This window comes from Vigna umbellata, chromosome 3 (assembly GCF_029865625.1).
Source record: "Vigna umbellata cultivar VRB3 chromosome 3, Vumbellata_1.0, whole genome shotgun sequence".
NCBI lineage: Eukaryota > Viridiplantae > Streptophyta > Magnoliopsida > Fabales > Fabaceae > Vigna > Vigna umbellata.
In genome coordinates, this window is record NC_142167.1 from 44,059,543 (window position 1) to 44,131,631 (window position 72,089).

At 32.5% G+C, this 72,089-nt stretch overlaps 1 protein-coding gene, 1 long non-coding RNA gene and 7 pseudogenes across 2 annotated transcripts; 1 reads left to right on the forward strand and 8 right to left on the reverse strand.

Moving 5' to 3' along the window:
- Positions 1-5,867: 5,867 nt before the first annotated feature.
- On the reverse strand, positions 5,868-7,274 carry LOC148202608 (aspartic proteinase CDR1 pseudogene; annotated as a pseudogene).
- Positions 7,275-16,013: 8,739 nt separating this feature from the next.
- LOC148202609 (uncharacterized) lies at positions 16,014-16,694 on the reverse strand. The gene is made up of 2 exons (XM_088109660.1): positions 16,459-16,694; positions 16,014-16,278 (listed from the first exon to the last, which is right to left on the reverse strand). Exons 1-2 carry the CDS (start codon positions 16,692-16,694, stop codon positions 16,014-16,016), a joined length of 501 nt encoding a protein of 166 aa, XP_087965786.1.
- A 5,297-nt stretch (positions 16,695-21,991) lies between these two features.
- LOC124841962 (aspartic proteinase CDR1 pseudogene) lies at positions 21,992-23,290 on the reverse strand (annotated as a pseudogene).
- A 6,515-nt stretch (positions 23,291-29,805) lies between these two features.
- Positions 29,806-31,113, reverse strand: LOC148202610 (aspartic proteinase CDR1 pseudogene; annotated as a pseudogene).
- Positions 31,114-34,608: 3,495 nt separating this feature from the next.
- LOC148202611 (aspartic proteinase CDR1 pseudogene) lies at positions 34,609-35,922 on the reverse strand (annotated as a pseudogene).
- Positions 35,923-48,051: 12,129 nt separating this feature from the next.
- LOC148202612 (aspartic proteinase CDR1 pseudogene) lies at positions 48,052-49,353 on the reverse strand (annotated as a pseudogene).
- A 6,871-nt stretch (positions 49,354-56,224) lies between these two features.
- LOC148202613 (uncharacterized) lies at positions 56,225-58,538 on the forward strand. Its single transcript, XR_015784793.1, has 3 exons — positions 56,225-56,301; positions 56,408-56,497; positions 58,264-58,538. It is a non-coding gene; the product is annotated as an uncharacterized LOC148202613 (long non-coding RNA).
- Positions 58,539-58,739: 201 nt separating this feature from the next.
- LOC148202614 (aspartic proteinase CDR1 pseudogene) lies at positions 58,740-60,038 on the reverse strand (annotated as a pseudogene).
- A 6,105-nt stretch (positions 60,039-66,143) lies between these two features.
- Positions 66,144-67,457, reverse strand: LOC124848090 (aspartic proteinase CDR1 pseudogene; annotated as a pseudogene).
- Between the last annotated feature and the right edge of the window lie 4,632 nt (positions 67,458-72,089).

Genomic DNA, 72,089 nt, shown 5'->3' on the forward strand with positions numbered 1-72,089 from the left:
ACCATTAGAGTGTCAGAATAACTCCCAAGATTGAATTACCTGCATTCATACTAATAACCCTTTGATGAAACCCTTAAGAATCCTCCTTAGGACTCTTATACATCTCATTTCATTCAAAAATAAGTTATAAACATTTGTACAAATCATACAACAAACCAATATGATGATATGCTCCAGATAAGCTTTCGGATCAGATACAACGGAAGAGGTTGCTTGGGGTTTGGTAGCAAAGGTGCAGGGATAAAATCAGTGGTGTAGGTGATGGTTGAAGAGCTGTTTGGTGTGGGTGAAAGCTAGCTCAGCCAGCCTTCCTCTGAAAGGAAGCTAGACGGAGAAGGGAAGCTTATTGGATTGACTTTTGGACAGAGTTTAGGGTGCTGGAAATGCATCAGTAGAGTAAAATTCAATATTATTCAAAAGTGCTTACAAAGGAGAGTTAGGAGTGCATTTATAGAAGGAATTCAGCTCCTACTCTTGGTATCTACGGGGCTAAATGATTCCTAAGAGTGTGGATCTAATGCCACATGGACAAGCATGAGGTGTGTGCTGAAGCTCTAAAAGAGTGCACAAGATACACGTGGAAAATGTGACTCTGCATTGTTGGCGCTTGGGCGGTGAAGTGGGTGCTCAACGCCACTCGGATGCTGGATCTGCTGCATCTAGCTCATGTGCGTTCAAGCGGCAAGTGATGGGTGCCCAACGTCAGCGAGTGGAAACTTCAAGTTTGCTACCCCTCTCCATGGGGCGATATATCTCTTATTGATCCTTTTGGCTAGACTCCTGGCTTCCATTCAAAACGTGTAAATAAGGCTTGTCCTTCTTGGTTGAGCCCTTCCAAGTCGTGTTGAGCTTCCTAGCCATGCCTCGAGTGATGGGTCCATGACTGGTCTTGGGACCTAAGTCATCACAATATGTTTTTTAAAACCATACACATAGGTAAAAGGATTAAAAAACAATTAAGAAAATAGACCCACTTGCCCAACTAACATACTCTACTCGCCCAACCACTGCCACTTTCTGCCAAAAATCCCAAAAGCTCGTCCAGCTAGCCAATTCTGCTGACCCAGCTAGCCTGCATAATTCTGTAGCACTAAAAACTGTAAAATTAACACTTCTAGACCACCCTTTACCTCTATTAACCCCTTTTACCAATTTCTAACACTCCTAGATTGGACTATAATTTATTTTAGACTTAAACAAAAATGTATAACATATCTTAAACTAATAGTCAATAGTTTATAACAAGACATAAACTCAAAAACCTCTAAATTCTCAACTTAGAGACCAATTTGATCTAAGTGGTTTAAGGGCTCTAACAAGTCAGAAATGACTTACCAATGACCTCTAAACTGACCAATTTGATCTAGAACCTATAACTCAAAATCTCACGACTCAAAACCTCAAATTTTCACTTAGAGGGAAGCTTTTACATTAAGAGGTAACAAAACCAAGCTTGCATCAATATTGTCAAGTTTTTGGAAAACTTGTTCCAAAGTTTCCTATAGTTAAGCCTTTCCCAAAACCCATTATCCATATTCCCCCAAAACCAATTCCAATTGGGTGTTCTTAGTTTATCTCTATTTGAGAACTATGCTGGAATGCATGCAGATAATGTGTTATCTTCAATAAAAGTCTAAATATTCACTATGTAAATCAAATTTATATTAATATAAGTTTACACGTGTAACATACCAAAATTATAGCATTTAACTATAAGAAAGTATCACATATTCAATATAAAGACCCGTTAATAAGCTGAAAACATAAAGTTAAATTTACAGTCATCTCAAGACAATCATAAAGCAAACTTTATGTGCAAGATAGTTAGATCAAAACTATATACAAGAAACTAGTCTAAAACGATAACTACGCATCTGCAGTCCCTCATCTAGAGTTTGCTCCACACTGATTTCATCACCCTCTGCTAACACCCACCAAATGATCATAGTCAAGAAAAGAAGCAAAAGAACATACAAACAAAAGGGTAAGCTAGATATTAAAACAATTCATACAATACATTAATATATCAAACATCATAATTAAATCACATAGAACAATTAAATCAAATATCCTAACATGTCAAGATTTAGACTAGACTATTCATACTTGGAATGAATGTTAAGCTATGACGGGTTGTACACTTGTGGTGGCCTTTATTGCTTCATTGCCAACGAGTTCCACCCTACCACACTCACATATGTTAGTATGTTCCACACCTTGGATCATACTGGAAGCACCCAAGACTAAGACGTCCTGTTACTCTCACTACATGTGTCAAACTTCTCTACTTGAGAATGAATGACCATTAGAGTGTCAGGATTGTTGGGTACAAACAAAGTCGCACATCGCATAAAATATGAAATACCCATAGATTTATATACACATAAGATACATCCCTTAGTAAGAGGCCTTTTGGAGTGATACCTAAAGCAAATCCGTGAGGGCTTAGCCCAAAGCAGACAATATCTTACTATTGGGGAGATATATGGATATGTGTGTATATTAAACCCACACAACATCTGGTATCAGAGCCCATGGTTCAGGTCTGGTGACCGGAAAAAAAAAAACAAAAAACTTCCCCTATTGGGGAGGTAGACGAACCATAACCCTTTGTTTGAGGGGAGGATGTTGGGTACAAACAAAGTCCCACATCGCATAAAATATGAAATACACATGGGTTTATATACACATAAGATACATCCCTTAATAAGAGGCCTTTTGGAGTGATACCAAAAGAAAATCTGTGAGAGCTTAGCCCAAAGCGGACAATATCTTACTAATGGGGAGATATATGGATATGCGTGTAACCCTTTGATATAACCCTTAAGAATCCTCCTTAGGACTCTTATACATCTCATTTTATTCAAAAATAAGTTATAAACATTTCTACAAATCATACAATAAACCAATATGTTTTTTTAAAACCATACACATAGATAAAAGGATTCAAAAACACTTAAGAAAATAGACCCACTCGCCCAACTAACATACTCTACTCTCCCAACCACTACCACTTACTGCGAAAACCCCCAAAAACTCACCCAACTAGCCTGCATAATTCTGCAGTACTAAAAACTGCAAAATTAACACTTCTAGACCACCTTTTACCTCTTCTAACCTCTTTTACCAATTTCTAACACTCATAGATTAGATTATCATCTATTTTAGACTTAAACAAAAGTGTATAACATATCTTAAACTAATAATCAATAGTTTATAATAAGACACTAAGTCAAAAACCACTAAATTCTCAACTTAGAGACCAAAATCTCAATTTATCTCTATTCTAGTTTATTTTTGAGTGGTTTAAGGGCTGTAACAAGTCAGAAATGATTTATCAATAACCTCTAAACTGACCAATTTGATCCAGAACCTATAAGTCAAAATCTCACTACTTAAAACCTCAAATTTTCACTAAAAGCACTCCAAAACTTCAACAATGAACTACCTCTAAGTTCCATATCAGATTTCATTCAAAGAAAACTTCTAAAAAGTCTCAAATGACCACACATGACAATACTGAACTAGTTGTTTTCTCACTCTAACATCTATCTCTCAATTTCACCCATAAAAACCTTTCCTTTTTACCTTAAAACAATGGATTGGTTACTCTTTACTCTAACCACTTAGAATTCAATTTCTAACATCCTTATAACTCCATTACACACTAACATAACAATATCAACATAGAATTCACACTGCACCAAGCATTCAAGCATCAAACAATAATTGATCATCATCTAACACAAACATTACTAAAACAATCATTAGAATTAAATTCAATTTAGCTTATCATACATAGAGATACTAAATTCAGTTCACAAACTTAGTCTAAAACAAGATCTAACTTTCTTTACGTCACGAGGAACTATCAAACTCTATAAACGTCTCCCCGATTGCTTGAAATGCAAGAAAATTCTACAAACACCTACAAAACACCGAATTGAAAACGGAAAGATTCCTTAGGATCTTAGATTGACCAAGAATTATGAAAAAAGATCATGAATCACATGTGACAAAGGATTACAATGCATGATCTTAAACTAAGAATGAGAGAGAAAAATGAGTCAAAACTTACTTGCTATAAACTAGAAATTGATCGGATGGATAAGTAGACCTTGTTGCAATGATCATCTAGACACCTCCTGATTGTCAAACAAAATGATTGAGGAGTTAGAACTCTTAAATAAGAGAGTTCAAGAAAATAATGTTTTAGAGAGAAGGTGAGTCTTTAAGATATATAATGAGACGAATTTAAGAAATTCTATTTATTTAATCAACTTATTTTTAATTTTATAATATTTGGTCTCATTATTTTAATACACCTACCAACTCTAATATTTTATTTTCTGAATTCTTACAACAAGAGTGTGTTATATTAATTAATTTTCCCTTATTTTTTAAATTTTATACAAATAAAATGAAAATGTTATAGATACAAAGACAAACATTTTTGAAAAACAAAATTGGTGATAAATTATATTACCTATATACATTAAATTAATTTTATTACGTATATACATTAAATTATATTTTGAAACTGTTTATATTAATAATAAGTCTTGCATACACAATTACACAAACATATGTAATATATTATTGTATAAGGAAATACTTTCGGTTTTTTATTAAGTGTAATTTTTTAATTGAATAATTCTATTTTGTATAAATAAAAAAATATTTTATTTATTTATTAGAATATATAATAGAACAAATTCTATTTATTTCAAAATAATCGAATAATTTCTTTTTTCAAATAATCATCAATTCTTTTAACGATATTGTAACATAAGTATATATATATATATATATATATATATATATATATATATATATATATATATATATATATATATATATATATATAAAGTTATATTATTTGAATATAAAGATAAGGATGTCATGCTTATTGAAATGTTTGATGAGTTAATTTTTTATTAAAAACTTATTAAATATATTAATTAACGTTAACCGATTAATACATTAATTAGAAGGTAAGTAATTAATAACTTATTGGAATGTTTCATATGTTATTTTGTTTTTCATGAAGTTGTTTACCCAAAGGTTAATTTTTTATATGATTTAGTGCATTTCAAGAATAGTTATTAGTTTTAACCGAGAATACTCGTTTAAGAAATTTAAGGTTTCACAAAAAGTTATTCTTCAATGATTTTAATAAGGAACCGGTCCAACGATTAAAGGTTTCGTGTCGAATGTTGTAATAAATAATACAATAATATATAAATATTATTAAATCAAAATAGTATCATAACTATGTAATACTAAAATGTAAAACGAAAACGTAATTTTTGATTATTAATATTCAAAATGAATATATCGTTATATCTAAAACGGAAACTTAACTGTATTTGATTACTAATATTAAAAAAAAATCGTAATAATAATGATATTAAATTAATAGATATAACATTTTTGCCAAATATAATAAGTTTACAAAGAAAATAAAAGCTAAAATAGAAGAAATGATAGTATAATTATCCTCTCCATTATATGTTACTTCTGTATTTTGGAGCACAAGTGTAGGGCCTTTTATAATGTCCATTTTATACGAGAGTGCTAACAAGGAAACAATTTTATTTGTATATATTTCTTTTTGTATAGATTGGGATATCCATTTATCTTTATTTATATATTTGTCTTTAATGATAAAAAACTATCACTTATTATATTTATGAGGTTCTAATATATAACAAAAATATAACAGTTCATTAAAACCAGGCCAAAAACTTCATAGGAAATGCATATATATATATATATATATATATATATATATATATATATATATATATATATATATATATATATTATGAACAAATAGCGTGTATATCCTGGAATTGATAGAATGTTAATACATAATGAAGAATGACAAGACAGTCTGTTCTGTATTATTCAAGCAAAGTGAAAAACAGAAGAAAAAAATCACTCCTTATTACAATCTGTAGGCTTAAAAGAAACAGTTTTGTTTTCAAGATCGTATCCAACCAAGAAGTTCTGCTGTGCGACGTTTCCAAAGATGGAGAGATCATCAGTTGCACGAAAAGCTAAACATGAGATCCCATCAGCAACCTGAAGAAAGGTGTTGACTGGTTTCAAAACAACATCTGCACCTGTGAAATGTGCTGTGATTACTGGTATTTCTTGTTGAGATTTTGAACCAGTTTGATAGCATAGCCTCAAAAAGCCATTCGGGTCGCTGACACGTTCCAGTTTCACTGCATCTGCTACTGCAGATTCAAATTCTGTGTAAGCCTGACTCGGCAAAAAAGTGAGTGTTGTCCCTGAGTCAATTATGATGTTTCCCTCTTCACCAGACTCGGAAGAAGTGCTTCCGACAGCTACTGTTTTTCCTCCAACACTCAATGATTTCAAGGTAAGGAAGTAGAATATTTGATTCTCTTTTTTGATTATAGGAGTTGAGACAACCCCTTTCCCAGAAACCACAGCAGCATCTCCGAAACTGAGTTTGCTGGATGATTTAGACCCTGCAAAAAATGGTGGCAAACAGTAGGAAAACTTTCCCTCAATTGTAGAACCCAACTGAGATATAAGAGAAGTGGCTCCACCAGAAAGACCAACTATGCCAGAACCACTGGCTTCAAAGGTCCCAGTATTGTCATGTCCACACCCTATAGCAATGTTAGGAAATTTGACAGGTGAACCTTCGGTGGAACTTAGGGTTATGGTGTCCACACTGAGATCTCCTACTGAATGTGATCCATCACCATAGTTAATGCTATATTCACATTTCTCTGAGCAAGAGGAAGCTCCCACAGCTTGACATGCCCTAGAAGTACAAGGTAGATTTTTGTATGTTGTGGATTTTCTAGGATCAAATATAGGACTGTTTTGTTCGTAGCAGTCTATGCAAGGTTTACACTGCAACCAGACAATGTTGCTACCAGTATCAACTATACTTAGAACTTTGAATGGTGGAGTTCCTACTGAATAGGTCATGAGATATTCACCTGAATTCGGTATCACGGTGGATTCAACCGTGTCTATGGAAGCAGAAGGTTTTTTGAGATGATTGGAACGAGCTATGGAACGCTGAATGGCTTTGGAAACTCTTTGAGAATGAGTTTCTGAGGGAAGATAGAATGGTGATTTTTCAGAATCACGGTGCATCATTTCCACACTGAAGCCCTTCAGAGCGTTTGAGAGACTGGTGTTGCAGAGAAACAACAGAACAAGAACAAGAGATGAATAACTTTGCATATTTGCTGCCATTGTTAACATGCGCAGAAGAGAATGAGAATTTCTATATGAACTGAAGAGTATAAGTATTACACTGTTAGTGGCCTTTTATAAGATCTAGCTACTGACTGTGAAATTATAATTAATTTTGCTTGATGGAGTGATTTTTTCCATTATTTCTTCACTTAATTATGATAATTCTCAATAAAAACTTTATTTTTGGTTATCTTATCTGATTCTGTACTAAAGGACTTATTTATTTAAAATCTTTTTAATACATGCGTTCTAAGAGTTTCTATTTCTGTATAATTATTTCCTCAACATTCACCTTTAATTAAAAAAAAAAAAAACATGAATAGAATACATTAATTTTCATCTACTTTTCTGTTGGCTGTGTACACATAAATATTTCTTTATATAATTAATTAAATATATACATTAATATTAATAAAAAATATATTAATTAATTAGTAAATAATTAATAATTAACTAGGTTCAATATGATTTTGGTTTATTACTATTATGGATGGTTGTATTATGGAATAGATTTGTCAAGAACAAATCCAAGAATCAGTTCAGGTTCTGTTGATTGTTTTAATAGTTTTTAATTTGGTTTCCTAATACGATTCTGTATTTACTTTTTTTATTCATTTTATATGCCGGCAATGATTGTTTTTTAAATTTCATAATTGATAGTAATATTTAGCGTGTTAATTTTTAATAAAAAATAATCACCATATTCATAACAAATTACATAATTAATATATTAGTATAATCATTTAAAATCAAATCTTAAGTATATTAATTAAAATATATGTTAATGTTTAAATTAATTATAGTTTATAATAAATCTGATTTCGCATTTTTGTTTAGGTAAACACTTATATTAATTTAATGCGTTTAAAGATTTAGTTCTCAGTTTCTAACCAAGAATATTTAGTTTAGGAAATTTAAGACATTTCTTGATATTAAATTCTTTTAAAAAAGTTATTTTTTTCAATATTTTAAAAATGATAATAATAATAAAAAAATTATAAAACGTTATTTAAATACAAATAATACCACAGTTTTGTAATACTAAAATTTAAAATGAAAACATGATTATATTTAATTAGTAATATTCAGATGAAATATAAAAATACAAAAGAAATATATTGTTATAATGACGTTAAATTAATAAATATTTGTTCATTTATAATAACAAGTTTACCCACAAAACAAGAAATAAAATGGAAAATTAAAGTAGCATAATTTTATGCTAAACTAAGATATATTCATTAATATGTGTTAATCATACTTAATAAACCGTTTATCATATAATAAGTGGTAGTAAACCCAAAGTTAAAAAAGAAATAAAAGTTATGATTAAAACTAAGTTATTGATAGAACAGATTTAGAAATCTTTGAAGATCATACAAAATTTTAGTCCTTTCAATAATAAAACGAGTTTCTTAATTCTCCAAAGTTAAAAATAATTTATTTTAATATTATAGCGCAAAAGCAATTTATTTTGAATGACATTGTTAAAAAATAATTGTATGACTAATATTGTGTTTAATTTTAGGAATACAATTTTGCTTTAATTTTTCTTTCTCATATTCCTTTCTCCTTGTAAGTTATCACAAAGGAAGCTTTTTCTTTTTTAAGATTTATCAACATGGACACATGATCTACAAACATAAACATTTGATTGATCACCAATAAACAAACACTTTGAGAAAGGAAAGAAGGTAGTGTATAATTCTTTATATATATATATATATATATATATATATATATATATATATATATATATATATATATATATATATATGTTACTTTAATATTTTAGGGACAAAAGAAAAATGGGTTACTGATGATATATGTTTGAGTTGGATTTACTGGATTTCAACTTCACCAATTCTACGTCACGTGTAATAAAAATTCATATCAAAAATAATTTACGATGATATTTTGTAAATATTTTATTTAAATCGATATAAGAAATGTTTCTAACAATTTCAATATGGGATTATATGATAAAAAAGAGAGACGCACAAGCTTATTATAATTTTTTAGGTCAAGTGCGAGGCTTCCATTGCATCAAGGTTTTCGCTCCATTACACTCTATTTTACTTCCATTGATACTTATGGAACTCTTTTTCTTTTTCAAGTATTCATCCTAATCGATTGATTTTCGTATTAAAGTTAGTTTTCTTCAACTTTATATTGTCTTTTCTCTCAACTTTATATTGCCTTTTCACGTATCACCACAAAAGCTATTTTAGTACTGACTAATCAATCAAAACATTCCATACACAACATAGATCAAGCATCGTGAACAGATTTTAAGAAAACAAAACATACATATTATCAACCCATTGTATTAGCTCTATTCAGCCCATGTTAAAACTGCATCCAACACATACAAGCACACCATTTTACAAATAACATTGAAAACAGAGTCAAAACGGACACTAAGTATATATTTACGTGAGTTCAGATTCCCCAGATAACAATCAACAATGATAAAAGTATCATATATAGTATAATTAATGTAATATCATATACTAGTATTGTTTCGGGGTGAGGTCAGTAATCTGAGATGTATTCCACTGAAAACCAACCTTAAACACTTTTCTGCTTCTTACTTTCTTGCAAAACATTTAAACGGTTTTGTTGTAGCACTACAAAAAAGAAGGGCATTACCGAAGGCCAGAAGCCCTCGGAAACAGCCCAAAACCGTCGGTAAAAGGTAATTACCGAAGGCTTATCGACGGCCAAAGAGCCCTCGGTAAATCCCTTGTCGCTAACATTTACCGAGGGCTTTCGCCCTTCGGTAATTACCGAGGGCCAAAAGCCTTCGGTAATTACCGAGGGTCAAAAGCCTTCGGTAATTACCGAGGGCCAAAAGCCTTCGGTAATTTCCGAAGGGCGAAAAAAAAAACAGGGCGCTGGGCTGCTGCAGAATGTGATGCTAGAGTGTTAAACATATGATTGTAAATTAAGAGATATTATACAATAAAATTAAGAGATATAAACTTCAATCTGGATTATGTATTTTACTACTGCAACTTGAAGAGAACTAAAACCAACATCAACATAGGTATATTACCTTCTTACATCATGAATTGGTGTAATGAAATTGGCTGTACTTAAATGTTAAAAGGTTGGGTTGTTGTTATACCTTGTTTACATTCACGTGTTGCCCTCACTATGTCTACAGGAATGTTTGAACCAGAAGCAAAAACACCAATCATAACAAATAATTAAAATTCAACCTCAATAGTCAAGAATGATCAAGTTCAATAATGCAGAGCTAGAATGGTAGGAAATTCATTATGGATGACATGAATAAAAAAAACTCACAGATTGTATATTTTTGAACTAAAGTTAGCACTTACAGCTGCCATAGTTTTCAATAGTCTTGTACCATTTAAAACATGTTTAGATAGTTACATTACAACTTCATCTGTTAGTTTAGAGAATTTTTCATGATTTGAGATTTCTAGCATAGTTTTAGGTTCTCAATAGTCAATTTTTGAGTTTTTGTAGAGAGGTAGGTTTTAGGTTGTTTCTTAACTTGCTTTTAACATTTAAAACTTGTTTACAAAGCTGTAGTGCATTTTACTGCACTGCAATTAGTGTAGTCCTCATTTCTATACTAGTTTGAGTGTACTTTTAGGCTTTCTTTAGTGAGTTTTAGAATCTCTTAGAATTAGTGACTTTTGAAGTGCTCTTAGTTTTCTTTAGACATTTAAGACTTTATTAGGAAGTTTCTTTACAAGTTTGTTTCTGTTTTAGTTTAGTTCTTACTTTTACCTTGTTTAGCCTAGTTTTAGAGTGCTTTGGTAGGTTTTGAGTATTGAATTCTTGAAGATTTTAATTTTTAAGTTGATTTATAGCTTTCTTTAGTCATTCAAAATTTGTTTAAATGGATTTTACCTCTGTTTTTGAATGATTTTTATAGATTTATTTTTGAATTGATCTTAATAGCAGTTAAGTATCTCAAAATAAACTTTCATTCTCTTATTAAATAGTCCAAACAAATTAACAAATAGCTTTAACCCCATTACCCAAATATGATACATTCATGCATCAGTATTTAACATTCCTACATATTAACTTAGTCCTCAAAATCACATGCTCATGACCATATTACAAAAACTTCTCTGCATCTTTATTTCCTAAATATCCCTTGCAACTACAACATTTGCACTACTTGGTTACATTTAATCTTATCAGCACAATAACTAAGAGTATAACTAAATTCAATAATCACCAGCCATCATACAATATTCTAAACTCAAAAGATACAAATTTGATTTTTAGTTTCGTCCAACTCAAACCAGATTTCATCCATTACGTTTAATCCAAACAAGAAATTAAGAGCTCTCCATACCTAGAAAATGTGTTTGCCCTCTCTGCAAAATGTTTCCTCCAAACTCTGTAACCTCACCCGTCTCGCACTCAACCCGAAATGCTTCCTAGCTTGCACTCGCACCTTTCTTTACTCTTTAGTTTCTACAATCACTTGCATTAGTCTATTTCTAACCCTCTCTTCATGATTGAACTCCAATAGAGCCTCCCAACCCACCACGTTGCGATATACAACCCAAAACCACACTGGCAGCTGGGACAGGGATGACTGCAAATCACTCCTCCAAGGTTTCGTGCTTAGGATTGATGCAAAGGACAAGGGTTTTGTGGGCGAAGGGTTTCGAGCAAAGGGGGAAGGGGGTTTTCGTGGCCAGCTTTGAGAGGAGACGAAGATTATTACTTTGGTGCGAAATGAATTTGAGAATGGGAATATCTTATTTTTGGCCCTAATTAATCGAACACATTACCGGCGGCTCACAAGCCTTCGGAAAACGTTATTTACCGACGGTCTAAAGACCTTCGGTAATAAGCCTTCGGTAATTAACGCATTTCTTGTAGTGTAGGTACCCAAATAAACTTAGGGTCTTTCTTGTTAGTTTCAAGAGGTTGTTCTTTGGGAATCCATTTGTACTTCTTCTTAAAACACCAACCTTTTTATAATAACAATTTCTTACATTATGTCCAATAGTATTACAATAAAAACATGTATTTGTAATATTGTGCTTTAGTAATATTGTATTTTAGTTGTTTTGGGTTAAAATGTTATTACCTTATCTAAAACACAACTTAAATTTATTTTTGGGAATTATTAGAAAATCTTTCTTGAAGAAATGGGTTACAGAGAAATCAAGTTCAACTAGTGTCCTAAGATGTAAAAAGGGAAAATTTTGGTTGAGTCCATGGGATTAGGATATTAGTGTTGAATTATTGGTTAAGATAATCAATTGTAACAACAAGTGATATAATAAGGAAAGAAACCAAAAAACAAAAAAAAACCAGAGAATGTATGAATCCTTAAACAGTTTGAGAGTTCCCACGGTTTGTTGTCAAGTTGATATTGCTTGAGTTTTCATTTGGATAACATCACACTTAAAGTATGGCAATGATCAAGGCAATTTTGTTGAGAATAATCATCCAACCTGATAATAATCATCCCCTTTGTGATAACCCATTTGAGCCTAATTGATTTGAATTATGCACCTTAACCTTAACTTTAATTAATATCCTTTCCCTTTGCACACTTTAGGGATAGGGAGCATAAGTGCATTTTATTCACTTTTAAAATGGAAATTGGTTGGTGGAATTGTTCTTAGAAAAGAAAAGGCATGAGTAGTATGTACTATAATTCACTCCTTAGTATTGTATAGAAATGTATTCAAAAAAAAAAGAAAAAAGAAAAAAAAGGAAGGAGTGAATGATGAATGAAAAAGAAGCATTTGGTTTTGAGTAGAGCTGTCAAAATGAGTCACAACCCGCAGGTCAACCCGGTTCACCAAGGGTTCAAGCCGGGTTGGGTTTGAAAAAAATGTATTTTTTTTTTATGCGGGTCAGATTTAAACCCGGCTCATTTAAACCCGGTTGATGCGGGTTGAACCCGTGGTGGGCCGGGTTGGCCCACTAACCCACCTACCTCATTTTATTTTAATTTTATAAAAAAATATTTATTATTTTTTTTTGCTTGAAAAAATTATTTAAGTTCTTTATTTTCAAAATTAATTAAACACCCATGTTGGGAGTGAAATTTGGGAGTGAAAATTGTTTAGATTTGAATTATAGAAAGTTTGTAATTTTTTTATTTAAAAAAAATTATAATTAAGTGAGCTAGTGAGCCAAACCGTTTACCCACCAACCCATGGTGGGTCGGGCTGAGTTCAAATTTTTCTAGCTCGCTAATAAATGAGTTGGGTTGTGTTGGCTCACTAAGTGACCAACCCGTGGTGGGTCGGGCCGGGTCGCACTGGGTGATCCGTTTTGACAGCTGTATTTTTGAGGTATGAGACGTGATGAATTGAGAGTAGAAAGGGAAGTGGGTTTAAAGTGTACTTATGCTCTCTTTTCTAAAGTTGTGCTTTTGTTATCCTGAAAAGCCATAATTCCTTGAAGTCCAACCTTATTTACAACCCTTAGAAGACCTTGAGATCCATGTTGATTGTGTGTGTGGTTTGATTGAAAAGGACTAGCAATTTTAATTTGTTCAATTTCAGGGGAAAATGAGAGAAACACATCCTTATAAGATTCAAGAGAGAATTTCCTTGGTTAGAATCAATGGTTCTTACAATTGCATTTGCTGCACTTTTATCCTGCTTTTATTTGATAATTTGGATTCACCATTTGTTTCAGATTATGAATCAGTAGTTTGGAATGCAAAAGTTGTCTTGTAATGACTATGAAATTGATTCCTCAAATAACCAATTTCAATGTTTGAGTTGTGAAAAGCTGTCGGGATCTTATTACCTTGCTTGAGGACAACCAAGATGCTAGGTTAGGGGGAGTTGTTAAGTGCTAAAAAGCAGTGAATTTTCATATGGAATTTTGGCACTTCTATTTTAAATTGTGAATATTTGTATCAATTTTCCCTAATCTAAGAAAGATGAAACATAATCATATGCTTCCGAGTTTTTTATTAAAAGAAAATAATTTGATCCCTATTTTGTATATGTTTCAGGTAAATTAAGAGAGAATAGCATATCCTGCAACAATTCGCCCAAGGTAGAATGATCTCTCCTAAGCGAGAGCTATTAGAGAAATACCTTTTACAAGCCACTCTAGCCTAAGCAAAAATGATCTCGCTTGAGTGAGATTCGTCTAGGAAGACATTAATTTAAAAATCATTCTCGCTTAAGCTAGAATAAGTTAGCACAAGCGAGAATGACCTTTCTTCACCATGAAGTACTTTCTAGCTTAAGCGAGAATAATTTAGCTTAAGCTAGAATTCATGTAGTATATATACTTAAATAAGGAAGAAAGAAAGGGGGGCGTGGAATCAAATCACAGAGTTATAAAAAGAGTCGTTCTTCAACTTTAGCTTGAGGATCTTCTTCTTCATCTCTTAGAATGTCAATGGCTACCATGAGTGGCTAATCCTTTCTCTTGGGATTGAATGTAATCGATTCGAACTCGAATGTAACATAGTGGTATTTATATATAGCGTTTCTGTTTTATTCAATATTGGTAATTTGTTCTACTCTTAGTGCTTGATTCTATCTGATCAATAGTTTCATGAATGTGAATTTTAGTCGTGACTGGAAAGTACTTCTAAAAATCTGATCTGAACAAGAATACTTGATATCCTGTGATGCTAGGAATAAATTTCAGTATATCAATTGCTTATAACACCTGAATATAATGCTGGACAGTTTGTTGGATATGTGAGGAATCAATATTCAAGGAACTCATCTTATGAATTTTATACGCAAGGAATTGGTATAAATGACTTTTGTGTTTTGCATCAATATTGGTAATTTCAGATGCTATATGTTTATATTCATCCAGAGTGCAGACGAGTGAGATAGATGAATTCAATCCCAAATTCTCATATTAAATTTTTTCTAACTTATTTGCTGCTATTATTTTATTTTCACGCAAGGTAGTATAAATTATCAAAATCCATTATGAATCAGATTGAATATCCTTGTATATATGTTGTTTGAGATAAAATTATCTATTTCATTGAAACTGTTCCTCGTGAGATCGACACTTTTACTTAAAAATCATTATAGAACAGTTCACTATTGGTACACTTGCCAAAAGAATCAACACTCCACAATCTGAATTTCAGTTTTAACAGTATTGTTAACAGATTGCAAAGCAAGTTCTAATTCATTCTTAAGCTTCTCATTTTCATCGACAAGGTTGTTAATTCGATTATCATAATCTTTCTGTTGAGAATGTAATCGATTTACCTTGTATTGCAATTTCATAACTTCTGCATGTAATTCTTGAAAAGCATCCAGCAACAAGTCGTACTTTACTTTGATAGGCTTACTTTCGAAGTCGCTCTCACTATCTGCTAAATGTGTTGAACCAGCCATCAAACACAAATTTGACACCTCCTCTGCACTTTGATCATGATCACTTGATCTGTCATCATCGTTATTATCGCAAGCAATGTAAGCCTTCCTTTGCTTACTTCTTCTCTTATCTTGTGGATACTTGGAGTCAACCTTTTGTCTATTTTTCAACTCTGGACACTTCGGCTTGATATGACCATCTTTGTCGCATTCATAGCATGTAACAGTGCTGATCTTAGAGTTCTTTCTTCCTTCTTTAGAGTTACCTGCATAGTCAGTTGTAGTGGTTCTATTTTTCGTAAACTTCGTAAACTTTTTTACCATCATGTTCATGACTTCTTTTTCAGATATTTCTATATTAGACTCTGCCTCAGATTTAGGCTTTCTTGAGGTTATTTTATTTTTAGCTTTGAGTGCAATCAATTTCTTCTATTCAATCTCCTCTTCTTCCCTCAATCTACCAAGCTCCAACTCGTGTTCCCTGAGCTTGCCAAACAAAGTAGCCATATTCATGTTAGTTAAATCTTTTGACTCGGATATGGCAGTTAGCTTTGGTTGCCAACTTCTGTTTAGGCTTTTCAGAATTTTGAGGTTGATTTCTTCCATTTCAAAAGTCTTGCCGAGAGCCATCAGGTGGTTAACTATATGAGTGAACCTTTTATGCACGTCATATATGGTCTCTCCAGCTTTCATCCTAAACAATTCGTACTCCTACACCAGGGAATTCTTTCTGGCCCTTTTGACGTCATCTGTTCTCTCATGCGTAACTTCAAGAACTTCACACATTTCTTTAGCTGTCTTGCATTGGGAAACCTTGAAAAATTCATCCATTATAAGAGCAGAGGCAATAATATTTCATGCTTTTACATCATACTGTGCTCTCTTGTTTTCCTCTTGAGTCCACTCAGTAAAAATTTTCAAAATAGTTTTTCCATTAATCACATGAGCGGGTTCAAATGGACCATTGAGAGTAGCATCCCACACACCCTTGTCTACTGACTCAAGAAAGATTTGACTTCTAATTTTCCAAAAAGCATAGTTTTCGTCAACAAATAGAGGTGGTCTATTTGTGGATGCACCTTCACCAAAAGCCTGAGAATTAAAAGCCATTTCAGGATCGAATAATCGATTATACAAAAAGGTTAATTGATTTGTTTTTCAAATAATTTTTGAAAACCAACTTTGGAGTCAATTGTTAGAATTGATGAGCTTTAATCCTCAACACCAAGAGGGGGGTGAATTGGTCTTTTATAAAAGTAAACGCTTTTCAAATCTTTTTCACAAATGATATGATTCTTTAAATCTTTCTTGGACTGTAAGCAACGTGTGTGCAATGTAACAATATGCTTAATCAACTAATGACAACATCAATTAATGCAGAGAGATAGGGAGAAGAAAATCAAACACTGATTTTTATATTGGTTCAGCCACAGCCTACATCCAGTGCCCTTTCAATCAACCTAAGATTGAAAGCCAATTGCACTATAAAGATCTGAGTTTTTACACCAAGGCTTTTACAGCGACCACTTCTGTCAAAATGTAAACAACCTCTCCAACCCACTAATCTAATATAGTACAAAAACACTTGCAGCAAGAACAATCCTCTCTTGCAGACACCCCTGTGAGAACCCTCTTAAAGTACAAAGAACTCCTTGTTCATCTTCCTGGCAACACGCACAGGGAACCACAAATCAAAGATTGTGAATCATCTTCTCCTGATCAAATATAAGCACCTCAGTTGTGCAGAACGATCTGCCTCTCTAATCCAGTCAAGTTTGCCTCTGAAGAAATCTTCAAGAATAGTAAACCACTTTAAGTTCTTGTTTCTTGGAGCTTTTGATCAGCTCTGTAAAACTTCTCAAACGAATATGAGTCAGATATGAAAATGTGAATCTCAATTGTCTTATAGAAATTCAATCAATGCGTCAATATATAGTTTAAGTCAATCCTGACACACTTTAATCGATTAGCCAACTTATGTAATCGGTTACATTTCACAGGTGTAATAGAATTACAACTAACTTGGCTCCTTAATTGAATACGCAATTAATATAATAGATTTTCATTAAATGTTTAGTCAAACATATTAAAAGTATGACTGTTGTAATAGTTAGATAAGCATAAGTTAGTTTTCAAATCTTAACAGACTTAATTGAATACACAATCTATGTAATCGATTAGTCTTTGACACTTAGAAGGTTTTTTGAAAAAAATTATTTCCTAAAACTCATCACAACACATTTGAAAATGATATGAGCAAACACATGAGTTTTAATCGATTTACCAACTAATGTGATCGGTTCAAAACTTGTTGTTTTACCACAGTTCAAAACTCAAGCTGTCTGATGACCCTAATTGATTATCTCAACACTGTAATCGATTAGGTCATGCAAATATGCTTTTTGTGCATGTGATTTTTCTATTTCAAAACATATATTGTGCATACACATATATGATCACTTTACAAACACAGTAGTATGTATCAGTAAATTACAATATGTCAAATGTATGTTAAATATGACAATCATAATATGTATAAGCATTTCATAATAAGCATAAGCAATGTTGTCATCATCATACACATGTGTTTTTATTAATGATGTGTTGTCATCATCTAAAACCAATATCAGGGATTGGGTTTGGCTATCACCGTGCTCCCCCTATCAACATAGCTAAACCCAGATGTCTTCAGATCATACCTTGGAGTACTGGCGCGTGATATAATTTTTATTCTTACTCCATCTTTCGATCATGTGTCCGAGGTTGATTGAAACATTATATGGAGTGATCTATTGGTAAGTTAATTAATATCATTTAATTTACACTTTCTATATATTGATACAACTTTATTCTCTTTATTAAAGATGACATTTGACATTCCAAGTGTCGCAACACTTAGAAATAAGTGTTTATCATCTATTGCTGAAAAATTTCAGGGTTATAAGACTAATTTGACCTCAAGATATATATTTGGAGCAAAAAAAATGAGTCTCGAAGAGAAAAATATAAGACCATTGATGAAGAGACTGGATGTCTCTTTGTACAAAGTCGGACATCAGAGACATAGCAGGTTAATATAGTTGATATTATTCAATTCCTCATTAACAAATTTATGTCTTATGAACTAATTCATTATGGGAAAGGAAACAAGAACAAAAGCATAAGGAATTAGTGCTAAAAATAAAAAACTCCACTTATTATCTCGTGGTGGGTATACGAAGCTTGAAGAGAAACTCCTCAAGCAAAAGACAGAAGGTAGAGCCCCACTTCCTGAGGGTGGTAGTCCACAACCTGCTTCATCACCTTCTCGGCATGAGAAGTGGAAGTTAGCTCGCCTAAGATCATCGGGCTCCAACACTTCTGATATTGCGTGACAAATAACAGAAAAAATTGTAAGATATCACTACTCCTAGAATATTAATATTTTCACTATAGATATTACATTGCCTTTTTAAAGAATAATGGTATTTTATTATGTTACAGGACTCCTTGGTTGAGTAGAGCTTCCAAGGTCAATTCACTCCAAATGGTCGCTAGGATATTCTTACCACTATAATTGGACGACCTGAGCACCTTGGACGAGTGCGTGTTGTTGGTACTATAGTAGGCACTAGATATTATTGTGGGAGTTCCTCACGTCAGACTTCATATGCACACAGCCAAGAGTATGAACAATGGCTGACACATGAGATCTCAAAAAAGCTTAGGGCACAATTGTGTGATGAAGTCACTACAAAAGTGACTGAAATAGTTATGCGTCAGTTTCAGTAATAGTTCGAGACTTGTGGGATGCGTCCACAACCATCTCTTATACATGAACATGTTGTGCCTCCAACAAGTAAAATTAATAAACAGTTTTGTTGAATAATTTATTATTTGTATAATCTAACATTTACTCTAAAAGGGAGAAGCGAGATAGGAAGTTGTTCAGCACCAGTCGTCCTAGGGGACGAAATGGACCACACTAGTCCATGTTTGTTATATGTTTTAGATGGTACCGGGACGATGCTGATGGCTCATGGAAAAGTGTTTGTGGTAGTTGTTCATGGTATGGAGTTATCAAAAGATGAGGTCAAGGTCTCGGTAGACGACATTATCATACCAGATGCCTTAGTTCCTCTGCCCACATATGAGATTTTCACTATGGCACAAACATTCCAATCTTTTATCGCTTAGCCTAAACACTTGGTTGATTCTATTTTTGATCCCCCGGTATGGACTCCTACTTTACATTTCTAAATTTTAAAGTTTACATGTTATTGATGTCGAAACTTATCCTATTTTTCGATGTAACAACAGGCAAATAGAGAGGAGAAGATTCATTTATCGGAGGATGATCCTCTTGGTGCATTACACAAACTTTGTTACATCACTGCAGATAAGCTGATGATGGTTCAATATAATTCTAATGTATTTTGGAGAGGCTTTGAGATCTCAATATACCTGCATAGGCAAGATGTCACGGAGCTTGCGTCGGGAAGAGAAGAGTTGAATATTACAATAATTCAACTATGGATGATGTAAGTCTATGAGAATTGATTTATATGAAATTAATTTTTAAGTTACTTATATCAAATGTAATTTTTGATGTCAAGTATATGTTTGGTGTAAGTAACAATTTCGGGTACAATGATGTCTATGGATTCATTGATCCTCAAGTCACTCACGAAGCAAATAAATTTGATGAGATCCAAACATACCTCACCAACAGGTTTCAAAGGGGGAAGAACATATATTTTTTCCCTTATATATTTGGATATGTGAAATTTGCTAAATTCAAAGTTCTATTTATGATTTCGTATGCATGTTTGTTTTTGTGATAGTGGATATCACAAAAATAGACCTGTTATTAAAAAAAGTCGCATAGTATAAGTCTTGATTGTGACAAAAACCGAGGTAGAAAGCCACTCTATGGTCTCGGTTCAACTACAACCAGTGCCATAAGTTAGACGAGATTTAAAAAAAATTAAAGGGCTTTGGCATTGGTTCTAGCTTGAACCGCTGCCATATATCCATGTTATTACCTCGGTTGAACCGAGGTAATAAGCCCTCTACCCCTTTCTTTTTTTTTCTTCGTTACTACTTCGGGCGATGAGGAACCAAAGTAGAAGTTCCCATTTTTTACCTCGGTTGCAACCGAGGCCAAAAGTAATCATCTTTTTATCTCGTCAGTATATGTCTCGATTTGAAAACTGAAGCGTGTTATAAAAAAAAATCGTTGTCGTTTCCCTTTGCTGCACTAGTGATACGTAGTTAAAAATAAATTAAATGACCTAATTATAAACAAATAAATAATAGTAATGTGTAATTAGAGTTAATTAAATTATATAATTATAAATAAATAATATTAGTGGGTAAATAGAGATAAATTAAATTATATAATTATAAATAAGTATATTAGTGTTTAAGTAGAGATAAATTAAATGATACAAATAGAAATGAAGTATTTAATATATATTTTTATCTTCAAACTATTTTTAAAAACTGATTTGTCCATAAACTAAATATATACTTATTTCATCCTTGCCTTTTTTAAAATAATGTAAAACATTTTTTCAACCACCAAATTTCATCTTGCCTTTTTTTGAGAATAGTATAAAACATTTTTTTTCCGCGAAGTCATATTCTAGTTTACATGTCACATGGTAAACACTGTGATCACTATGCCATAATATTAAGAACGAAACATGTCTACAAGGGAATCACTGTATTAGTGAAAACGAAATGGAGTAGCTTACAACAAATGGCAATGGCACGGTAGCTTTGGAAGAAAAGATAGAAAAAAAAGAGACTAGAATTGAATATACAGATTTGGGTCAATGATGAATTCAGACATATCAATAGACTTAAGTAAGGAATTATAATGAAAGGTAAGGAGATGTATATCATAGATCATAAAAGGGATATAGATTGTGAAAGGAAATTGGAGAGAATGAAATTCTTCAGTGGGCTTAGGAAGGTGAATTTCAAGGAAAAATCAGTGATGAGACAAAAATCTAAGATCAAATTGCTAGAAAAGGAGAATTAAAATGGGGGAGAATTAAAAATCTAAGTAAAGGTGTGAAAGTGCTGGGAATTTTTCTATTCTATCTTTTGTTGGACCATTATCGAACGAACCATTGGAGAAGGTGCAAGCGTATCCTATATATCAACTCAACTCAACTCAACTCAATTCCTAGACATGTGGAGTTATTGAGTATTGAATATGGTAGGAACAATTGGTATTACATGAAATATCCATATTAGATTATGGGTAGAGAGTACGGAAAGGATTGACATGCATATATAGTTTATCTGGAAATAATGAATTATGCATGTTTAATAAAGTTTGAGAGGAAAAGTTTATTTTTGATTGATAGAAGACGATGAAGAATGAGAAAACATGTTATTGTATTTCATTGAATTTTCTATAACTCGGAGGTACAATCTGTGTTGAGAAAGGTGATTGTGTCGTGGTCTGTGTCATAGCTAACCAAGATGTCCTGCTGTGCCAAATTCCCCAAAATGGCTTCAGAATCTGAATGGAAAGCCAAACATATGACAGATTCACTGGCCTGGAAAAAGGTGTTGATAGAATGCAATTTCACAGTTCCACCACCTTTAAAATGTGCATAAACTGTTGGTATTTGATATTGTTGACCAGGTGTAATTTCGAAGCACAAATCCACACCTTCTTGTGGCCTATTAATACGAGGTAAATTAACTGCATTTACCATTTCTTCTTCCAAACTTGAGTAAACCTCATCTGGCAAAAAAGTCAGCGTTGTCCCTGAGTCAATTATCATGTTTCCATTATCACCATTTCTGGGAAACTCTATTCTCTTGCTTCCCACACTGATTGCTTCCATCACCACGTAGTACAAGAATGGGTCTTTCGAGTTTCTGATTAAAGGGGTCGAAACGGCCTCTTCAACAACCTCACCACCATCTCCAAAATGGAGATAGCTAGGTTTTCGTTCTCCTTCATACATTGGCGTCAAACAATAGTAAAACGTTCCACCTGTTTTAGGTTTTAACTGACCTGCAAGTGAGAAAGGTCCGTTGCCAAGGCCAACTATGCCAGAGGTTTGCTCACCAAGCAGTCCAACGTTGTTGTGTCCACATCCAATCACAGTTTCGGGAAATGCTACAGGAACATTTTTGGTACTGGAAGTTAGAGTAATGGTCTCCCAACTGAAATCTCCTTCTGAAGTTGTATTATCATCATAGGTCACTTTATATGCACAGTGATTTCCATGGTTAAAATTGCAAAAACTATGTGGCGCACTCAGACAATAAGCAGAAACACAAGCCATACTACGGTATGTCCTTGAAGTTGAAGGATCAAATATGGGTCTGTTTTCTTTGTAACAGTTTTCACAAGGCTGACATTGAATCCAAACCATGTCTGAACCAGTATCAACTATACCAAGCATTTGGACTGGTGGAGTTCCAACTGAATAGTTCACCAAGAATTCTCCTGAAACTGGTGTTACAGTGCCGTCAACATCGTTTGAGTTTAGTTTGAAGTATTTAGCACGATGGATGGAACGAAGAATGGCATTTTCAACTCGTTGGAAATGAGTTTCCGTGGGACGATAAAATGGTGATTTTGGTGAATCACGGTGGATCATCTCCACACTGAAACTGCTTTTAAGGGCTTTTGAGAAGGAAATGTGTTGAAGAAATACAAAGGCTATGAGAAAAGATGAATAACGTACAACCATTGTCATCATGTACATGCATAAGATTAGTTCATAAACAAACAATCGCTTCAAATGGATTTGTAATTCTTGCTGCCTTCTTATAAGGACTGTGAAATTATCTGCAATAATTGTTACAATATTTAATACCTTATATATGATATATTCTTGATTAGCATCAACACCCTTTTTTTTACTGTACATTTAGTTTTGATTTCAGTAATTAATGCAAAATTTAATTTCTTGCAAAATTCTTCCATGCTCTAGTATGTTTCCCAAGCTAAGTGCAGATGAATGAAAAAGAATTATATAAAATTTTTAGTAAATCTTAAATTTGGATTACACACAGAATTAGCATTATAATTAACATGTATTGCTTTTTCCCCAATTTGTAGTAATTGAAAAACTGTATGTAGAATGTTTTGCTGAAAAATATTAATATTTTTTAGAAATATTTCTTTCTATGATATATATATGGCCAAGAGTGTTTCTTAATAAGATTGAGTTTGCAAATATATAAGAAAATTTCCTAGTAGAGTATTTTGATGGATTTTAATATATGAGAGGGTATGCAATTGTTGGTGTTAGATAGGAATATCAATAATAATTAATAAAATATGAGTCAAATTCATAATATATATATATATATATATATATATATATATATATATATATATATATATTACTTTTGATAAAAAAAATTAAAATAATTTATTTATGTTTTTTTTTAATTTTCTAATTTTTAATCAATCTATATGTTAGACTTATGGAAGAGTTTTGATGCATCAAATAATTTTGATTCATGAAAAGATACAACTACATTATTAAAAACGTTGCAATAATTTTGTCATATATTTCTAAACAATTACAGCTTATGTGTGAGCATGTCACGGATTGTGTGTGAGCATGCTCAACCAATGAGTAAGGAGTTTTAAATGTTTCTTACAATTAAAATTAGTTTTATCAATAAAATTTAAATGAACTAATTAATTTGTTAACATAAAAATAAAAAAGAGTACAAAAGTTACCATAATTAATGGTGAAAAAATATTATACTATAAAAATTTTTTGGAATAAAATGTTTTCCTATATTTAAAATTAACATTTATCGAAAAATTTAAATGAATTAATTAATTAATTAACCCAAAACTTAAAAGTGTAAAAACATATCCATAAATAATTGTGAAAAATATCTTATACTATAAATGTTGGATAAATGTTTCCTTATAGTTAAAATTATTTTTAACTATAAAATTTAAATGAATTCATTTATTAATTGGCTCAAAAATTCAAAGAGTAATAAAATATTAATGATTAATGATGGAAAAAAATGTTATACTATAAAAGGAAAAAAATGGGATGAATATTTCCATTCAAATAAAATTCATTTTATCAATAAAATTTAAATTAATTAATTAATTAATTAACCCAAAAATTAAAAGAGTAAAAAACATCAATAATTAATTTTGAAAAAAAAAATCTTATACTATAAAAGAAAAAAAACTGGGATAAATGTTTCCTTACAATTAAAATTAGTTGTATCAATAAAATTTAAATTAATTAATTAATTAATTAACATAAAAATTTAAAAAGTAATAAAATTTCAATAGTTAATGGTGAAGTATAAAACAAAAAAATTATGTAAATTATTTTCCTATAATTAAAATTACTTTTACAAATAAAATTTAAATGAATTAATTAATTAATTAACACAAAATATAAAAAAAATAATAAAATAAAAATAATTAATGATTAAAAATTTATAATTGAAAATACAAACATCATTTTTAGTAATAAATATTTTAAATTATTAATAAATTATTAATAAATTTTATGGATGATTTGAAAATCTTAATTATCGATGCAAAATTAATAAATAAAATATGTATATTGTTGAATTAATATTTAAATTTTATTTTTAATAAATTTGTGAGTAATTAAGATTAATTTTACAAATAAAATTTAAATGAATTAATTAGCACAAAATATGAAAAAAATAATGAAATAAAAATAATTAATAATTCAAAATGAATAATTCAAAATTCCAACATCACTTTTGATAATAAATATTTAAAATTATGATGAATTTATTGATGAATTTGAAATTTTAATTATGGACAAATTTTACTATAAATAAATCTATAAACAAAATATATATTATTGATGAATTTATTTTTGTATTTTTTATGAATAATTAAAATTTCAAATTTATTAACGAATTTTTTTTCAATTATAAAATTTCGTTAATAATTCCAAAAAAAATTATAATGAATGTTATTCAACATTGATGTCTGATTTTATTGATCATCATCAATTTGAACAAAAATATTTATAAAATTGTAATCACGTATTTTTAATGTCAAAATTTTCTAAATGTGATGTACAACTGTTCACGTCACAGACTTTTTTTATACTAGTAAATTTGAATAAACCATCCATCACATATGGTTTGAGTTTTCAGAAGTTCTAGATGTATCATTATATTATTATATAAATAATTATTATTTAATTAGAAAATTTGAGTCATCATGGTGAAATAAAATTTTCTTATAGAGAACATTATAGAGAACACTAGTACGTTAATAGTTTACATCTTCGTAATTATTCATAATTTAGTATAAAGATAAAAGTATATAAATTTTGTATAATGTTAAAAGTTTTATACATTAGAATAAAGAACACATGAAAGAAAGGCATGAAAATGAATGAGATTTTTTTTTTAAGCTTTAAATATGAATCTTAATAAATTTAAAGATTAAATATGTTATTAGTCTCTTAACTATTAAGTGTTTTTGGATTTAATTTCTCTTCTAAATTTTGTTTCATTTTCATCTTTTTCCTTAATGAAACTGAGATTTAGTCCTTTATGACCAACGACGTTAATTATTTTCTTAGGTGGCTAACGGTGTGTCATGTTTGATGTCATCTGTTCACTTACCTTCGTTGCATAAACTTACCTTTGTCCCTCTCATCCTGGTAACGGTATGCCACGGTCAATGTCCCTCAAGTCAACAACCACCAAGAGCTCCACCACGCTGTCAATACCACCTCACGATGGCCACCATCAACGCCGCTAAGGCTACTACAAAACCTCCATCTCACACCCACAATTCCTCCATTCTTCATTGTAATAAACTCGAAACCTCCACGACTCCGTTCAACCTTCATTAACTCAAAGCCATCATGGGTAAAACGCACCTTCAAAACACAGAACCCAAGATTGCCACCTCGCACAACCTTCAACTATGATGAGTCCAAAATCGCGAAACGCAAACGCCGTCGCGCCTTCATCATGGACCAAAACCTCAAGGAAAGCTAGTCACATAACCAGCCAAAACCCCTTCGAACAACATCGCCGCGATTAGCGTCTCACTCATCATCTTCGTCCACCCCAAATCAGTCACCAACCAGAAAACAAAATCAACCCTTCGCACATCTCTTTCCTTGCGATTCAACCATAGTGAAACCCATAAACACCACTACAAAATCTAGGAAAAGCCTCAAATTAAAACCCTAATCGTGAATCCCTTTCATCCTTGTGCATCTCCTTCTTCGCACAAGTATCACGAAGCTTCTTCACACCCAAATTGAACCACCAAGATGACTACGAATCAACACTCTCCATCACAAAGGCCATCGACTTGCAAAGCAAACCCAATTTCGATCACTGCGTAAGCAACATGAGAGAGTAGGGGTACGGGAAAGGGTGGGGGAGGAAGGTGATCGTGGTGTTGGTGGTGGCGTTGTTGACGACATTGATGAAGACATTGAAGAGTTTGATAGAGATGAGTAAGGGAGGGAGAGAAGCCTCACGGCGTGAAGATGCAAGAATGAAGGATTGACATGTTTCAGAAAAAGAAAAAGAAAAAGTGATGTGACATATTGTTAGTCACCTAAGAAAAAATTAACGTTGTTGGTCATGGAGGACTAAATCTGACGGTTTCATCAAAGAGAGAGATAAAAATGAAACAAAATTTAGAAGAGAGATTAAACCCAAAAACGCTTGATAGTTGAGGGACTAACAATATATTTTATCCTAAATTTAATTTGCAATAGAGGTCTAGGATTTGATTTATAACTATGATCTCACTTTATCATATGGATTCATATTCCACTTCTTATTATTTACTATAAATATTAAAAGTTAAGTGAGAAGTGATTACCAGCGTTTCATATTATCATACTTATTTTTACAGATAATAGTGGTTATTTAGTGATCTTCAAATAAGATTTATATTCACGGTTGAGTAGGTATCAAATAGTCTCAAATTTTAGTTCAAAGAATTATTTTGAACTATCCAAATATTTACTTAATTAATAATTACTTCTTTAAATCCACCATGGTTCTTACATTTGATCTCAATGTATCAAATTGTAACTTTCCAAACAGAAAAACTCGTACATTGGCCTCATTTAGCTCATTGCAAGGAAACTTATAACTCTTTTTGAACTAACATATTTTTTAATATTTTGAAAGATCACGTAACATAATGATCGTTAAAATATGTCATTTTTGTCTTAATGAATAATCTATACACATTATCCAAACAGATACAAGTAATAATAAAGCACATAAATTACTTTCATTTATCCAATTTCTTTGAGTAAAAAATTATTTACTTTCATTTATCCAAAATCTTGTTAAAAATAATATAAAATAAAACAAAATAAGAATTAAAGAAAGAACTTTAAATAAATAATTCGATATAGATCAACATATCACAGAAAAATAAAATAACAAAAAATATAAATTAATATAAAGGATGAAATAAATTAAATAACACAAATATAAATATTATAAATATACTAGGATTCTTTGTATACTAAAGATAAATCAAATGACAATTATAAATTAATATAGAAGACTAATGTAAATAAAGATGGATTACATGATATAATAATAAATTAATAAATATGTTTTAAAAATAAATTAAATGTCATAATTATAAACAAAATAAATAAAATAAATGTGTAATTAGAGATAAATTAAATTATATAATTAATAATAAATAAATAATATTAGTGTTTAAGTAGAGATAAACTAAATTATATAATTAGAAATAAAGTGTTTAATATATTTTTTATCTTCAAACTATTTTTAAAAACTGATTTGTCCATAAACTAAATATATACTTATTTCATCCCAGCCTTTTTTTCGAAAATAATGTAAAACATGTTTTCAATCACCAAATTTCATGCTTGCCCTTTTTTGGAAATAATATAAAACATTTTTTCAACCACCAAATAACATGTGGAAGTCATATTCTAGTTTACTTGTCACACTGTCAATATTGTGGTGATGAAATTGGAGAGAATGAAATTTTCCAGTGGGCTTAGGATGGTAAATTTCAAGGAAAAATCGGTTATGAGACAAAAATCTAAGATAAAATAGCTAGAAAAGGGAATGAGTATTTGAAAAATATAAAATATAAAATATAAAAATTGGTTATGTGACGATTTTCTAGTTAAAAAATGTTGGACAGGAGAATGAGTATTTGGGCTTTTGCACTAAGGTAGGCAAATATGCCTCTAATATTACTAAAATGGGCAAATTCAAATCATATTACGAAAATGGGGAAGTCGTGGGGGGCCCAAACGACTTCAATTGAAGAAGTCGTGCCCCTGCATGACTTCACACTATTGATATAAACAGTGTTGAAGTCGTGCACCCCAAAAACGACTTCTCACGATGGTAATCGATTACGACGTAACGGTAATCGATTACAGAGTGTTGAAATCGTGACCACCCTACACGACGCCCGGGCGCGAGCTTCTCGCAAAAACTGGCGCCCGGCGCCCCTCTTTTAGCTGGACGAGCGTCCTCTCTTGTGTCCACAAGGCGAGCGTTCTCTTCTCGTTGGACGAGCGTCCTCTCGTGCGTCTTCGCTGGACGAGCGTCCACTTCTGCTTGCAAGACGAGCGTCCACTGCGCGTCTTTGCTGGACGAGCGTCCTCTTCTGCTCGCTTGACGAGCGTCCACTGCTCGCACAGAGCGCAGAGTGCTTCTTGCTACACAATCAAGATGGTAATCGATTACCGAAATGCCGTAATCGATTACCAGTACGTTTTCTGCCTGGTCACCATTTCAACACTCTGTAATCGATTACCAAATCAATGTAATCGATTACAGGACCCAGAAGTCGTTTTTGGGGTGCACGACTTCAACACTGTACCTATGAACAGTGTGAAGTCGTGCAGGGGAGCACGACTTCTTCTTTTGAAGTCGTTTTGGCCCCACGACTTCACTTTCGGTCAAATTTTGCCTATTTTGGTAATAAAGAAGGCATATTTGTCTACTTTGGTGCAAAAGCTGAGTATTTGAAATATAGAGTTGTATTACGGTTTCGTTAATGAAGAAGAAATGTTTCAAATGTTTTAGTTTTCAAATCCTATGCTATGTAAAGCTATTGAATGTAGTAGTAACAATTGGTATACCGAAAGGATTCACTGTTCTGCATATATAGTTTATCCTGGAAATAATGAAACTTGCATGTTTAATAAAGAGTGAGAAAACAAGTTATACTATTTCCTTGAAATTTCTATAACTCGGAGGAACAGTCTGTGTTGAGAAAGGTGACTGTGTTATGTTGTGTGTCATAGCCAACCAAGATGTCCTGCTGTGCCAAATTCCCCAACACGGGTTGTGAACCTGGACCGAAAGCCAAACATATGACATTGTTCTTGACCTTGAGAAAGGTGTTGAGAAAATTCAATTCCACAACTCCACCACCTTTAAAATGTGCAAACACTGTCGGTGTATGATATTCTTCACCAGGTGTAATTAGGAAGCACAACTTCAAACTTTTTATTGGGCTAATAGTACGAGGTAAATCAACTGCACGTAGCATTTCTCTTTCCAAACTTGAGTAAACCTCAGCTGGCAAATAAGTGATCGTTGTCCCTGAGTCAATAAAGATGTTTCCATCTTCACCATTTCTGGGAAACTCTATTCTCTTGCTTCTCACACTGATTGCTTCCATCACCACGTAGTACATGGATGGCCGTGCTTTGTTTATGATTAAAGGAGTTGAAACGGCACCTTCAACAGTAACCTCACCACGATTTCCAAAATGGAGATAGCTAGGTTTTGGATCGCTTTGATACATTGGCGTCATACAATAGGAAAACGTTCCACCTGTTTGAGATTTCAACCGACCTGCAAGTGAGAAAGGTCCGATTCCAAGGCCAACTATGCCACAGCTTTCCTTATCAAAGAGTCCATAGTTGTTGTGTCCACATCCAATCACAGTGTGGGGAAATGCTACAGGAACATCTTCCGTACTGGAAGTTAGAGTAATGGTGTCCCAACTGAAATCTCCTTCTGAAGTTGATTTATCACCATAGATTGCTTTATAGGCACAGTGTTTTCCAATGTTAAAATTGCAAAAAGTATGTTTCCAACTCAGACATTCAGCAGCAACACAAGGCATAGTGCTGTATGTCCTTGAAGTTGAAGGATTAAATATGGGTTTGTCTTGTTTGTAACAGTTTTCACAAGGTTGACATTGCATCCAAATAAAGTCTGAACCAGTATCAACTAGACCAATGGTTTGGACTGGTGGAGTTCCAACTGAATAGTTCATCAGGAATTCTCCATTAGCTGGTGTTACTGTGCTCTCAACATCGTTTGAGTCTAGGTTGAAGTAATTAGCACGATGGATGGAACGAAGAATGGCATTTTCAACTCGTTGGAAATGGGTTTCCGTGGGACGATAAAATGGTGATTTTGGTGAATCACGGTGGATCATCTCCACACTGAAACTGCTTTTAAGGGCTTTTGAGAAGGAAATGTGTTGAAGAAATACAAAGACTATGAGAAAAGAGAAATAACGTAGAAGCATTGCCATCATGTACATGCAAACAAACGCTTCAAATGGATTTGTAATGGTTGCTGCCTTCTTATATAGTGAATGAAATTATCTGTGTTATCAGTATTTAATACATTGTATCTGATATATTCTTGATTAGCATCGACACCCATTTTTTACTGTACATATAATCCTGATTTCAATAATTAATGTAAAAATTGATTTCTTGCAACATTCTTCCATGTTCTGATATGTTTCCAAGCTAAGTGAGATGAATGATAAACCTAACAATTAATTATATATATCTTTATTGAAGATCTTGTGAACCAAAAGTAAATATTCAAAGAATATGATGTTTATATTAGTAAGTGAAATTCAATTTGACAACCTAACAATTTATTATATATATATATATATATAACCTGGCTTTGTTTAGTAATATCTTGAAAGCATGTTTAGGACAGTGTTAGTAATTAACACATGTTTTTGGAGTGTTATTTATAGTTTTACCGTGTTTACCAAAAATGTCATTTTGTATATTATTTTGTAAGATATAACGAGAGCTCGTTTAGCAATATATGTAAGAGTGTATGTAAGAGTGTGTTTTGCAAGACTCACATTTTAGCAAGACTCACATATAATATATTGATGTTTTTACTGAAATATTATTTGATAATTTGTTTATTAAGATATTAATGTGTTTACTTAAAGCTTTGTTTTTAAATATTTCAGAGTTCACAATGTTTTTGCACGTGACGTTTCTCGTTCAACAATATTAAAAACTTTACAATGGTTAAACTTCAAAATATCAAGACGATAGTCTAATCTTATAAATGATCTTGTGTTAACAACAGATTCACGAATTAAATGAGTTACTTCCCTAACTTACTTAATTATAATTTTTTTTAATTCTAAAAAAATAAAAAATGAAAATGAAATTTAATTCAAATTTTAAATACTTTTTAATCTAAAGTGATGTTAAAATCTAGAGACAATTTAAAATAAATAAAAAAATAAAATAAATAAGTCATTTAGACAGCTCTATTTTTGATGAACTTTTCTATTGAGCCAACATATAAGGCTCATTCTCTTATCAATTAAAATTTATTATTCTTAAATAATTCAATAATAAATAATTTATTAATAATAAAATCTTATATTATTAAAAAGAAAGAAAATTTGGGTTAAATTTTTTCTTATAATTAAAATTATTTTTTTATCAATAAAAGGTAAATGAATTAATTAATTAACACAAAATTTAAAAGCGTAATAAAATATCAATAACTAATTCTGAAAAAATCTTATACTATAATAGAAACAAAATTTGAGATAATTTTTTTCTTATAATTAAAATTACTTTTAGAAATAAAATTTGAATGAATGAATTAATTAAATTAACAAAAAATTAAAAAGAAAAAAATTATTAATAATTAATTGCGAAAATAATCTTATACTATAAAAGAAAAGAAATTTGAGATAAATGTTTCTTTACAATTAAATTAGTTTTATCAATACAATTTAAATTAATTAATTCATTAATGAAAATAAATATTATAATATAAAAATTTGGAATAAAATGTTTTCCTATATTTAAAACTAACTTTTATCAATAAAATTGAAATGAATTAGTTAGTTAATTCAACTAAAAATTAAAAGAGTAATAAAATATCAATAAATAATTGGGAAAAAAACTCTTATACTATAAAAGAAAGAAATTTTAGATAAATGTTTCCTTATAGTTAAAATTATTTTTAACAATAAAATTTAAATTAATTCATTAATTATTTAACTCAAAAATTAAAAGAGTAATAAAATATATGATGAAAAAAATTGGGATAAATGTTTTCTTTCAAATAAAATTAATTTTATCAATAAAATTTAAATAAATTAATTAATCAATTAACCCAAAAAAAAGAGTAAAAATTATCGATAATTAATTTTGAAAAAGAGTTATACTATAAAAGAAAAAGAAATTGGGATAAATGTTTCCTTACAATTAAAATTAGTTTTATCAATAAAATTGAATTAAATTAATGAACTAATTAACATAAAAATTAAAAAAACAATAAAATATCAATAATTAATGATGAAAACATTAACATAGTATAAAAGAAAAAAATTTATTGTAAATACTTTTCTATAATTTAAATTATATTTACAAATAAAATATAAATGAATTAATTAATTATTTAACACAAAATATAAAAGAATAATAAAAGAAAAATAATTAATAATTACAATGCATAATTCAAAATACGAACATCACTTTTTATAATAAGCATTTATATTATCAATAAATTTATTGATGGATTTTAAAATTTTAGTTACGGACAAATTTTACTAAAAAAATCATAAAATAAAATATATATTAGTGATGGATTTATTTCTGAATTTTTTATAGTTTTAAATCTCGGTAACTAAAATTTCAAAATATAACAGTAAAATATGTTGATAATTTAAATTTATCAAAGAAAACATATTGCTCTTAGAGTCGACACTAAATTAAAAAATTGATATTTGTTATCAAGAGATTCATAGTCAATTTAAAGGAAATATTTACAAAAATATAAGCATCCATTTATAATGTTAAATTTTTCTACATGCTATATATATAACTGGTTAAATCATAAGTCCTTAAATCAGAATAAACCTTTGCAATATCCATCACATATAATTTGTAATATTACATTATTATATAAATAATTATTATTTAATTACAAATTAGGGGTAATTATTTTATTACGAAATAATTTTTTTTATAGAGACCATTAATCATAACCTATGTAGGTTTATAGTTTACCTCGTAATGATTCATAATTTAGTATAAAGATAAAAGCATATAAATACAATGTTAAGAGTTTTATGTATAAGAATAAAGGATACGTGAAAGAAAGGCATGAAAATGAATGAGATTTTTGTAAGCTTTAAATGTGAATTTTAATAAATTTAAATTACAATACACGTCTAGGATTTGATTTATAACTATAATCTCACTGCATTCCACTTCTTATTATCTACCTTATTTCATGTTAAGAGGATTCTTTGTAATTAAATATAAATTAAATGAAATTCTAAATGAATATAGAAGACTAATGTGGATTAAATGACATAATTATGAATTAGTAAACATGACTAATACGTAGTTAAAAATAAATTAAATGACATAATTATAAACAAATAAAAACATTAATATGCAATTAAAGATAAATTAAATTATATAATTATAAATAAAGAAACAAATAATATTAGTCTTTAAGTAGAGATAAATTAATAGATACAATTAGAAATAAAGTATTTAATATATTTTTTATCTTCAAACTATTTCAAAAACGTGATTTGTCCATAAACTAAAAATATATTTATTTCATCCTTGCCTTTTTTGAAAATAATGTAAAACATGTTTTCAATCACCAAATTTCATCCTTGCGATTTTTGGAAATAATATAAAAAGTTTTTTCAACTACCTAATAGCATGTGGAAGTAATATTCTAGTTTACTTGTCACATGGTAAATACTGTGCTTTCATTGAATTTTCTATGACTCGGAGGTACAATCTGTGTTGAGAAATGTCATTGTGTTGTGTAGTGTGTCATAGCCAACCAAGATGTCCTGCTGTGCCACATTCCCAAAAATGGCTTTAGAACCTGAACGGAAAGCCAAACATATGGTAGTTTCCCTGACCTTCATAAAGGTGTTTACAGAATACAATTTCACAGTTCCACCACCTTTAAAATGTGCAAACACTGTGGGTATATGATAATCTTCATCAGGTGTAATATCGAAGCACAACTTCAATTGTTTTACCGGACTATCAGTACGAGGTAATTTAACTAAATTTACCATTTCTCCTTCCAAACCTGAGTAAACCTCATCTGGCAAATAAGTGAGTGTCGTCCCTGAGTCAATAAAGATGTTTCCATCTTCACCATTTCTGGGAAACTCTATTCTCTTGCTTCCCACACTGATTGCTTCCATCACCACGTAGTACTTGGTTGGCCGTCCTAGGTTTGTGACTAAAGGAGTTGAAACGGTACCTTCAATAACCTCGTTACGATCTCCAAAATGGAGATAGCTAGGTTTTGCATTTCCTTCATACATTGGCGTCAAACAATAGGAAAACGTTCCACCTGTTCTAGGTTTTAACTGACCTGCAAGTGAGAAAGGTGCGTTTCCAAGGCCAACTACGCCAGAGCCTTGCTCACCAAAGGTTCCAACGTTGTTGTGTCCACATCCAATCACAGTTTGGGGCAATGCTACAGGAACATTTTTAGTACTGGAAGTTAGAGTAATGGTGTCCCAACTGACATCTCCTTCTGAGGTTGATCCATCACCATAGGACACTTTATATGCACAGTGCTTTCCATTGTTAAAATTGCAAAACGTATTTGTCCCGCTTACACATGCAGCAGCAACACAAGGGATACTACTGTATGTCTTTGAAGTTGAAGGATCAAATATGGGTCTGTCTTGTTTGTAACAGTTTTTACAAGGTTGACATTGCATCCAAATAGACCTGGAACCAGTATCAACTATACCAAGGATTTGGACTGGTGGAGTTCCAACTGAATAGTTCAGCAGGTATTCTCCTGAAACTGGTGTTACAGTGCCCTCAACATCGTTTGAGTCTAGGTTGAAGTAATTAGCACGATCGATGGAACGAAGAATGGCATTTTCAACTCGTTGGAAATGAGTTTCCGTGGGACGATAAAATGGTGATTTTGGTGAATCACGGTGGATCATCTCCACACTGAAACTGCTTTTAAGGGCTTTTGAAAAGGAAATATTTTGAAGAAATACCAAGACAATGAGAAAAGATGAATAACGTAGAAGCGTTGTCATCATGTACATGTATAAGATTAGTGGATAATCAAACAACCGCTTCGAATGGATATGTAATTCTTGCTGCCTTCTTATATAGTGACTGTGAAATTATCTACAATAATTGTTATCGGTATTTAATACCTGATATCTGATTTATTCTTGATTAGCATCAATACCCATTTTTTACTATACATTTAGTCTTGATTTCAATAATTAATGCAAAATTTAATTTCTTGCAAAAATTTTCCTTAAATTTATTATATATATATATATATATATATATATATATATATATATATATATATATATATATATATACATGGAGTTTGCTAATGTCGCCTGTTTTTCAGTTTTTCAGTTGGTAGATTTTAGTAATGTGTATCGGCTTTTAGTAGACAAAAATACCCTTATGGATTCTAAGTTTTAAGGTTAAGGATATTTTAATAATTTTCATTCTCAAAATTAAAAAAAAAAGAAGAAACCCCCAAACCCTTACTTACCTCTCTCATTCCTCTCAACCCTTTCTCTTTCATCTCTCTCACTCTAACATTTTCTCTGTCATCCCTATAGCCCCATTTGAAAAAATCAGAAACACTTGTGTTAAACAATTTGCCTTTGTAAAGAGTGGAGTCATTGACATATTCACCTTTAGGCAAAGGTTCATTCAAGATCTCTTCAATTTCACCATCTTTCCTAACCTCTCTAATTTCATCATCTGCATATGTTGAATCATCATCTCTAAGAAAAACCCTCCAGACCAATTACCAATTCTTTCGGATGTCATTATGCTTGTGAAAATTAGATAAAATTATATACGACAAAATTATAAAATGAAAACTCATTATAAAATTATTTTTTGTAAGAAATTGTTTAACAACGAGTGTTTCTGATTTTTTTTCCAGGCCAATTACCAATTCCTTTGATGTCATTGTCCTTATGAAAATTTGATGTCATTATGCTTATGAAAATTAGATAAAATTAGATAAGACAAAAATTATAAAATGAAAACTCATTATAAAATCATTTTTTTTGTAAAAAATTGTTTAACAGAGAGTATTTCTGATTTTTCCCAAGTCAATTACCAATTCCTTTATGCTTGTAAAAATTGGATAAAATTAGATAAGACAAAAATTATAAAATGAAAACTCATTATAAAATCATTTGTTGTAAGATTGTTTAACGGTAAGTGTTTTTGATTTTTTCAATTGGGACTGGTGTTGGGTTAAGTCCCGCAACGAGCGCAACCCTTGTGTTTAGTTGCCAAGATTGAGTTTGGAACCCTCAGCAGACTATCGGTGATAAGCTGGAGGAAGGTGAGGATGACGTCAAGTCATCATGCCCCTTATGCCCTGGGCGACACACGTGCTACAATGGACGGGACAAAGGATTGCGATCCCGCGAGGGTGAGCTAACTCCAAAACCCCATCCTTAGATCGAATTGTAGGCTGCAACTCGCCTGCATGAAGCCGGAATCGCTAATAATCGCCGGTCAGCCATACGGCGGTGAATTCGTTCCCGGGCCTTGTACACACCGCCCGTCACACTATGGGAGCTGGCCATGCCCGAAGTCGTTACCTTAACTGCAAGGAGGGGGATGCCGAAGGCAGGGCTAGTGACCGGAGTGAAGTCGTAACAAGGTAGCCGTACTGGAAGGTGCGGCTGGATCACCTCCTTTTCAGGGAGAGCTAATGCTTGTTGGGTAATTTGACACTACGTCACACCCAAAAAGAAGCGAGTTATGTCTGAATAAAATTTGGAGATGGAAGTCTTCTTTCGTTTCTCGCTGGTGAAGTAAGACTAAACTCATGAGCTTATTATCCTAGGTCAGAACAAGTTGATAGGAGCTCTTTTTTCACCCCCATCCATGTCGCCCCCGTGTGGCGACATGGATGGGAGTGAAAAAAGGAAAGATAGGGATGGGGTTTCTCTTGCTTTTGGCATAGCAGGCCCCGGCGGGAGGCCCGCACGACGGGCTATTAGCTCAGTGGTAGAGCGCGCCCCTGATAATTGCGTCGTTGTGCCTGGACTGTGAGGACTCTTAGCCACATGGATAGTTTAATGTGCTCATTGGCGCCTAACCCTGAGATGACAAAGAAAAGGTTGAAGTGAGAGAGATGAAAGAAAGTAGGTTGAGAGGAATGAGAGAGGTGAGGAAGGGTTTCGGGGGTTTCTTTTTTTTTTTTTAAGTTTTGAGAATGAAAATTATTAAAATACCCTTAACTTTAAAACTTAAAATTCATGATATATAAAGGTGTTTTTGTCTACTAAAACCCAGTACACATTGCTAAAATGTACCAACTGAAAAACAGGCGTATGCGTGTTAGCAAACCCATATATATATATATATATATATATATATATATATATATATATATATATATATATATATATATATATATATATATATATATATATATATATATATTTCTTTTTTCAAGTGTGAGGTCAAGAATTACAATACAAACAATCCTTCACATTTTTCTTCCAATCCTCTAAAACATCATCTTAGGCATGTGTTAAAAAAATATCCCCAGTTCTTCATCTTCAAATTCCAAATCTTCAAATTCCAAGTATTTCAAAGGCACTTCGCGCAAGTAAGTAATGGGTGATGGATTATCATAGCAAAATCTTAAATTTACAATAAATATCATCACCTAACTCTTTATTTTATCTCTGTATTTATATATTTTAAAATTGACATTTAATTAAGGTTTACCTAATTATAAGTCAAAAAACAAAAAACCAATTGAGATAAATGTTTCTATACAATTACATTTAGTTTTTTCAATAAAATTTAAATGAACTAATTAATTCATTAACACAAAAATCAAAAGAGTACAAAAATAACCATAATTAATGGTGAAAAAATATTATATTATAAAAAAACTTTGGAATAAAATGTTTTTCTATATTTAAAATTAACTTTTATCGATAAAATTTAAATGAATTATTTAATTAATTAACCCAAAACTTAAAAGAGTAAAAAAAATATCCATAAATAATTGCGAAAAAAATCTTATACTATAAAAGAAAAGAAATTTTGGATAAATGTTTCCTTATAGTTAATACTATTTTTAATAATAAAATTTAAATGAATTCATTTATTAATTAGCTTAAAAATTAAAAGAGAAATAAAATATTAATGATTAATGATGGAAAAAAATGTTATACTATAAAAGGAAAAAAAAGGGATAAATCTTTCCATTCAAATAAAATTAGTTTTATCAATAAAATTTAAATAAATAAATTAATTAATTAATTAACCCAAATATTAAAAGAGTAAAAAACATCAATAATTAATTTTGAAGAAAAATCTTATACTATAAAAGAAAAAAATGGGATAAATGTTTCCTTACAATTAAAATTAGTTGTATCAATAAATTTAAATTAAATAATTAATTAATTAACATAAAAATTTAAAAAGTAATAAAATAGCAATAATTAATGATGAAGTATAAAAGAAAAAAATTATGTAAATATTTTCCTATAATTAAAATTACTTTTACAAATAAAATTTAAATGAATGAATTAATTAATTAGCACAAAATATGAAACAAATAATAAAATAAAAATAATTAATGATTAAAATTTATAATTTAAAATACTAACATCACTTTTAGTAAAAAGCATTTTACATTACTAATGAAAAATCTTCGACAAATTTTATCAATAAATAAAATATATATTACTGTTAAATTTATTATTAAATTTTGTTGATAATAAATTTATCAGTAATTAAGATTAATTTTATAAATAAAATTTAAATGAATGAATGAATTAATTAATTAGCACAAAATATGAAAAATAATGAAATAAAAATAATTTATAATTTAAATGAATAATTTAAAATTCCAAAATCACTTTTGATAATAAATATTTAAAATTATCGATGAATTTTATTGATAAATTTTATTGATGAATTTTAAATTTAAATTATGGACAAATTTCACTGATAAAAAATGATAAATAAAATATATATTATTTGTTAATTTTATTTTTGTATTTTTTTACAACTTTTAAAATTTCAAATTTATTAACGAATTTGTTTTTTCAATTATAAAATTTTGTTAATAATTTCAAAAAGTTTTATAATGAATGTTATTCAACATTTATTAGTATTAGGACCGACACTAAATTAAAAATCGATGTCCGATTTTATTGATCATCATCAATTTGAACAAAAATATTTATAAAATTGTATTTTTAATGTCAATTTTTTCTAAATGCGACATACAACTGTTCACATTACAAACCCTTTTTATACTAGTAAATTAGAATAAACCATCCATCACATATGGTTTGAGTTTTCAGTATCATTATATTATTATATAAATAATTATTCACTAGTAAATAAAAAAAAACATTTAACTCGTGTATTTGACACTGATTTAGTTGGAACCGAAATAAAAAATGGCGTGGTGGTATTTTTACAATTTTTCGCAAAGATAAATACCTCGGTTCAAAAAGAATAGATGTCTCACTAGTACAATTATTGCTTTTAAAATCGCACAATATGCCTCATTTTATACCAACCCGTTGTCTATAACAACACGGTGGCAGATTGGTAAATAAGATAACATTATAGGTCTCGGTTGCATGTAGAACCGAAACATAAATGGCCTACCACCTCAGTTGTGCTCTAAACCGGTGCCTAACCTAAGGTAATACTACCTCGGTTTAACGAAGGACCGAGGCATAAAGCCTCGTGACACTGACAACTCACTGAAACTCGCTGACAACTTTTGGAAAAAGTTGATATTACTTCGGTTTCCAGCAGAACCGAGGCGTATTTATTAAAAACTACGACTTCGATTTTTCTAAGCACGGTGTCAAAAGCTCGTTCGGCTGCGGTTCCTCTACTGACCGAGGTATATATTGTGCAACTACTTCGGGTTTTTAAGGCATATATTGCCTCTGCGCGCTTCTGCTTTTCTTTAACTTTCTGTGCACTCATTTCTTCTCGCAAGGCTGAGCTTCTGCTTCTTCTTCTTTCTCGTTTAAAATATATAAGCTTCTTCCTCCTTGGTTCTTCACTGCCTCCACCATTGTTGCCGCCGCGAGCTGCCTTCACCATCGTCGCCGCCGCAAGCTGCCACCACCATTGCCGCCGCCGCAAGCTGCCACCACCATTGCCGCCTCCGCGAGCTGCCTCCACCATCGTCGCCTCCATGCCTGAACCACTGAACCATTGAACCGTAGTGGCCGTGGAAAGCAGGGCTTGAACCACTGAACCCCGGTGCAGATCGGCGGCGAGTAGAGGGCTTGAACCACTGAACCCCGGTGTGGATCAGTGGCGAGTAGTGGGCTTGAACCACTGGACCTCAGTGCGGATCGGCGACGAGTAGACGGCTTGAACCACTGGACCCCGGTACGGATCGGCGGCGAGTAGACGGCTTGAACCACTGGACCTCGGTGCGGATCGGCGGCGAGTAGAGGGCTTGAACCACTGGACCCCGGTGCGGATCGGCGGCGAGCAGAGGGCTTGAACCACTGGACCACGGTGCAGATCGAGGAACGAGGCTTGAACCACTGGACCCCGGTGCGGATCGGCGGTGAGCAAAGGAAACTGGTGTCGGTGGTGACGGTGGCGAGGGTCTTGTCTTCCTGCTGATAATTTTTTGGGTTTTCTTACATTCAGATTCAGCCTCAGAAATTGAATCTCACTGATTGATGGTGGCGAGTTCTAAAATCTGAAAAAAAAAGAACACGTTACTGCTTCGGTTCTCTAAAAACCGAGGCATAATCCTATCTTGTTTTATTTCGGTCCGTGACCGAGGCATATAGCCTACCTTTTTTACCTCGGTCGTATATGCCTCGGTTTCAAAACCGATGCCTATAAACAATATGAACCGGTGTCTTTTCTTCTTTTTCTACTAGTGCCTAAAACTAGCGCGGTGACATTTTTGTAATTATTGCAAAAGTCTACGACCTCGGTTGTTTAGAGAACCAAGGCATAAAATAACTGATTTTTTTTAGAGGGTTTAGGCATTGGTTCTTTATAGAACTGAGGTCATAGACCCTTACTGCCTCGGTTAAAAAAATAACCGAGATAATAACATCTGTTTAGGATTAAATTTTGCAAATAGATGCATTTTCAAATAGAAGCTTTTTTGTTTGTGGTGTGCGCCGTTGCTCTCTTTCTTCCATTTACGTTAAGTGCTTAGGTATGATTTTCTTTCGTTTTGACGAATTGATTTTGGGCACATGTGTTCTTCAGCTCTTTGAATAAACGCTTTAGGATGTTCATTTCGTTTCGTTTCAGCCCCAAACTCACCTTCAAGGTTAGTATGGTTTTATGATTTTCAAGTTTTCGTTTGGTTGATTGTTCTTCATACACCATACACATCAAAACATAAGTATTTGTAAAACTGAGAGTATGCTCCAACGAACTCTAAATGAAATGAAAATTTGTATGAAGAATCAAAAAATCATGAACCTCCTCACAAAAATTTTCAGCTCAAAAATCAAAAATGTAACTATTTTAAATATTATTTTAAAGTTAAAAAAAAACAAAAACATTCCCGACAAATAGAAAATGGTTAAATATGTTTTTAGTCCCTAAACTATCAAGCAATATTGGGTTTCGTCCATCTTCGAAAGATTTGTTCGTTTTAGTCCTCTTAGTTTTAAATAAAGCTGTCAAATGAGCCCCTTTAATAAGATTTGGCCCTAGCCCATGTGGGTTGGGGCCAAAAAAGACCACAGGGCCAAAAAAACTCTTCATTAAAAAAGCTCACAAGGCTAAAAGCCCCTAAAGCCCTATAGGCCAGGGCCAGCCCATGGGCTTTTCTTTTTACAAAATTTAACGTCCAGAAACATAATATCATCATACAAGAAATCACAAGTCATCTTTATTTTTTATCCAGCTTTCATTTTATGTTTGTTAGTAATAACTTATAACCATAATTGATGCATGTGTAATTATATTTTTTTGCCAATAAAATTAATTTTTTACTTCATAACTATTTCTATATTAATTAGTTTAATAATAATGTTTTTATACAATTATTCCTTAATTTCTAAATTTTGTTTTGATAATTTTTTCATCTTAATTTTGGTTTGTAAATTTGACGGTTTAGAGATATTGACATAAAATACGTTTAAAAGTTAAAAAATTTCATTTAATTTATAAAATTTTGATGGACTAACGAATTTATTTATAGATGGTAATCTATTTTGTCACTAGTTTAAATCAATATCATTCGATTAAGATTTGTGATCAAAATTAAATTTTTTTTAATTGGTGTGAACATGTTAAAATTTTTACTTAATAACACTTTTTAACTTTTTTAATTTTCCAAATTTAATAAAATTAATATTTATTATTTATAAAGTTATATAATTCTTTTAGAATTCTTTTTATGAAACATATAATTTAGTCATTTACATCAATTTATATATTTTTATGTATTTTCATATATTTTAAATTATATTCATTTGTCTTTTTTATTAGTTTCTTATTAAGAGACATTGATGTAATTTATTTATTATTATAATTATTATAAATTTTATTTATTTTATATGTAATAATTAAATACAATAATAATTTTAATTTTAGTATTATAAATTATAACATTATATTTATTTAAAAATATTGTATCTATTATTTAATTCTTTTTTATTACAATCAACTCAATTATGATAAATAATTCAATAAAAACTATCTTTGTTGGATAAAGATAAGTCTGATTTTAAAATATTAATTTAATCTAAAAGGTTAAAAAAAATCAGATTTTATAATCGTTAGGATTACATTTAGTTCTTGTACATATATGATATTTATAACAATTTTACCTAACAAGGATTGTCACTAAAAAAAGTTAGTTCTTTTATTACGTGAAATTAATTTTAAACTTCATAAAGTTTGTGGTTTAATTTTTTAATGTATATATATCTATACAAAACATTCAACAAAATAATTTTATATGACAAACTATGAAAAATAAAAATTTTACACCGATATTAAAAATTCATCCAATCAGTAGATTTGAATTTAAAATCTATCCACAATTAATATTTCAAATATTTATATAGATATCAGAATTCGATTATTGAAAAATCAATTGTGTCACTTTTATACTTTTTTTTTAAATTGTTTTCATTTTCTTTTAAATAAAAATAATAATAAAAATTTTCTTTTTTAACTTTTCAAAATAATAAAATTATATATTTAAAATATACTTATAATTAAAAAATTATATTAAATAATTTTTTATAAAATCAATATTTATACATTTATATTTAATTAAAAAGATATTAAATATCATGTAAATTTTGGAAAATATTGAACTTGTAAAGTAAATAAAAGAAATAATTAAAAAAACATTAAAAGTGAATTAATTTAGTTTGGGGGCTAGCCCCAACCTAACCCTACCCCAACTCACTTTATGTGGGGCTTTAGGGATTGGGGTTTTTAAAAAGTCCCCTATTAAGTGGGCTAGAAAATTGGGACTTGATTTTAGAAGAGGTCAGGATCAACCCATGGACTAGGGGTTCAAATGACACTTCTAATTTTAAAACTCGATAAGTCCTTAAAATTGAATAACGTTAAATTTTCTTTAATGTAACAAAACGGCAAGCCATGTGATGCCATTTTCCTAAATTCGTTGTCATCATGTACATGTATAAGATTAGTCAATAGAGAAACAACCGCTTCAAATGGATCTGTAATTGTTACTGCCTTCTTATATAGTGACTGCGAAATTATCTGCAATAATTGTTATCGGTATCTAATACCTTATATCTGTTATATTCTTGATTAGCATCAACATCCATTTTTTTACTATACATTTAGTCTTGATTTCAATAATTAATGCAAAATTTAATTTCTTGCAAAAAAATTTCCTTATTCTGATATGTTTCCAAGCTAAGTGTAGATGAATGAAAAACCTAAAAGTTTATTATTATTATTATTATATATATATATATTTTCTTTTCTCAACTGTGGGTCAAGAATTACAATACAAACAATCCTTCACATTTTTCTTCCAATCCTCTAAAACATCATCTTAGGTCTATGTTAAAAAAATATCCTTAGTTCTTCGTTTTCAAATTCCAAATCTTCAAATTCCAAGTCTTTCAAAGTCACTCCGCACAAGTCAGTTATAGATGTTTGATCAATTATTACAGCATAGTATTAAATTCACAATAAATACAATCACCTAACTCTTTATTTTATCTCTATATTTATATATTTTGAAATTGACATTTAATTAAGGTTGACCTAATTACAACCCAAAATGCCCAAAAATCAATAAATTTGTTTTACCTGTAAATATATTTTATTTGTAATGGTTGTCCTTAATAAATGTATCACCGATCAGCTCATTGAGAAACTATCCAAGTTGCATAAATGTGGAATTGGTAATGATCCTCTCACCTAGTGTTCTTCTGAAAAAGTTAATTGTCCAATCAATGTGAAATCGATCGGCCATACAGTAATATATAACTAGTGCAAAAATGGCCATTAAGTCACCCTTTAGATGTTGGACCACTAAATATCCAATGTAAAAAATGATCGGTGACATTTTCGTAAATAAAACTCGTATGTAGACGTCCAATTTGGGGGACACTGACGTCTAAATTCACGAACACGTCAGTTGGCATCTAATGGATGCCAAACATATGGCATAAATTAATTTTGTATTCGTCTTAGACGTCCTACATGATAGCCCCCGACTTCTAATGACTATTTAGACGTTTGATTACTCCATGGGACGCCAAAATGGTCGCGCCAGAATCATGAAAGCCATTTTTTGTCGTCATTTAGACGTTCGATCACACTACCTCGACGTCTAAATAGGCCTTAGATGTCGGATTTACCCTATGAGACGCCAAAATGGTCAGTCCATAATTCCAAAAGTCATTTTTTTTGCCATTTCGACGTCTGATCCCGCCACCCAACGTCTAAATCCGAATGAGACGTCGGCCCCCTTAAAGTCGGAAGTTAAATGGCCTGCAGAGGTAGCTAAAAAGTGATTGTTCCATTGCCCTTATATGTCGCCTAGTCAGCCCCGACGTCTAAATATCGCCTTAGACGACGAGGCCCCTAATGTCGGACGCCAAAAGGCTCCATCAAAATTAATTTTTAAATGATTTAAATGTCGGCTTGGGAGGGGCCCCGACGTTTAAATGGATATAGACGTCGACCACGGAGGAGGATCGACATCTAAAACATTTGTTGTGATTTTTATTTGGTTTTCTACATTTTCAGGTTTTTGGTGAAGAAGATGAATGTTGGACCGAACATTACGGAGTCGCTATTAGGGTTTTTGTTGTGTGGTTGTTGTAGGTGATTCACGCCAAGGAGATTGTGGTGGAAAGGTTCCCCTCCTTTGTGATTTTTGGATTTTGGAGAATGCCATGGAAGAGGCTTGCGATTTGACTTGCAGATATTATAGATGCATTCGTGGAGATTTGCGAATCGCAGTGGCCATAGAGGTGTTGTTGTCGTTCCGGTGATGGTCTAATATAGTGGAGAAAATTGGGTGGTGGCATGAGGTCTTGCGTTGTTGATGTCGGCAGTTGCCTGAGGCAAGACGAAAAGGTAAGCGCTATTTGTTTGCGAAGAATAAGATGTGTTGAAGCTTAACGACAGCACGGAGGAGGGTTTCTGATGAAGGTTGATGGCGGAGGACGAATTAGGGTTAGGGGGCGGCCTTGCAACAACGCGACAGGGACAGTGATGGTGGCGGCCTTGCAACAACGCGACAGGGACAGTGATGGTGGCGGCACAATTGTAGCACAGCGAAAAAGGTTAGGGAATTAGGGTTTTAGTGGAGAGGATAATGTGGCAGCAAGGGTTATCAAATTCCACGTCATAATTTAAAATTTATTTCCACGTAATAAGATCACACATATCAGTATCACCACATCAACATACTTTTACATCGTCTGTAACAACTTAACAGATAGGACAAAATTGGTTCAATTTTACAAATATTATGACCCAATTTAGACAGTTGCAAATATAAGGATTCACTTAAGATTCTCATACAAATATAAGGACCATCTGAGGGTTTAAACCTAAAAATATATTGGTTTTAGTGACAAATATTAATTAGTCCTTAAAATTAATTTTCTATAAATATTTATCATTATGATATATTGCCAAGAGTGCTTCTTAATAAGATTGAAATTAATGAGTGGTCCGACAATGGGTGAAATAGAAGAATGTCCACATAAATCTCGCTAGAATATGCTCTACCTTGGCTTCGATACCATATTAATTAGATAGTAAGTGGGTTTTAAGTCTAACTCAATCCCACAAAACCGACTTGTAAAGTGAGGTTTGCACCCCACTTATATATTATAATTTGGCCTTATCATTAGTCGATGTGGGACTTCCAACACACCCCCTTCACGCCAAGGTATAGACATCTCGAGCGTGATAATAGAAATTAATGGGTGCTCCGATAATGGCCCAACAGCGGCTGGAACATAAGAATGCCGACATAGATCTCGTTAGGATAGGCTCTAACCTTGGCTCTGATACCATATTAGATAGTAGGTTTTAAGCCTAACTCAACCCCACAAAATCGGCTTGTAAAGTGAGATTTGCACCCCACTTATATATTATAATTTGGCCTATCTCTAGTCAACGTGAGACTTCCAACAATCAACTCAAGGAATTGTAAGGTAGTTATTTATGGGTAGTTTAGCGATTTCTGGTAGTATTATATTCAAAATGACTCAATGAAATATCACTTCTTCTATGAAAGTCAATATTGATATATACAGTATCTTTTGTGTTAAGCTTTTTTCAATCCCAAATCAATCGAATGACGTTATTTATAATCAATCATCAAAACCTTTGAGAAATGGTTTATTTTGAAATATAGAGTTATATTATTATTTTGTTTTCGAAAAACATGTTGAACAGTGTAACGAGAAAGAAATATTTAAAATGTTTAAGGTCTCAATTCCTAGACATGTGGAGATATTGAGTATTGAATATGGTAGGAACAATTGGTATTACATGAAATATCCATATTAGATTACGGGTAGAGAGTACCGAAAGGCTTGACATGCATATATAATTTATCTGGAAATAATGAAACATGCATGTTTAATAAAGTTTGAGAGGAAAAGTTTATTTTTGATTGATAGAAGACGATGAAGAGTGAGAAAACATGTTATTGTATTTCATTGAATTTTCTATAACTCGGAGGTACAATCTGTGTTGAGAAAGGTGACTGTGTTGCGTTGTGTGTCATAGCCAATCAAGATGTCCTGCTGTGCCAAATTCCCCAAAATGGCTTGAGAACCTGAACGGAAAGCCAAACATATGACAGTTTCCCTGACCTTGATAAAGGTGTTTACAGAATACAATTTCACAGTTCCACCACCTTTAAAATGTGCAAACACTGTTGGTATATGATATTCTTCACCAGGTGTAATTCCGAAGCATAACCTCAAACCTTTTTGTGCGCTATTAGTACGAGGTAAATTAACTGCATTTACCATTTCTCTTTCCAAACTTGAGTAAACCTCATCTGGCAAATAACTTATCGTTGTCCCTGAGTCAATAAAGATGTTTCCATCTACGCCATTTCTGGGAAACTCTATTCTCTTGCTTCCCACACTGATTGCTTCCATCACCACGAAGTACATGGACGGCCGTGCTATGTTTCTGATTAAAGGGGTTGAAACGGCACCTTCAACAGAAACCTCACCACTATCTCCAAAATGGAGATAGCTAGGTTTTGCATCTCCTTCATACATTGGCGTCAAACAATAGGAAAACGTCCCACCTATTTTAGGTTTCAACTGACCTGCAAGTGAGAAAGCTCCGATTCCAAGGCCAACTATGCCAGAGCTTTGCTCACCAAAGATTCCATAGTTGTTGTGTCCACATCCAATCACAGTTTGGGGAAATGCTACAGGAACATTTTTAGTACTGGAAGTTAGAGTAATGGTGTCCCAACTGAAATCTCCTTCTGAAGTTGATCCATCACCATAATTCACTTTATATGCACAGCGCTTTCCATTGTTAAAATTGCAAAAAGTACGTGACGCACTCAGACAATCAGCAGAAACACAAGGGATAGTACTGTATGTCCTTGAAGTTGACGGATCAAATATGGGTCTGTCTTGTTTGTAACAGTCTTTACAAGGCTGACATTGCATCCAAATTATGTCTGAACCAGTATCAACTATACCAAGGATTTGGACTGGTGGAGTTCCAACTGAATAGTTCAGCAGGAATTCTCCTGAAACTGGTGTTATAGTGCCCTCAACATCGTTTGAGTCTAGGTTGAAGTAATTAGCACGATGGATGGAACGAAGAATGGCATTTTCAACTCGTTGGAAATGAGTTTCCGTGGGACGATAAAATGGTGATTTTGGTGAATCACGGTGGATCATCTCCACACTAAAACTGCTTTTAAGGGCTTTTGAGAAGGAAATGTTTTGAAGAAATACCAAGACAATGAAAAAAGATGAATAACGTACAACCATTGTCATAATGTACATGCATAAGTTTAGTTGATAAACAAACAACCGCTTCAAATGGATTTGTAATTATTGCTGCTTTCTTATATAGTGACTGTGAAATTATCTGCAATAATTGTTATCAGTATTTAATACCTTATATCGGATATATTCTTAATTAGCATCAACACGCTTTTTTTTACTATACATTTAGCCTTGATGTCAAAAATTAATGCAAAATTGAATTTCTTGCAAAATTCTTCCATGTTCTGATATGTTTCCAAGCTAAGTCCAGATGAATGAAAAACCTAATAATTTGTTATATACCTTCATTGGAGATCTTGTGATCCAAAAGTAAATATTCAAAGAATATCAGGTTTATATTAGTAGTTGAAATTCAATTTGAACAATCTAACAATTTATTTATATATATATATATATATATATATATATATATATATATATATATATATATATATATATATATATATATATATATATATATATTCCTTTTATGATTGAAGACATTTGTAGTAATAATTGCTTGGAACCCGTTTTTGTTAATATAACACATATTCTTATTATTAAGATATAGTGTTTTAATTTGAAACGGTATGAATGAAAAAAGTATTATATAAAAATTTTAGTATTAATCTCAAATATGGATTACACACAGAATAAGCATTCTAATTAACATGTATTGCTTTTTCCGCAATTTGTAGTAATTGAAAACCTGTGTCGAATGTTTTGCTGACAAATATTAATTAGTGCTTAAAATTAATTTTTTAGAAATATTTATATGGCCAAGAGTGTTTCTTAATAAGATTGAGTTTGCAAATATATAAGAGAATTTTCTATTAGAGTATTTTGATGGATATTTTAATATATGAGAGGGTATGAAATTGTTGGTGTTCGATAGGAATATAATAATAATAAACTATGAGTCAAATTCATAATATATATATATATATGTTTGTTAACACACGTACGCCTATTTTTCAGTTGGTATATTTTAACAATGTGTATCGGATTTTAATAGACAAAAATATCCTTATATATCATGGATTCTAAGTTTTAAGGTTAAAGGTATTTTAATAATTTTCATTCTCAAAACTAAAAGAAAGAAACCTCAAACCCTTACTCACCTCTCTCATTGCTCTCAACCCTTTCTCTTTCATCCCTCTCACTCTATTCTTTTCTCTGTCATCACCCCCAATTAAAAAAATCAGAAACATTTGCCGTTTAAACAATCTTACAAAAAATGATTTTATATAATTTTTGTCTTATATAATTTTATCCAATTTTCAAAAGAATAGAAGGAATTGGTAATTGACCTGGAAAAAATCAGAAATACTCGCGGTTAAACAATTTCTTACAAAAACTGATTTAATGAGTTTTCATTTTATAATTTTTGTCTTATCTAATTTTATCTCATTTTCACAAGCATAATGACATCCGAAAGAATTGGTAATTGGCCCGGAGGGTTTTTTTTAGAGATGACAGATGAAATTAGAAAGGTTAGTGAAGATGGTGAAATTGAGGAGATCTTGAATGAACCTTTGTCTAAAGGTGAATATGTCAATGACTCAACTCTTTACAAAGGCAAATTTTTAAAGGCAAGTGTTTCTGATTTTTGCAATTGGGTTACAGTAAGGATGACAGAGAAAAGGTTGGAGTGAGAGAGATGAAAAGAAAGGGTTGAGAGGAATGAGAGACGTGAATAAGGGTTTGAGGTTTTTTTTTTAGTTTTGAGAATAAAAATTATTAAAATATCCTTAACCTTAAAATTTAGAATCCATGATATATAAGGGTATTTTTGTCTACTAAAAGTCGGTACACATTACTAAAATCTATCAACTGAAAAACAGACGTACGCGCGTTAGCAAACCCCATATATATATATATATATATATATATATATATATATATATATATATATAGTAGTGGAAAAATGACCTTTTAAGTCTGCAAATCTAAGTCTGTTTATAAAAAAACAGATATAAAAATGAGCGGTGACAATTTAGTAAATAAAAGACTATTATTAAAGTCTGTTAGAGACTTAAAATAGATATAATTTACATATGTTACCTTTTATCAGACTTAGTATTATTAAGTCCGGTAACATTGGAATAAACTTAAAGAAAATGTTTTAACCTAAAAAAAATCTAAGAAATTTGTAAACCTTTCTCATTTCCTAGGAAACAAACTTTAGCATCAACTCGCCATCTCGTATTGCAGCACCGGCCTCCCCACTGGTAACCTCCACATATTGGACCCTCTCCTCCCCTTCCACCCTTCTTGGCCGTGAGAGGGCCATCGTCATTAACTTGGAGCACATCAAGGCCATCATCAACGCCCATGAGGTCCTCCTCCTCAACTCACGTGACCCCTCCGTCACCCCCTTCGTCCAAGAGCTCAAGGCTAGGATCCTTCGCTACCACCAGGCCTTCTCCTCTTCCAAACACCACGACCACCACACTGACTCCGACCACGACCACGACGACAACCCTGATGCCATCAAGATTCTCCCTTTCTAGTTCGTGGTCATGGAGGTCTGCCTTGAAGCCGCCTGTAGCATATTGGAGAACGAGGTTCGTGCTTCCCTCTTCTCTTCTCTCCATTTCCTGCCGACAATTCACTCAGAAAGGTCGTTAGGATATTCATGTTAGTGTTATTGGACGACTTGAGCACCTAGGACGAGTGCATGTTGTTGGAACTGGCATAGACATTAGACAGTGTTTTGGGTATTCCTCACGTCACGCTTCATACAGATTTAGTAAAGAGTATGAACAAAGGCTGAAGTACGACATCACAAAGGAGATCACGCAGGAGATCACAAAGAAGGTCAGGATAAATTTGTATGATGAAGTCGCTTCAGAAGTGACTGAAAGGGTGATGCGCCAGTTTCAACAACAGTTTGAGAGTTATATATGGCATGCGTCTGCAGCCATCTCTTGTAGTCGAATATGTTGTGCCTCCCATAGGTAAAATTAATAATCATTTTTGTTTATTAATTTACCTTTTGTATAAGCTAACATTTAATTTGACAGGTAGAAGCGACAAAGGAAGTTGTTCAGCTCCAAGCATCTCAAGGGACGACATGGACGAGACTTGTCCATGTCAGCTATATGTTGAGATAGCCACTCTAGTTCATGGTATGCAACTGGGAAAAGATGAGGTGAAGGTCACGGTCGATGGAATTGTCATACCAGATGTGTTTGTTCCTATGCCAACAGATGAGATTGTCATTGTGGCACGGGCATTTTAGTCTTTCGTCGCTTGGTCCTAGATCTTTGGTTGGTTCTACTTTTGACTCCTCGATATGGACTCCTACTATATACTTCTGAATTTTAAGCTTTACTTCTTATTAACGTAAGAACATAACTATTTTTTCATGTAACAGTAGACAGGTCGAGAGTCCTACACCAAAGAAGATTCAATTATTTGAGGACGATCCTCTTGGTGCGTTACACAAGCTTTCTAACATCATTGCAGATGCGTCGATGATTGTTCCATGGGTCTTACTATATTTGGAAGAAGCTTAAAGATCCCATTGTACTTGCATAAGCAAGATGTTCAAGAGCCTGCGTCGGGGAGAGAAGAGCTTAATATCACCCTCGTTCAGTTGTGGATGATGTAACTCTATGAGCACTTATTTATATAGATCGATTTATCAAGTTACATATATCAAATCATTTATTGATTTCAGGTATATGTTTGGTGTAACTAACAAGATGGGATTTAATGGTGTATATGAGTTCATTGACCCCCAAATGACTAACGAAGGAAATAAATTTGATGGCATCCAAGCATACATCACTAGTTGTTTTGCAATGGGGAAGGAGCTATATTTTACCCTTATATAGTTGGGTAACTGAAATTTTTAAATTTTAAAGTTTCATTTGTGATTTTAGTATATAACAATTAAGTTTTTACCAATTTCAGGTATCATTGGCAGCTACTTGTGGTTTTCATAACGAAGAACATAGTTGTATGATTTTGTTCATTGCACAAATCTCTTCTCAACCCTTTCAGACAAGTAGTAGATTGGTAAGAACCTCAATGTCTGGACTTTCTTCCTTATATAAATGTATTCTAATGCAATTTTTTTAATAGTTCCCTTGCAACATATATGATGTTGTCCAGGAGATCAACTGCTAAAGCTAAAAAGCTTGCATGGTTGACCCTTAAGTTTTGGTCTTTTAATCCATACTTTGTTACATTTTGTACCATTTCAGTGATGTTCCTTAACATTTTATAATTATGATATATATTGTAGTGTAATATACAAAGCGGGTCATATGAGTGGGGTTACTACATCATTTATTAGATGATGACCATTATTCATGTCCATGTTACAAGTGGATGAGAAATGGTAATATTTGATTTTATTGATTTTTTTAATCTATAGTTTAGAATTCGTATACACTAATTGAAATCATTATGTCTTATGCAGAGATTTAATTTTACTACTCCAATTCCAAACAAGTTCCTTAAATCCATAGGGAAAGCACTTGCAAAATATGTAATTCAACTCTATCATAGTATGTAGATATTAGGATATAGTTAGCTCTACATTAGCATATTTATAATTAGGTTAACTTTTTACATTGGTTTGATTTATGCTTCTAAATTGATTTATGATTATAATTTTATGTACATTGAATTGATTTATGATTTATTATAATTTTCATTGAAAATATGATTTTGGACTGTTCTGGACAATTTTAAAATATGTAGGTCTGTTTCTGTATTTGAGATTGTTGTAGAAACAGACATGTTTTTTAAAACAAAACACCTAGAATACGCCTCGGTTCTGACCATAACCGAGGCAGAAAACCCTCTATGGCATCGATTTTGGCCACAACCGAGGCAGAAATGTTGACAAAAAACATCTACTGCCTCAATTCAACCATAACTAAGGGAGAAGTCCCCCCCCCTCTACTGTCTCGGTTCACAAGCAACCGAGGCCAAAAGTCTGGCGAAAATAAAAAATAAAATAGGAACAACCTCTATTGCCTCGGTTGTAGTTGAATCGAGGCAAAAAGCTTACCACTTGCGAAAATAATTGTTGTAGTTTTACATTACTGCATTGGTGATTTAAGGAGTTGAGAAAGACTTTGAAGATTGGAAGGTTTAACGAGTGAAAGTCTTTAAATGTAGTTGATTTTTGTCTGTAAAATTTTGAATCAAGAGGGGTGTTAAAAATGTGATTCAAACAATTTTTGGGTTATGTGTAGTTACTTTAGTCAGTTTTACAATTTTATAAGTAATTATTGTTTATTTAAACTATTTTCCACGACCTTCGAGACCTCAGTTATAAAGAAACCAAAGTCATTCACCTCTTTTGAACTCAGTTAACACAAAACTGAAGTCTAAAAGTGTATCAAAAGTTTCAAAATTGATATTTTATTTATTTATTTATTTGAAAAGGACATATGACTTCGGTTGAAAATGAATCAGATAAACCCTTTATGTCTCAATTCTACGAACAACTGAGGTCATATCTCTTAAGAAATTCAAAATTGTCACTTTAATATACTCAAGCTCGGATACAATTCGGCTAAGAATGGATTTAGCTCAGTCAAAGTAGGTTACAGCTCAACCAAGGTCGAAACAACTCGACCAAGGTTGGTTACATTTTTTATTGTTAAAATATGTCATTTTTGTGTTAATGAATAATCTATACACATTGATACAAGTAATAATAAAGCACATAAATTACTTTCATTTATCCAATTTCTCTGAGTAAAAAGTTATTTACTCTTGCTTTATTTGTATTTTAACTTTATACATATTTAATTATGAAAAATCATGTTAAAAATAATATAAAATAAAACAAAATAAGAATTAAAGAAAGAACTTTAAATAAATAATTCGATATAGATCAATATATCACTGAAAAAAAATAACAAAAATTATAAATTAATATAGATTATAACAAAAAATAACAAAAAAATAAATTAATATAAAACATTTTTTCAACCACCAAATAACATGTGGAAGTCATATTCTAGTTTACTTGTCACACGGTAAACACTCTGATCGATTAAGAACGAAACATATGAAAAGGGAATCACTGAATTAGTTAAAACGAAATGGAGTAGATTACAACAAATGGGAATGACATGGTAGCTTTGGAAGAAAAGCTAAAAAAAGAGAGGCTAAAATTGAATATAAATTTGGATCAAAGATGAATTCAGCCATATCAATATACTTAAGTAGGGAATTATAAAGAAAACTAAGCATGTATATCATAGAAGATGAAAGGGATATAGATTGAGAGAAAATTGGAGAGAATGAAATTTTCCAGTGGGCTTAGGATGGTAAATTTCAATGAAAAATCAGTGATGACACAAAAATCTAAGATCAAATTGCTAGAAAAGGAAACTCTAAATCTATTTACTTCCACTCAATGATTAAATAAGGGAGAATTAAAAATCTAATTAAAGGTGTGGAACGAATTTGGTCAGAGAACCAAAATCAATTCAAGGATTTGTAAGGGAGGTATTTATGGGTAGTTTAGGGGTTTCTTGTAGTTTATGGGTAGAGAGTAGGTGATGTGTGAGAACCTGATAAATTAATGCACACTAATCCATTCTCTGATCACATTTTTACTACACCTTGCCACGTCAAAATCCACTCACTTTCTCTCAGCATGCACTGAATGCCATATGTCATCTTGGAAGCTTCTAAAAGCTGTAGTGGAAACCATGTGGCAGTGTGTAACTGCTCAACCGTTTGACGAGGAAGAGAAAAACAATTTCTCTGAAAACACTTCTCTTCCTTCCATGCAAATCATCATCTTCCTCTCGAATTCTGATCTTCCATCTTCTCTGCATTTTCTCTGCACTCTTTCATCTCCTCTTCGAAATAACTCACCATCATCTCTTCCAATATCATTTCAGACACCGTAGAAACCTTCCCTGCACTGTGAACCTCATTCTGATCCGAACAGAATTGAGAACTGAACTGGTAAGTTCTCATCTTTGCATCTTCGTCCATTAAATTCCTGCAAACCAAAATTCTGGTTGCATGTATGAGTTAGAAGTCTGATCTGTTTACGGTTTTGGTGTGTTAGATTAAGTGGAAGTGGTTGAGTGAAATTCTGATAGAAAGCTGTGAGAGCACGAGAGAAACTCTAAACAATTGAAGTGAACTGCTTGATAAGGTAAGGGAAGCTTATATGTTTAATTTTTACTACATGATTTTCTGATCTGAAATGTATATATGAAGAGTATGATGGTCGAGTAATTATGAATATTATTGATACGGGATATGATTTCTGGTTTGTTCTGAATGTTGATCTGGATACGTATAAAAGGTGTATGAATGTTATAGAGTTAGGATGATTGGATTGATTGAATCTGTCATGAATGAACACTGATATATGTATTATACAGGTTGTGGTTGATTTGATTCAAATGCATGTTGATTTGATTATGTATGAATGGAATATGTTGATTGTATAGTTGGAATGATTCAAATGTTGAAATCTATATGATTTTAATGTATTAAATCTGGAAGGAAAGTTGTAAAGTTCATAAAGTTGAAATCTGGAAAAATTCTGCTAAAGTTGAAAAATCTGGAATTTACTCTTTCCCACTGATGAAGGACATTCGTCCCTGTACGGTCTTAAACCGTTCGGCTTTCAGTAAAATTACTTAGATTGGAATTCTTTCATTTGGAAAGAATTCTGCTCGAGAACGAGCGTCCCCAGTTGATGGTCTGAGCGTTCGTCTAGCTCAGCAATGTTTAAATATTTAAGACTTTATAAATAAGTGACGTTCGGCCTTAAGTCGAGCGTTCGTCCTTAATGTCGTTCGACCTTATGTCGAACGTTCGTTCTACAGAGCGTTCATTCTTATACTGAACGTTCGTCCGAACTGGCGCTCGGTCCTATACCGAAGCGTTCGTCTTAAATAGCGCTCGGTGTATATCCAGCGTTCGTTTTAATTCGTGCTCGGTCATTGACCTAGCGTTCGTCCAAAGCAGGGTTCGGTTTCTAACTGAACGCTCGTCCTTATTATTGAATTCTGAGCGAACGTAATTGACGTTCGTCCAAAGTAAATTTCTGAACGTTCGTTCATTGACAGTAAGAGTTGTTTTCTGTACTTTAAATATTCTGGTTATTTATCTAAGTTATTCTGTAAGATATTTATTCTCTTGATTCAACCTAAAGTTCTTGTACTCAACATCTTCTAAGTATTATTCTGAACTTCTAAATTCAATCTCATTTAAATTCTTTAAGAATTCTTAACGTCCATCAATGAATAAGAGTTCGTTTCTTTTGTTCAGAAACGTGAAATCAAAGGTTCTGTAATAAGTTCGTTTTATTTGATTAAAGAATGCATGACGTTAATGTTAAGAGAGTGGAACACAGAATGGAAAGATTATAACTATGAAAGGATTTGATGGTTGAACACTATGTGATATGATTATACGATTATGGAATTGAACGAGCGTTCCAAGGAGGAACGTCTCAGATGTGTTAAAGATGGAATTGGTAAAGTATGACCGTGGTTAGTTAATGCTGGCTTGGTCCATCCTGATATTCCGTGATGCTCATCTTCACGTAGAAGGGGGTAGTCATGTGTGGGAATGGCAGGAGGTCATTCGTATCCCTCACTTAGCAGGGGCGAATGATTAACCTCAAGTGGAAGCTGATTAGGTATATCCCGGCTATTACACCACTTGGGTGCAAGGACGCCTGTAACTACATGGTTCATACAGTCCGGACGGTCTGTCTTATATATATTTATATGTTAAATTATATGATTAAGTTACTTGATGAATGTGTGAATTGAATCATGAACTGTATGTATGTTGTATTAATTAAACAATATAAGCTTACCCTTGCAATGTTCCATGTGTTGTCTGCTGTTTCTGTATGTCCGTCTTGTCAATGCAATGATCATCCGTTGTGGATGTGAGCAGATGGCGAGGCACCCTTGGAATCATTGCTGGAAGAAGAAAATTTGGAGGATGCCAACTTGGTGGAAGTTGAAGTCAAATCGGAGCAGTAGGGATTAGTTCCGTAGTAGATATTAGATTTTTCTGTACTGTATTTTGACAGTTCTGTATACAGTTGTGCAGAATAGATTATTCAGAACTGGTTTTGTATTTTGGCTGAATTTCTGAACACGGAAATCACTGTAAATATTGATGTACGTGCTGTACCCTTTTGAGCAGCTGCTGTTTATATTTAAAGACTGCACTGTATTTTCTGTAAATGTAATTAGATCTGATTAATGGAAATTTCTATTTATTGGGATGTTACATGATGCTTATATAGTTTATCTGGAAATAATGAAGCATGCACGTTTAATAAAATTTGAGAGGACAAGTTTATTTTTGATTGATAGAAGACTATGAAGAGTGAGAAAACATGTTATTCTATTTCATCGAAATTTCTATAACTCGGAGGTACAATCTGTGTTGAGAAAGGTGACTGTGTTATGTTGTGTGTCATAGCCAACCAAGATGTCCTGCTGTGCCAAATACCCCAAAATGGCTTCAAAACCTGAACGGAAAGCCAAACATATAATAGTTTCCGTGACCTTGGCAAAGGTGTTGATAGAATGCCATTGCACAGCTCCACCACCTTTAAAATGTGCAAACACTGTTGGTATATGATATTCTTCACCAGGTGTAATTTCGAAGCACAACCTCAAACCTTTTTGTGGGCTATTAGTACGAGGTAAATTAACTAAATTTACCATTTCTCCTTCCAAACCTGAGTAAACCTCATCTGGCAAATAAGTGATCGTTGTCCCTGAGTCAATAAAGATGTTTCCATCTTCACCATTTCTGGGAAACTCTATTCTCTTGCTTCCCACACTGATTGCTTCCATCACCACGTAGTACATGGACGGCCGTGCTATGTTTATGAATAAAGGGGTTGAAACGGTACCTTCAATAACCTCACCACGATCTCCAAAATGGAGATAGCTAGGTTTTGGTTCTCCTTCATACATTGGCGTCAAACAATAGGAAAACGTTCCACCTGTTTTAGGTTTTAACTGACTTGCAAGTGAGAAAGGTCCGTTTCCAAGGCCAACTATGCCAGAGCTTTGCTCACCAAAGATTCCATAGTTGTTGTGTCCACATCCAATCACAGTTTGGGGAAATGCTACAGGAACATTTTTAGTACTGGAAGTTAGAGTAATGGTGTCCCAACTGAAATCTCCTTCTGAAGTTGATCCATCACCATAAGTCACTTTATATGTACAGTGTTTTCCATCGTTAAAATTGCAGAAAGTATGTGTCCCACTCAGACATTCAGCAGCAACACAAGGGATATTACTGTATGTCCTTGAAGTTGAAGAATCAAATATGGGTCTGTCTTGTTTGTAACAGTTTTCACAAGGTTGACATTGCATCCAAATTAAGTTTGAACCAGTATCAACTATACTAAGGATTTGGACTGGGGGAGTTCCAACTGAATAGTTCATCAGGAATTCTCCTGAAACTGGTGTTACAGTGCTCTCAACATCGTTTGAGTCTAGGTTGAAGTAATTAGCACGATGGATGGAACGAAGAATGGCATTTTCAACTCGTTGGAAATGGGTTTCCGTGGGACGATAAAATGGTGATTTTGGTGAATCACGGTGGATCATCTCCACACTGAAACTGCTTTTAAGGGCTTTTGAAAAGGAAATGTTTTGAAGAAATACCAAGACAATGAGAAAAGATGAATAACGTACAACCATTGTCATCATGTACATGCATAAGATTAGTTGATAAACAAACAACTGCTTCAAATGGATTTGTAATTGTTGGTACCTTCTTATACCCTGACTGTGAAATTATCTGCAATAAATGTTATCGGTATTTAATACCTTATATCTGATATATTCATGATTAGCATTAACGTCCATTTTTTACTATTTATTTAGTCTTGATTTCAATAATTAATGCAAAATTTAATTTCTTGCAAAATTCTACGTGTTCTGATATGTTTCCAAGCTAAGTGCAGATGAATGAAAAAGCTAACAATTTGTTATATATACCTTTATTGGAGATCTTGTGATCCAAAAGTAAATATTCAAAGAATATCGTGTTTATATTAGTAGGTGAAATTCAATTTGAACAACCTAACAATTTATTTTATATATATACATATATATATATATATATATATATATATATATATATATATATATATGACTTTTGATAAAAAAAAATTAAAATAATTTATTTATGGTTTTTTTTATTTTCTAATTTTTAAGCAATCTATATGTTACACTTATATTGGATTCTTAATAGCATCATAACATACTTTATGGAAGAGTTTTGATGCATCAAATAATTTTGATTCATGAAAAGATACAACTACATTATTAAAAACGTTGCAATAATTTTGTCATATATTTCTAAACAATCACAGCTAATGTGTGAGCATGTTTCGGCTTATGTGTGAGCATGCTCAAACAATGAGTAAGGAGTTTTAGACCTTTGCAAATAAAATAGTTTATTCAAATGATCAAAAAGTAAAATAACACTTGGGAGAAAACCAATCCCTCTTAGCAATCATTATATATATGATGTATTATTCACTTCAGAGTCTATATTTTTTAGAAGAAAAAGAAGTGTTTAAAATGTGTTTGACTTTGATTCATAAGTGATATGAGACTTTTAGGTGTGATAGGAACATAAGTCTTTTAGTCGATATCTAAAGAAGATGAGTTGTCATTCTCAATAGAAAGCTTGAGGGACCTTAATTGACTATATAGGTTGGTAATACTGTAGAGTTATTGGGGAAAGTAAATCACCCATAGATTTGGCCAATAATCTTGTGTCTCATGGTAGAAGCAAGCATATAGAAACCAAGTTTTTTTTTTTTCATGGATTTAGTCAACAAGGATTGAATCAAACTAAAGCATTGTAAGACACACTAGTAAAAAATGGAAGATTTAAGGACTTGAGAAAGTCTTTGAATAAATGTTATCAGTATTTAATACCTTATATCTGATATATTCTTGATTACCATCAACACCCTTTTTTGACTATACATTTAGTCTTGATTTTAGTAATAATGCAAAATTTGATTTTTTGCAAAATTCTTCCATGTTCTGATATGTTTCCAAGCTAGATGAATGAAAAACCTAACTATTTATTATATATACCTTTATTGGAGATCTTGTGATCCAAAAGTAGATATTAAAGGAATATGAGGTTTATATTAGTAGGTGAAATTCAATTTTAACAACCTAACAATTTATTATATAACACATATTCTTATATAACACATATTCTTATTGTTAATATAACACATATTCTTATTGTTAAAATATATAGTGTTTTAATTTGAAACGGTATGTATGAAAAAAGAATTATATAAAAAAATTTAGTATTAATCTTAAATATGGATTACACACAGAATAAACCTTATAATTAACAAGTATTGCTTTTTGTAATTGAAAAACTGTGTCGAATGTTTTGCTAACAAATATTAATTAGTCCTTAAAATTAATTTTTTAGAAATATTCATTTCTATGGCCAACTGTTTCTTAATAAGATTTAGTTTGCAAATATAAAAGAAAATTTCCTATTTATTTTGATGGATTTTAATATATGAGAGGGTATCAAATTGTTGGTGTATTCTTTATGATGCGTGGATATATATATATATATGTATGTAACTTACATACGGATACATCCGTATGTGAATTACATAAGTCCTTTTCACATATGAATTTTTATCCGTATTTAATTCGTATGTAATACTATTTTATATACAGATATATTCGTATGTAAATTACGTAAGCCCTCTTTGCATATGAATTTTTATTTGTATTTAATTCGTATGTAACACTATTTTATATACAGATTTTGAAGGTTACATATGGATTTTAATCGTATGTAACTATAATTTTTCTTGTAGTGCTGATCTTGTGGTTGATCTTATTGTGGTTGAATATTATTGTATGGTTGATTTTGAGGTTGAAAAAATTATTGTACAGTTGCAGCTGCTGGAAGCGGAAGGTACTACATTATGGCGCCAATAAAGCCTTGAAATTGAGAGGTCATCTGTCAAAGTGGCTCATCATGGGTTGCTACTTCCGTTTGGAGGATAAAAATGTCTTCTACAATTGGTTGCTGAGTAGAAGATGTTTGTGTCTGTTGTATGTAACTATCTACAAGGCAATTGTAGCTCGAGCTTATCTCTTCCAATTCGAAGAAACCAACCAGGGTTTCCTAAATCGCGATTTTAAACCTCCAACCAACAACGACCAAAAATAGGTCAATGCAACAATAACAAGAGAAAACAAAAAAACAAAAAAATCTCAAAGCTTCGATTACTCACTGTCTTCAGTCCTCAACGACAAATCAAATGTGATTCTATACAACTCGCGATGGCAATGTCAACGAAGAAACACTGATGGCAACTCGATCAAAATGTCGCTACGACAACAGATCCCAGTCATGTGAGCAAGAGGGAGAAAGGCAATCTCGTGATTGGGAGAGTCGAAGGGACAACTTCTCTGTGAGCAATAGGGAAAAATGAGTTTTGTCGAGAGAGGGGAAAATTTTGAGATTTCCTTTTAGGATTTACAGCAGTTTGAATTTTATTTTTTAATTGTTTTTTTTAAATCTGTATGAAATATCAGCAAGTAAGGTTTTATCCACTTACATATGGATCTATCCTTAGGAAACTTCGCACTCAAAGGCGCCAACACTACATAAAGATCTTACATACGAAAAATCTGCATGTAAAATATTTTTCCCATTACATATGGATACACTAGTACAGAAATCGTGTATAACGTCGAATATTTTGGGCTTTTAACGACGAATTCGCGAACGACATCATATCAGCAGACGTTAAATTGATGTCAAATTTAAAAAAATTGACGTTAAGTTAACTTCGAATTTTGTCAATATACGACGTTAACTTAATGTCAAATTTTGTTAACATACGATGTTAATCACCTTTTTTTGTTTTTTTAATTAATTGTGATCCTTTTTTACAACTCTACGAGACCTGAAAAGTAGAAAAACAACAAATTTCAATTTTTGGTATTTTATAAAGCAAGAACTATAAACATAGTATCAACAACAAACAAGTTCAATCAAACAACAACAAAAACAAACAAGTTCAACAAATAAGTTCTTCAAAACGAAAACGAAAATTAACCTTCAAAAGGTGGGTTCGTTGGAATAAAGTGTCGCCACCAGTGATAAAGAAAGAAGAATGCGCCTATGAAGAACAAAAACACGAAAATAATCAGTCCAAACAAATGAAAATCATACATAAAATACATTTGTTTCAAATGAAAGAAAGATTACATATGACAGTCGTCAAACTTCGTTCGAGAAAAATTTGAGAAGAGAAGAGAGTCTCGCGCGCTAAAATAAAGCGAATGAATTTTCAATCTCTCGCTCAAATTTTTATTGAATTCACTAACCTTTTGACGTCTAACACTGGGGCATTCGACGTTTTATATCATTTTACGTCGAATTACAATTCTAAATGACGTTTAATAATTGCATTTACTTACATAAATGTCACCAGTCATTTTTAACGTTGGTTATTCAGTGGTTGGACGTTAAACGTGTGACGTTATAGGTTGTTTTTGTACTAGTGATATTTCCGTGTGTAACATATTTCCCAATATTTGTGTGTAATATCCGTATGTATAGTTGTATTACATACGGATTTGAATTCATATGTAATAACCCGCAGGTAACCGACTGTTTTCTTGTAGTGCAAGCAGAAGATGAAAATGATTATCGGGATTATTAGTCATGTTTAGAGTAGTGCATGTATGACTTTAAAACTTATTTATATAGTTTAGAACTTATTTGTTCTAATTGACAATCATGTAAACAATACTATTATGTATTAATGTTAAATGCTTGTTTGTTGGTTTAATGTATGTGAAATGGTTGTTTGCGGGTTAAGAGTTACTCTATATATCAATTGTGTGAATGTATAAAATGTCTAGGTCTATTACTGACCTACCATTCTCTGACATGATTATATACAGATATATTTGTATGTACTTACATACGGATATATCTGTATGTAATTACATACATAATTACATATGGATATATCCATATCTAATTACATACGAATACCTCCGTATGTAATTACATACTTTTACATATATATTTTTGTCCGCATGTAACACCACTTTATATACAAATTAATTTTGGAGGTTATATATGGATTTTGGCCATATATAATTGTGATTTTTCTTGTAATGAATTGGTATTACATCAAATATCTATATTAGACTATGGGTATAAACACTAGTGCAGTAAAGGAAAACGACACTAGTTATTTTTTATTATACGCAGCGGTTCATGAACCGAGGTATATACAGGCGAAGCAAAAAGGGGTGGCCTTTTTGTCTCGGTTCAGAACTAAGGTAGTATGTAGGGGTCTTTTGCTTCGGTTTCTTTTGAACTGAAGCGATAAATGCCTTTTTTTTCAGAAAATAGGATCTTTTGTCTATTCAATAATTTTTTTATTTGCAATGGACAATGGAGGCGACAAAGAAACGGATGAAGGCCATAACGAACAATCGAAGGCAGTGACGAACGGTCGAAGGCGGCGACGAATGGTAGGTGGCGACAACGAACAATGTTAGCGCGAGAGAAATGAAGGGAGAACCGTTCACGCGACAGAAATGGAGCCAACGAAGATGGAGACCACACCAAACACTCGTGCAAGAGAAATGGAGGCTACAAAACAACAACTTCACCTGAAAGAGAGAATGGTTACGCGAGGAAGAAAAAGGAACATTAGGATAAAATTTCTTACGATGGTGGCCAGTGGTGGAGGCAGCAATGGCGGCCAACGGCAGCAGCTAGTGGTTGAGGTAGAGGCGGTGGAGCAACAAGGAAACGTTGTTCACGCGATTGCGAAGTTGCAATTCGCGTTTACTCTTTGACGAAAGAAGAAGAAGAAGAGTGAAAATGTGCTTACTGTGTTATGGATTTGGAATATAACCATCAAAGAGGCTATTACCTCGGTTATAAATAAAACCGATGCGTAAACCTGCTAGAAAAAATTCAAAAAAAATTGTAAATGCAAAATTTGAAAATATCTACTAACTATAGGCCTCGGTTCGTGGTTAAATCGAGGCATAAAGGGCCTATGACATCGGTTAAAATGGAACCAAGGCAGTAGAGGTTGAAAAGAGGGATATGAAACGTTCAAAATCAAAGGTTGTCAATTTCTGGCAGGACATACTGCCTCGGTTGGTCAGAGAACCGAGGCAGTAGACCAATTTCAAAAAGTTGTCAGAGTTTTTAGCCTCGGTTGGTCAGAGAACTGAGGCAGTAGGCCTATTTCAAAAAAGATGTCAGAATTTTCGCCTCAGTTGGTCAAAGAAACGAGGCAGTAGGCCTATTTTGAAAAAGTTGTCAGGATTTTTTGTCTCGGTTGGTCAGAGAACCGAGGCAGTAGCTTCTTTTAATAAAGTTGTGAGCCTAAAAGCTAGTTTTTGGATAATTTTATGCGGTTTTAGGCATTGGTTGTCTTTATAACCGAGGTTATAGAGGTTTTATGTCTTGGTTCTCCTTGAATCAAGGTGTATAAGTTCGTTATAACTACAAAAATGTCACCGCGTTTTGATAGACTTCGATTTTGTGTAAACCGAAGTTTATTATGCAAGTTTAAAAGCGAATTTTGTATTAGTGAGAGTACCGAAAGGATTGACAGTTATGCATATATAGTTTATATGGAAATAATGAAAAATGCATGTTTAATAAAATTTGACAGGAATAGTTTATTTTTTATTGATAGAAGATAGAAGAGGATGAAGAGTGAGAAAACATGTTATTCTATTTGATTGAATTTTCTATAACTCGGAGGTACAATCTGTGTTGAGAAAGGTGACTGTGTTTTGTTGTGTGTCATAGCTAACCAAGATGTCCTGCTGTGCCAAATTCCCAAAAATGGCTTGAAAACCTGAACGGAAAGCCAAACATATGACAGTTTCCCTGACCTTGATAAAGGTGTTTACAGAATACAATTTCACAGCTCCACCACCTTTAAAATGTGCAAACACTGTTGGTATATGATATTCTTCACCAGCTGTAATTTCGTAGCACAACCTCAAACCTTTTAGTGGGCTATTAGTACGAGGTAAATTAACTGCATTTACCATTTCTCCTTCCAAACTTGAGTAAACCTCATCTGGCAAATAAGTGATCGCTGCCCCTGAGTCAAGAAAGATGTTTCCATATTCAATATCTCCGGGAAACTCTATTCTCTTGCTTCCCACACTGATTGCTTCCATCACCACGAAGTACATGGATGGCCGTACTTTGTTTATGATTAAAGGGGTTGAAACGGCACCTTCAACAACCTCACCAAGATCTCCAAAATGGAGATTACTAGGTTTTGCATTTCCTTCATACATTGGCGTCAAACAATAGGAAAACGTTCCACCTGTTTTAGGTTTTAACTGACCTGCAAGTGAGAGAGGTCCGTTTCCAAGGCCAACTATGCCAGAGCTTTGCTTACCAAAGATTCCAACGTTATTGTGTCCACATCCAATCACAGTTTTGGGAAATGCTACAGGAACATTTTTAGTACTGGAAGTTAGAGTAATGGTGTCCCAACTGAAATCTCCTTCTGAAGATGATCCATCACCGTAGGTCGCTTTATATGCACAGTGTTTTCTATTGTTAAAATTGCAAAAAGAATTTGTCCCACTCAGACATTCAGCAGCAACACAAGGGATACTACTGTATGTCCTTGAAGTTGAAGGATCAAATATGGGCCTGTCTTGTTTGTAACAGTTTTCACAAGGTTGACATTGCATCCAAATAAAGCTGGCACCAGTATCAACTATACCAAGGATTTGGACGGGTGGAGTTCCAACTGAATAGTTCACCAGGTATTCTCCTGAAACTGGTGTTACAGTGCCCTCGACATCGTTTGAGTCTAGTTTGAAGTAATTAGCACGATGGATGGAACGAAGAATGGCATTTTCAATTCGTTGGAAATGAGTTTCCGTGGGACGATAAAATGGTGATTTTGGTGAATCACGGTGGATCATCTCCACACTGAAACTGCTTTTAAGGGCTTTTGAGAAGGAAATGTTTTGAAGAAATATCAAGACTATGAGAAAAGATGAATAACGTACAACCATTGTCATCATGTACATGCGTAAGATTAGTTGATAAACAAACAACCGCTTCAAATGGATTTGTAATTGTTGTTGCCTTCTTATACAGTGACTGTGAAATTATCTGCAATAAATTTTATCAGTATTTACTACCTTATATCTGATATATTCTTGATCAGCATCAGCACCCATTTTTTACTATACATTTAGTCTTGATTTCAATAATTAATGAAAAATTTAACTTCTTGCAAAAATTCTTCCATGTTCTGATATGTTTCCAAGCTCGGTGCAGATGAAGGAAAAACCTAAACATTTATTATATATACCTTTATTGGAGATCTTGTGAACCAAAAGTAATATTAAAAGAATATCATGTTTATATTAGTAGGTGAAATTCAATTTGAACAACCTAACAATTTATTATATATGTATATACATATATATATTCCTTTTATGGTTGATGACATTTGTAGTAATAATTGCTTGCAACATTTTTTTGTTAATATAACACATATTCCTATTGTTAAAATATATAGTGTTTTAATTTGAAACGGTATGTATGAAAAAAGAATTATATAAAAATTTACTATTAATCTTAAATATGGATTACACACAGAATAAGCATTATAATTAACATGTATTGCTTTTTCCGCCATTTGTAGTAATTGAAAAACTCTGTCGAATGTTTTACTGACAAATATTAATTAGTCCTTAAAATTAATATTTTAGAAATAATTCTTTCTATGATATATGGCCAAGAGTGTTTCTTAAAAAGATTGAGTTTACAAATATATAAGAAAATTTCTTAATGGATTAATTTGATGGATTTTAATATATGAGAGGGTATGAAATTGTTGGTGTTCGATAGGAATATTAATAATAATAAAATATGAGTCAAATTCATAATATATATATATATATATATATATATATATATATATATATATATATATATATATATATGACTTGTAATAAAAAAAATTAAAATAACTGATTTATAAAAAAAATTTCAATTTTCTTATTTTTAATCAATCTATATGTTAGACTTATATTGGATTCTTAATAGCATCATAACATACTTTATCTTTATGGAAGAGTTCTGATGCATCAAATAATTTTGATTCCTGGATAAAATAAGTTACAACTCTCTTTTTTTTATTTGTTTTTTTTAACAAGACATATGTCTTGGGCTATTTGATCAACCAATATCATATTTTTTTTTCTTCGATTTTCTGACCAATCGAATCTAAAATGTTGATTAAAATTTTAAAACTTTCACTTCTTTTACCTTGTTTTTGATATATTTCGATTGTAAAATCAATATTTATCGTTAAAAATCATCGTTGTCGTTTTTCTTTTTCTAACCGATGTGATGTGTGTATCAATGTAAACAAATTTTTTATTTTTTATTTTACTTCTTTTGCATCTTTTTAGTTTATATATTAGTTTATATATCGCATGAATTTAAAAATAAAGTATAAGTTTTTATGTTTATTTGTTTGTGTTTGGGTTAATATTTATAAACACGATTTTAATGAGAAAGAAAATCTTAGAGAAATATATATGTAAAACTTAAACTTTTTTTTTATATATTTATGAGATTTTATTTATTTGTTATAGTTTTGTTTAGAAAGTTGTTTCGAAGTTTTATCACGGATTTTATTATTGAGAATTTATAATGTCTTTTTTTTATGAAAACATATTTTATTTAAAACTTCTATCTCTTTATTTCCAAGTTTTATTTAGGAAAGTGACATATATCATTTTGTTTTGTTTTATGCATTTTATTAATCAACTTCGTCGGTAAAGTGAGTATTTTTAGTAATATTATTAAGATAAAACGTTATAATAAAAGGTTGTCACATTTCTCATCTTGTTTTATAAGATTTGGAAACCATTGTAAATATCAGTTTATCATTATAGTATTTTAAAAGGATAATAAATCAATCTAATTATTTTTAGTAATTACAAAATAGATTAGGTACAACCAACCTGCCTTAACCTATTTCTTTTGGGGGTTGAGCTTCTTATTTGGAATTTTGTAACCCATCCTTTATCAAATAGGATTTTTGGAACAAAATTTTAAAATAAGATTTTTGAAATAAAATTTTAAAATGGAATTTCTAAATCAAACTTTTTAGAATATATGAAATATATTTTGGAATGAAATTTTCATAACAGAATTTTCAAAAGAAACTTTATATATTTGAGCTATTTTTCAAAATGAACTCTTCAAAACTTAAAAATGCATTCTAAAACATAATTTTCTGAACATTGTTTTCCAAAACGCTTTTGAAATCAAATTTCTAGAACGAGCTTCTTTTTTTTCTAAACAAGTTCTCTATACCTTTCAAAGAGTGCAGTGCTGAAAGAAGGCGAGATCACGGTAATACAAGTGGTAACATGGTATAATGAAAAAGAGGATATATATTTTAATTTGGTACAATTGGAATGTGTGCATATAGTAATCATCAAGGTGCATGAAGAAAACGCTATGTTAAGCCCGTCTAAATAAAATGTGATTGATGAGTTATGAAAAAATTTGTGACAGTTAAACTAAAGGGTGTTACTCCCTCCACCAGCATCCCTTCTCCCTCCACCTCCCCACAAATTTTGTAATGACAAAATTGCTCTTTTAATTTGTAAACTTTTTACTTTTAATCTTATTTTTTTACCAAACCCTACATCCCTCATTGTTACTCTCTCACGCACAGTCCCACTCCCTAGCCACACGCAGGCGTGCACATACACACCCGTACACGCACACAAACACGCACACGCATGCACACGCACGTACACGCACACACACACACACAAACGCACACACACACACGCATTCACACATACACACCCCCACATACACCCACACAAACCCACACCAACACCCACACACATACACACACACGCATCCATATACACGCACACGCACACACCAACACACACACACGCACAGACACACACACACCCACTCCCACCCATACCCACCCTTATCCACACCCAACAACCCACCCACACACACACGAATACACGTACATGCACACCCACACACACGCACAGACACACACACCCACACCCATCCACACACCCAACCACCCACCCACACACACGCACAGACACACACACCCACCCACACACACACACGAACACACGTACATGCACACCCACACACATACACAATCACACACACACGCACACACACTCACACACACACACATACACACACCACACACACACGCGCACGCGCACACACACATACACACACAGATACACACACACGCACACACATACACACACACCCACACACAACCACACCCACCCCCCTCCCCCCCACACACACACGCAGGCACAAAATCACACACACACACGCACATGCATAGACGCACATACATCCACCCTCATTCACACACACCCACACACACACATACACACGCAGACATACGCATACACACGCACACACACCCATCCTCATCCACATACACCCACACACGCAAACCCACGCGCACACACACACATGCCCACACAAACAACACACACACGTGCGCGCATATACACACCAACCCACACCCACCCTCACCCTCACACCCACCCATAAACACACACACACGCACGCACACACACCCACACACAAGCACACCCACCCATAAAGACACACATACACACGCAGACATAAACACACAAACACCTACCCTAACTTATAAACCCACCCACCTTCCCACCACACACCCACCCTAACCCACAAACCCACCCACCTTTCCACCACATACCCACACCGACACTCATCCTCACGCATACACACCCACACACATACACACACAGACACACGCACACGCACACACACAATTGCACACACACATGCACACGCATACATACACACACAAGCAAACGTACACACCCACACACGCACACGCACACGCACACACACGCACACCCACACACACACACACACATACACACACACGCACATGCACAGACGCACACATAACCACCCTCATCCACACACACCTAAACACACACAAACACACGCACACATACTCACTCTCATCCACATACACCCACACACCCACACACCCACCCACCCACACACACAAAGGCATGCACACGCACACACACACACACACCCACACATGCATACGCACACACAAACAAACACACACACATACACCCACCTTCCCACCCATCCACACACACATCTACCCATCCACACACACAAACACACACACACTCGTACAAACAAATACGCACGCGCACACATGCACACCCACACTCACACGCGCACTCACACTCACACACATAGAGAGACACACCTCCACACACACATACACACACACACCCCCACAAGCACACACACACACACCCACACGCACACAACACACACACACCCACACATGCATACGCATACACACACAAACACACACACACATCTTCCCACCCACCCACACACACACACCCACTCACGCACACGGAGTCACACACACACGCACACGCACAGGCTCACACACTCGCACGCACACACACACACACACCTACCCAACCACACACATAGAAACACACACACACATGCACACAAACACACCCACACACACAAACTCACGCTCACACCCACCCACCCTGAAACACACGCAGACACACGCACATGCACACACACACATGCACATGCTCCCACACACACAA

What these genes read in the sequence shown, in the direction of transcription:
- LOC148202609 (XM_088109660.1), bottom strand. Translation starts at nt 16,694, where the DNA reads ATGGCTTTTAATTCTCAGGCTTTTGGTGAAGGTGCATCCACAAATAGA. An exon ending in GAGGAAAACAAGAGAGCACA is followed by an intron (nt 16,279 to 16,458) that starts GTATGATGTAAA and finishes CGAATTGTTTAG; the next exon opens with GATGAAAGCTGGAGAGACCA.